At 49.5% G+C, this 70,675-nt stretch overlaps 1 protein-coding gene across 1 annotated transcript; it reads left to right on the top strand.

The window, feature by feature from the left end:
• The first annotated feature begins 10,341 nt into the window (after window positions 1-10,341).
• On the top strand, window positions 10,342-56,242 carry TSPAN15 (tetraspanin 15). The gene is made up of 8 exons (XM_031956847.1): window positions 10,342-10,505; window positions 40,832-41,017; window positions 41,406-41,480; window positions 50,834-50,929; window positions 51,648-51,764; window positions 53,770-53,817; window positions 54,641-54,757; window positions 55,436-56,242. Exons 1-8 carry the CDS (start codon window positions 10,410-10,412, stop codon window positions 55,601-55,603), a joined length of 903 nt encoding a protein of 300 aa, XP_031812707.1. The 5' UTR covers window positions 10,342-10,409; the 3' UTR covers window positions 55,604-56,242.
• Window positions 56,243-70,675: the final 14,433 nt, after the last annotated feature.

Genomic DNA, 70,675 nt, shown 5'->3' with positions numbered 1-70,675 from the left:
GTGGCTGGAGGAGGCTAATCATGTCTGGGAAATTTTTCTTTCTGGGAGATTTGATAAAGGTTAGTGCTTGCATTCCTTTACCCTTCCTTATCCCTCTCCAGACTAATAGAGATTTACTCTAGTTTTCATGTCTTTAAAATTTGTTGCTACATTATATTTTAAAATGACTGAGATAAAGATTTGAACAATCCTAACCACTCTAGCTTGAGTGCTTCATTATTATAAAAAAAAAAAAGGGGGGAGCAAAAAGACTGGCAAAAGTTTTGGAGATTGAGGAAAAGAAGCTTGAACTTTCAATACAATTTGCCAATATTCTATCCTGGCCAGGGAGCTCCTGAACTAAATGAGAGAGACTCTTGTTGGTAACAATTTTTGAAATTTGTGGGTAAATGTCCTAAATTAGGGCAAAACCTGCACCCAGATTTTCCCTCCTTAAGTTAAAAGCAAGCCAGTTGCCATTTTGATTTCTTGTGAGGAGTTGGACAATGTCATTATTTCTTCATCCCATGGACATGCAGAGAAAGAAATCTTTCTGTACCAGGGTACTAAGGGAAATGACTAGAAAGTAAGTCATACCCAGTGGCAGAAGAAGAGGAGGTGCTGAACCACTGGTAATACTCACATTCCAAGAGTGGAGGCCAGAGGATGTAGTGAACTACAGAGCTCAACTGGATATTTTTGTTTCACCTTCAATAAAAAAAAAAAAGCTTCCAACTTCCATAAATATCTGGCTATGGAGACAAGAGATGATGAAAGGCAGAGAGATGGATTTTACAGACAGAAGACTTTGGTTTAAATCCTGGTTCCACCAATGATTCCCTGCAAGACCTTCACAAGTATGGGCCTCAGTTTCCTTATCTGTAAAATGAGGGATTTGGATCAGACACTCTGGATAGATACTTTTCTGCTCAAAATCTGTACTCATATTATCATCCCTATGTTATACAAGAGGGAATTGAGTCAGCAAAGTAGAATGACTTGACTATAGTCATATAGCTAATAAGGTAAGAGTCACAACTGGAGCCAGGTCTTCAGATGCTAGGTCTAGTGCTTTCTTTCCTCCACAACAGCAGCAGTGGGAGAAGTGGTCGTCCACATGAGATAGCCTGAGAGTCCAAGAAGATCCCATCCATCTCCCCCATGGTCTGCCACTGTTGCTTTTATTGTCAGTCACATCAGTCATGTCTGACTCTTTGTGACACTATTTGGGGTTTTCTTGGCAGAGATACTGCCATGGTTTGCCACCTTCCATCTGCAGCTTATTTTACTAAGAAAGAAACTGAGGCAAACAGGGTGAAGTGATGTGGCCAAGTCACACAGATTTCCAGTATACATGAGATTGGATCTGAACTGTGGTTTTCTTGACTTTGGGCCCGGTGCTCCATTCATTATACCACCTAGTGGCCTCATAAGAGAAGTATTCCTATGAGTTGAATCTTCATCATCATCATCATCATCTTCTTCTTCTTCTCCTTCTCCCTCTTCCTTCCTTCTTCCTCCTTTTCTTCTCCTCCTCCTCTTTTTCCTCCTCCTCCTCTTCTTCCTGTTCCTCTTCCTCCTCGTTCTTCTTTCTTGACTTTTTGTTCCTCTTCTCTTGAAGGAGAGGGGAATATTGAGAGGAATACGTAAGGAATCAGACATGCTAGGATAAAATGAAATTACATTTCCATTACGTAAAAACATAATTTATGAAGCTATTCCTCATTGGGCAAGAAATATTCTTCCTGGGCCTCATTTCCTCATCTGTAAATGAAGAGGTTTGACTAGATGGCTGTAGGTCAGAAACCATTGACTTAGATGGGAAAAGTCCATAATGACTATTTCATTATAAGGAGGAACAGGAACTCTTGAGGCTAGTGAAGGGGAAAGTGAGACAGTATGTGGGGCCATCTTGAATCAGTCTAAGCGAACTGATTGTTTCATTTTTAGTGTGAAGATTTACAACTCAGGAATCAACCAACTGGCGCTTGGACTGATTGGTTGATTGTCCAGACTTGAAAACGTGATATAGAAAATATTAATAATATATGTTAACCTTAAACAGATGGCATCATACACATATTTATTTATTTTTTTGAGGGGCATCTAGTTATATGGCACATAGTAGGTACTATATAAATGCTAGCTATTATTATAAAATAATAAATATAAGATACTAAAATAATATTATATAATAATAGCTACTTGGTGCTACATAAATGCTAGCTCTTATAATTATCATCACCATTACATTCTCTAGACTAAGCCTCCTCATTTCCTTTAACTAATCCTCAGAGGCAAGAACTCAAAACTCCTCTGGACTCTCTCCAACTCATCAATGTCTTTCCTTTCTTTTGGATCCTGGAACAGAACTGACGAGGTCTGACCAGGGCAGAGGACAGAGATACTATCATTTCCTTATTCCTACTCTCTTAATGCAGTCCAAGATCATATTAGCTTGTGGGCTGCCATGTCATACTCGGTATTGACACTGAACTTGTGGTCCAGTAAAACCCTCAGATATTTTTTCAGAAATGCTAATCTTAACTTCCCAATCTTGCACTCATGAAATTGGGGCTTTTGTGGTTAAATAGAAGCCTACATTTATGGACAGGAATAGGGCTGAAGCTGTGATTTCATTGAATATGCTCATCCCATATGAATTCCCAGATATTTCCTCAACTAATGCAAGTCAGCATCTTTTCAATCTACAATCCTAAGGAACTGGGGAGAGCATCGAGGGGCTAAAGTCAGTAAATACAAAAGTTGGATTTGGAGCTGTATAACTAATAATATATTATAGCTATATATATCACTTTATATAATAGCTAATAATATGAGTCATGTACACTTCTTTGTGTAATGCCTATATAATAGCTAATAACATTACATATTGCATACCACTTTGTATAATAGCTATATATTACTTAATAATATATAATAGCTATATATAAAGTACCACTTTATGGAAATATAAGTTACATATATGATTATACCACTTTAATTTTTCTAAATGCACTTTAAAAATATTACTTCATTTCATTAAAAGTACCATTAGCTTTATTATAAATTATAATACTTATTTATTAGAATAAAACTTCATTGGGCAGCTAGATGGCATCAGTGCCCAGAGGGCAGGTTTGGAGTCAGGAACAGTTGAGTCCAAATCCGGTCTAACATTTAAACTAGCACTAGTAGTAGCTAGTACTATTTACATAGCTAGTAAGCTATGTACCTTAGTTTCCTGATCTGGAGAAGGAAATGGCAATTAATCCAATGTTTCTGCCGAGAAAACCCCAAATGGGATCATGAAAACTAGCCTATAAGTGAACAAAACCCACAAAATCTCATTGAGACAAATTGTCATCATCCAGATTTTGTTCTAGCTGGATCTGAACTCTTGGGGTCCGTTGCAGTTGATCCTTTGTGATAATATTTTGTTTCAGGTCTATGAAGAAAAGGTTTATATGTCTATGGTAGAATGTAAACTCCTTGAAAGCAGCCATAGTCCAGTTGTTTGTCTTTCCCATGGCACAGGGCTTAGCAGAGATCATGCCTTTGATAAATGCTTATTGATTGGTTGTCAAGCAAATTAATATAATAAGACTACAGCAATAGGTGAAAGTGCACATATATGTGTGTGTAGGTGAGGGAGAGAGACAGACAGAAGCAGAGAGAGCCTGTGAAAAAAAACTAATTGCTTAGAAGAACTAGACCCTGGAATAAGTATTTCTTTCCTTTTTTTATTAAATTTTTTAATTTTCAAAACCTATACATGGATAATTTTTCAACATTAACCCTCGCAAAACTTTGTGTTCCAATTCCTCTCCTTCCCCCATCTCTTCCCTAGAAGGCAAGTAATTCAATATATGTTAAACACAGTAAAAATATATGGGTAACTATTTCTTTGCAAATGAATGCTGCTAATTACAGATGTGCCTCCTCTGGAAACATCTGTGAATGATTAGGCTGGGTTAGAGGGCATTCTTTGAAGTAATAAAACTGGTTTTCTTTGAAAGTTCTTCCCTAATTCCCAAGAAACAGGATTAAGAAGGGGTTAAACACAGGGCTCTCATTATTCCCAAAACAAAAGACTCACTTGAAAGATTTACTGTAAATAGTGAGAAAAATCCTTGAGTGCCTTCTAAGTGAATGGTATTGAAAATCCAAAATCCTATCTCCGGGAGACTTTTCCAGCAACAGAAAATGAAGTGACACTTTGAGTAAAGAGAATCCTCTCCCCTCTTCCCTTTGTAATGGATAAATTTGTTTTTGATTCAGCAGAAACTCCTAATCACACAAACTCACCACTTGTGAAGGATATATTTCTTCCAAAGCTAAAAAATATATGAGACATTTTAATGTCCGAGTCACCTTACATTTTGATGATTATTTATTCTTTAAGCAGAAAATCTAGCACCAATAATAGGCTCTGATTTTTACTTGAGTTTTGTTATTGCTTGAGGTTTCCAGTTCAAAATTGATATTAGTGAGTAAATTGTTCTCCTGGTGCTCTTTTCTTCCTTCTGCCCACTAGGCCAAATTCGCACAGCTAGCTTCCTGGACACTTTTTTCCATTATAATAAATTAATCCAATTTACCAATCATTTATTGATCAGTCAGCCAAAAAGCATTCATTAAGTGTTTCACTTACTCTATGCCAGACATGGGGTTAGTCACTGAGGACACCAGTACAAAATGGAAATAATCCTTACCCTCAAGAAGCTTATATTCTACAAAGACACATCTATAGATGGTTTTTAGCCCTCCCCAGCCACCCTTCCCCCGCTTTTCCTTTCTGATTCATTCTTGCTCTTCCTATAGAATAAAATCAAAATTCCCTGTGCCTTCCTTTTCCTCAGTGACTTCTTTCCTTGGATTGGTCTATCCTTTGGGTAGTAACCCTTTCTGAATCCTGGGATGACCTTGGCTCAGCCCCAGGCCTTGAGAAAGGCCTCAGGTGAAGCTTGGGATACAGTCCAGGGCTGACAAAGTCTCAGATTAATTCAGTGTGAGTCATCAAAAACCCAGAGAGCAACGCCCAAGTCAGGGTTCCCTCCCACCCAATACGAGGGTTCCTGGTATGCCAGGCTGGACTTTCCTGAAAGAGCACAGAAATGACTTTCAATTCGATTGAATAAAATGTTTTGAGTTTCTATTATGTTCAAGGCCCTCCATTGGCTCCTAGGAAAATAAAGATGAAAAAAAAAGTTTCTACCCTCACAGAGCTTGTAATCCAATAAGGAAGATATGACAGCATGTTATTTATGACAAATAAATGATTCCTGATTGACTGGAATAGGAACAGCAGGGAAAACCAGGCAAAAGTCCAAGAGGAAAGAGAGAACAGTTTTGGCTTTTGTTGGGGGGGGGGATTCAATGGAATATTGCAGCTAGAAAGGACATTAGAATGTAGAATATTAATACAGGAAAGGTCTTTAGGACATAGAATTTTAGAACAAAGACTTGGAATTGGAAGAAATTTTAGAACATAGAATGTCAGAGCTGGAAGAGATATTAAAACAGAATAATAGTAAAGAAAGAGACAAGATAGAATGCTAAAGCTCTAGAAGAGATTATAGAACATAGAATGCTAGACCACAGAACAGAGAGGTTCTGAGCTGGAGAACAATATATATACAGAGAAAATTTGCTGTAAATTTCTATTTAAAACAACTTAAATGGAAAGCACACCCCCCCAGCAATGACTTGATGAAAACAGAATGTTGTGTAATTAAAATAATCAGGCTTGCCCTCCACGTGCATAAAAATGCACCTCCCTCCCTTCTCTGTAGAAGGGGAGGGAGGGAATATGGTTGCAGAATACGGCAAGTGACTTTGGACTCCCTTAATGTGGTGTTTAGATTTGTTGAGTTGCTTTTTCTTTCTTTTTTTTTTTTCTCCTTCTTTATTATACAGAATAGTTCTATGACTTAGAAAAAAAAAAGAAGGGACATTTTGGAAAATAAAAGTGATGTAAAAACAAAATATATCAAAATTAGAAAAAAAATTTTAAAAGGAGAAAACTACAAAGAATTTCAGCATTACAAAAGACCTTAGGAATTACCTATCTAACTACCAGATGTGGATTCCCAATCACTAGGAAGATGTGGGTTTTCTTTTTTCTTTCTTTTTTTTTTTAATAATAACTTTTTATTTACAAGTTATATGCAATTTTTCAGCATTGACAATTGCCAAACCTTTTGTTCCAGTTTTTCCCCTCCTTCCCCCCCACCCCTTCCCCAGATGGCAGGTTGACCAATACATGTTAAATAAAGTATAAGTTAAATACAATATATGTATACATGCCCATATAGTTATTTCGCTGTACAAAAAGAGTCGGACTTTGAAATAGTGTACAATTAGCCTGTGAAGGAAACAAAAGTGCAGGCGGACAAAAATAGAGGGATTCAATGTAGTGGTTCTTAGTCATCTCCCCGAGTTCTTTCCCTGGGTGCAGCTGATTCAGTTTATTACTGCTCTATTGGAACTGATTTGGTTCATCTCATTGTTGGAGAGGGCCGATGTGGGTTTTCTTGTGCAGGAGAAATGGGTTTGTCCTGGCTCTACATTTGATTCAATATGTGATGCTGGGCAAATTCTTTCCCTTTTTGAGGCTCACTTTCCCCATCTGTAAAATGAGTGAATTGCTGAACTAAGATGATCTTGAAAGCTCCTTCTGTCTTTCAAGAACTAATGAAAGCAGAACCTAAGGTGGATGAATAAACTGGATTTCACAGGCAGCTATTAGAAAAGGCATCATGAAAAGGCGAGGATAACAACATGGAATTCTAACAGCACTAAAGCCCTAGAAAAAACAAGAGATTCTTATGAGCTATGGGACCCAAAGCAATTAATTTCACCCTGTTTATCTCAGTTTCCTCATCTACATAATAAACTGAAGAACGAAATGGAGAAGGAAAAGGAGAGAGGAATGAGACCCTAGTATGGAGATGGAACTAGGAGTTGATTTGGTACCCACAATGTTTGGAAGGAAGGGTTGTGGCTTTTTTGGGGAAATAATTGTTTATTTCTTTTGGCATGGCCCTATGATTTTATTGGTCCCTGGAACTCTCTCTCCCCATGCAGATCAGTGCCTAGAGAAGAATTATAACTATTTTTATTATTCTATTTTATCATAGATTTAAAATTGCAAGGGTTTTCAGAGATTATTTAGCCTCTTGCTTTCATACTGCAGATGAGGAAATTGAGTCCTAGAGGAAGAAAGGCAGAGCTAAGATTTGGACTGAGGTTTTTTAGCTTCACATCAGGTGGTCTTTGTGCTAAACAAAAATTAGCTGTGTATGTATGTTAGACCCTGTGGAAGCAAAGATTTTCTGTCTTCTAGGAATTTATAATCTTACAAAAGGGTAAGAGACAGACATGCAACTTGGATCTGAATAAACATTTCTATAATCTTTTCATGTCTATAAAGCATTTTCCTATAAAGTACTTTCCTCTGAGGGAAATGGAACAAGGCTCATCTTCATTTCTCAGGTGGGGAAACTGAGGCACACAGCAATTAAGGGACTTACCCCATGGCAGAGCTAGGACTGCATCCAGCTCTAGGCTTGGAACTTTTTGCTTGGCATCTGGATTGAAACACCTGCCAAGACACTGTATCGTTCTATTAGACTATGCCCTTAATCTCTGGAGACTAAGTTAGGAGCTGGTGGGGGCTAAGGTCCTCAGAAGCAGTCCACCATAAGCTCATCCTTGCAATAGTGCTCTGGGATGGACTCTAGAAATCCCAGCAAGATACTGAGACAGCAAATATAGTAGAAAGAACCATCACCTGGATTTAGGAGAATTGAGCTCAAAACTGTCAGAATATTTTAGAGACGTCCCCCCCTCGGCCCCCCCCCTCAGATCTAAAGCCCAAAAGCAGGCTTTATGCCTGAGTATGGCATAACAACAATCCTTTGTACTCTGAAAGATCTCACTTTCTGACACAGTGAGTTGCTCTGACCAGTATTAGTGCTCACTGAGAATTGTTGGAACTTCTTCTATTTCCTAGAGACCCAAGACTCATTCATCACACCTCTTGACATGCTCACAATCTCTGTTTCTTGTAACTGCCAATTAAACCAAACCAGGTACTGCACTCCTGTTCCAGCCGAGCTAACTCTGGTTCTGTGCCTGCTGTGAGACGATCAGTATGTTCCCACAGGCCCCAGGAGCGGCTGCATTGTCCACATATGAGCCTGCCATGGGAACCGCTACCCAAGAACTGTCATAGTCTAGCCCACTTATAAAGCACTGCCTTTGCCCCACAGGTGAAGCCCTCCTCCTCAGGAGAACTTCCCCTTCGAATGTTTTCCTCACTTTGAAACTAATTAAGCTCCTGTTTGATCCCTGACTCTCTTGTATCCTTAGTCTGCTCTGTTCTACTCTGGCCACCCACAGGTTAGGGCCCATTCCAGTCTGCCTGACAAAACCCACTTCAGATACCTACCAGCTATAATATAGTGTATCTCTCTAGGTCTCCATCCCCCCAAACGGGGATAATATTTATAAGAACTACTTAATAGGGATGGTAAAAAGAAAATGATTTTGGCAAGCCCCAAAGTGACAGAAAAATGGTACTACCTATATCTATCTCCATCTTTTTAATAGCAATTATTTCATGATGATGTGCGATGGCTTGAAGTCATGAAACACCTCAGATTGCAGGTTCCCCAAGAGCCCTGCTGGGCTGGGGGAGGAGGTTTGGTCAAGTTCCTCTTGAATACAAGAAGTGGACTTTGGAAGAGGAAAATGGGCATAATCAGCCAGAGATTGCTATAATTAGCTATATTGCTATATATTGCTATATATGTTGCTATAATTAGCATTTATGTAGTGCTTTAAGGTTTACAAAGTACTTTATAGCTTTATTATTTATATATAATATATCATTAATAATAATGTAATGATATTACTATTATTTATTAACTCATTTTACCTTCACAAAACTCCCGGCTAGTAGATGCTATTATTATTATTATTCACATTTTACAGATGAAGAAACTGAGGCAGACAGTGGTTAAATGGCTAGTCCAGGAACATATAGCTATTAAGTGTCTGAGAAAGAATTTAAACCCAGGTCTTTCTGACTCCAGGTTGTACCATCGACCACCTTGGTTCCTGAACTATTTTCTCCTCCAGAGAAGGAACTCATCAGGTCTGAATGTATATTGAAGCACGTTTTTTAAACTTTATTATTCTCCATTTTTTTGACCTGCATTTTCTTTTGTTAATTATTTTGTTAATTTATTAAAAAACAATTATTTATTTATTTGTTTTGGGCTGCATTTTCTTTTGTTAACTACTTTGTTAATTTCTCGAAAAACGATTACTTATGTGTTTGTTTTGGGCTGCGTTTTCTTTTGTTAACTACTTTGTTAATTTCTCGAAAAACGATTACTTATGTGTTTGTTTTGGGCTGCGTTTTCTTTTGTTAACTACTTTGTTAATTTCTCGAAAAACGATTACTTATGTGTTTGTTTTGGGCTGCGTTTTCTTTTGTTAACTACTTTGTTAATTTCTCGAAAAACAATTATTTATTTATTTGTTTTGGGCTGCATTTTCTTTTGTTAACTACTTTGTTAATTTCTCGAAAAGCGATTACTTATGTGTTTGTTTTGGGCTGCGTTTTCTTTTGTTAACTACTTTGTTAATTTCTCGAAAAACGATTACTTATGTGTTTGTTTTGGGCTGCATTTTCTTTTGCAACGTGGCTAATGCAGGAGTTCTTCGCATGACTCTACACGCACTATCCCCATCAAACTGCTCGCCTCTCGCTGAAGGGGGAGGGGAAAGAATGAGGGAGAGGACGCACCGCACACGGAGGAGGGAAACAGTGAGACGGAGAGGCGCGAGCTGAAGCTGAGCCAACGCGTCCGAGCTGTCAAAGGCAGCACGCGCCCGCTGAGCGCCCCCCATAACCCCGCGGCCCCACAGCCCGCCAGGACGGGCGGCGGCGGCGGGCCTGGCGGAAGGGATTCCCGTCGCTCTGGGCCCGGAGTCTGGGAGAGCAGTTGGGCTGGGGAGGCCAGGGCGGCCCCGGCCTCCGGGAGCGAAGTCTCCGCGGGGAGGGGCTCGGAGCGCGCGCGGGAGCAGGGAGGTCACCCCGGGTGCCCCGGGGCCGAGGGGCGGGGTCCCTGAGCAGGCGCCCTCCCGGGGGTTGGCGCCTTCCAGAGGCGGCACCCGGAGCCACGCCGGAGGGGACGCACGCATGAGGCGCCTGCTGTGTGCAGGCGGAGCTCTCGGGCCGGCCTCCGCGGCGGCCGCCCCGCCCACGCCCTCCACGAGCCCCGCCCCCCAGCTCCCATTGGCGGCCGCGCGGAGGGGGCGGGACGCCGGCCGGGCCGGGCGGCAGCTGCAGCCGCAGGTGGGGCCGGGCCGGGCCGGCGGCGGCGGAGTCTGGCTCCGGCGGCGGCGGCAGGACGATGGCCCGCGGGGACTCGGAGCAGGTGCGCTACTGCGCGCGCTGCTCCTACCTGTACCTCAAGTTCTCGCTCGTCATCTACGCCTCCTTCTTCTGGGTGAGTGTGGGCCGTGCGGGCCGGGGTCCCTTCCCAAGCCGGCCTGGGGCGTAGCTGGGGGAGGGGGAGGAAGAGGGCGCGCGTGGCAGAGCGGCCGGGGGAGGGGGGACCCCGACCCCGAGGGGCCGGCACGGGCGGAGGGGACGGGGCGGGGGGGGTCCGCAGCGGGCGGCTGGTGCGCTTCTGACCGAGATGCTCCGGGACGGCCGCGGCCCCGCGGGCGTCCGGCGCTGAAGAGAACCGCAGCCCTCCCGCCTCGTGCCGGTCAGGGCCAGACACACTTTTGGGGCCCCGTGCCTGGGGCCACTGTGAGCTTGTAGACCGAGGACGGTGCCGGTCTGCACAAGTGGCCGTTCTTAGCCGGGCTTCCCTGCACCAGCGAGCCAAGAAGTGCCCCGAGTGTCCCGGTGTCGGAGAGGAGGAACGGAACGAGGCTGGGCTTACTTAGCCAGAGCCGCTGACCATTTGTTAAGGGCCGGCTGTGGCGCTGGGCCCTGGGGAGGGGGAGGGGGGGCCCTTCCTTCCTTCCTTCCTTCCTTCCTTCCTTCCTTCCTTCCTCCCCCTCCTTCCTTCCTTCCCCTCCCTCCCTCTCCCTTCCTCTTCCTTCCCTCCCTCCTCCCTCCTTCCTTCCTTCCTTCCTTCCTTCCTTCCCTTCCTTCCCTCCCTCCTTCCCTTCCTTCCTTTCCTTCCTTCCCTTCCCCTTCCTCCTTCTCCTCCCTCCTTCCTCCTCCTTCCTTCCTTTCCTTCCCTCCTCTCCCTCCCTTTCCCTTCCTTTCCCTTCCTCCCTCCTTCCTCCTCCCTCCTTCCTTCCTTCCTTCCTTCCTTCCCTTCCTTCCCTTCCTTCCTTCCTTCCTTCCTTCCCTCCTTCCTTCTCTCCTTCCTTCCTTCCTCTTCCTTCCTCTTCCCTCCCTCCCTCCTTCCCTTCCTTCCTTTCCCTCCTTCCCTTCCTTCCTTCCTTCCCTCCTTCCTTCCCTTCCCTCCCTCCCTCCTTCCTTCCTTCCTTCCTTCCTTCCTTCCTTCCTTCCTTCCCTCCCCTCCTTCCCTCCCCTCCCCTCCTTCCTTCCTTCCTCCTTCCTTCCCTCCCTCCCTCCTTCCTTCCTTCCTTTTCCTTCCTTCCTTCCTTCCTTCCTTCCCTCCCTCCTTCCTTCCCTTCCTTCCTTCCTTCCTTCCTTCCTTCCTTCCTTCCTTCCTTCCCTCCTCCTTCTCCTTCCTTCCTCCTTCCTTCCTTCCTTCCTTCCTTCTTCCTTCCTTCCCTCCCTCCTTCCTCCTTCCTTCCTTCCTTCCTTCCTTCCATCCTAACAAGTTCAATATATGCAGATCTGCCTTTTGTCCTTCCTCGGAAAAGCGCTCTAAGGTTAGGCTTCCTTCCAGGAAACGTGGACTTCTTCCTGTCCTTCCATCCAGCACAAGAGCGAACGCAGAAGGGCTTAGCGATGATGCATAGGAGAATGAGAGCGCAAATTAGGTTAGGGGATTAGGGAAAGGTTCTCAGATAAGGAGTGAGTTGCCAGTTGTGTTCATGAGAACGGCAGGAACGAAGACCATTCATGCTAACTAGGAGAATAGTTGTAAGAGGAGAATTACCAGAGTGCTAGGTGGACAGTAGGAGAAGATGATACTCTTTGATGTAAGGGAGTAGTCAGATAGGCCAGATTTTATTCATGAACTGCCAGAGCCTATTCATATTCTAGCAGGAGACCCTATATAGATACGCAAGCCTCAAGGGCTTTTACCTTCAGATGCAAGGCACATGCCGTAGACATAAAGAAGCTAGTCATCATAAGAGCTTTATAAGATTTGCAAGCATAACGGTGTAATCATGATCCTCTAGGTAGATGCTGTTACTATCTCTGATGTATTGACAAGAACCTGTATTATATCCACTGAGTGTCATGATAGGATAGAATACAGGTCTTCCTGCCTTCAAATTTAACATTCTAGTGCATAGGTGACTCCGTAGATAATAATGTGATCATTTACTAGAGCTTTATAGATTTGCAAAGCATTAACAGTCATAGATTCATTTGATTCTCTCTCTAGTAGATGTGACTATCTTGATGTAGTGATAGGAAAGCTGAGACGGTACTTAAGTCCCACCTTAGTAGCTGTGACCAGGGACCCCTAGTGATCCAAGTTCAGGTCTTTCTCACTTCAAATTTAAGTCATCAGGGAGGGAGCTCACTCGCTGCTATAGGTGTCCTTTAAATTGTAGTACCATTCCAATAAAATGACATTTATAGGCAAGACTACAGTCCAAGAGAGGATTTTATAGAAGTTCTACTCTCTTAGAGCAGTAGTTTGGACCATCATTTGGATGACAGCTGAGCGGGACTTAAGTCCTGCTCTTAGAAGACTTGACCCTGACCCTAGTGCTTTCCAGCTGGACTCTCTACAAATGGCCAGCTCTTCTAGAGTGAGTGAGCCACCTAGTCTGGATAGATGCGTTTCATTATCTAGAAGTACCCTATTCCAATAAAATGACATTTTAGAGGCACAGAAGTGTGACTCATCGACCAGTTTTGATGTGGAGTTACTTAGGTTCAGGCTGTGTTGTGTGTGACATTATATACATTATATAGACAGCTACAAAATGCACTACCTGTGGGTATGTTAGACTCAGAAACTTAGGCTAGAAAGGTTCACTGGACAGTCTCTTAATCCACTCTTTTCCTACCTGGTACCATTTTGTCAGATGAGAGTTTATGCAGAGACTTGGTAGAAATGACATTCCTCTGGTGCATGACTTAGCTTCCACATTGCTCATTGGGCAACAAAGCCTGTGCTTGTACTATCCAGAACCACTCTTTGTCCCTGTGGCGTTTTAAAGTTTGCAAGTCCTTGTTTGTGTGTGTGCACATTATATACATATAATATAGACACACAAAATACACACTACACCTTGTGTGTATGTTAGAGGCTCACTTAGTTAGGGCTAGAAGGGGTCAGAGGTCTTTTAATCCACCTTCCCCCTTCCATTTTGCAGATGAGGAAACCCAGAGACTTGGTAGAGAAATGACCATTCCTCTGGTGCATGACTTAGCTTCCCTCTGCCTGGGGCTGTGTGATCTCAATTTTAAACTTACAACAACCAACCCCCTGGGTACTTCAGACATTACAGTGCCCATTTTACAGAAAAGGACACAGGGATAAGGAGAGGTTGATTATAAGGAGAGGTTGATTACCTTGCTGAGGATCGTGTAGCTAGTCTTAGGGGATTGGATTCGAACTAGGGTCTTTTTCTAAACCCTAAGTTTAACTTTCTGTCCACTACATCACACTCTCATAAATAAATTAATCTTTTATATTCTGACTCTGGTTGTGAACTGGTGTGATCCAAGGGGGACTAGATTAGGAGTCGAGAACCTGGGTTTTAGTCCCAGCTATACCAGTAATAATAACTAGCTGTGTGCTATTGTTATTGTTTAATAGTTTCAATTACGTCCAACTCTGTTGACCCCATTTGAGGTTTTCTTGGCAAAGTAGCTGGAGTGGTTGGTCATTCCTTCTCCAGCACATTTTACAGATGAGAAAACTGAGGCTAACCTTCTCTCTAATCCGATCCTAAATGCCCACAAATGAAGCTGTATTTGAACTCAGATCTTCAGTACTCTTCTTTCCCCCGCAGAGCTGCCTGTAACTAACTGTGTACTCTTACCCAAATTACATCAGCCTTTGGGCCCCAGCTTACAATGAGGCCAGCCGGTCTCCCAGGGATACTTCCAAAGCTAATAACTAAAGATCTGAGTTCTGCTGGCTTGGGTTTAGTGTGATGGCATAGTTACAGTCCAACCATGGCCTCCTGCTGTGCCTTTTCCCCGTCGGGGCCTGGACATCCCCTTCCATGAGGTCTGTGATTCCTCCTCAGCCGATCTCAGATTTCTTCCTCTTGAGACTTACTTCCTGATTTTCTGTTTGCATCCCTCAGCTGCCTCGGATCAGGGCTCTGATTATCACTGTTCTGCTCACTGAGTTTCAGGGGCTCCCACGTCTCTGCTAGATTTTGGGTTGTGGCCACCTTAGGTGGTAGTCTACTGAAACCCCTGGAGACCCAGTGGATTGAAAGGGACTTATCTACATCTAGCCAAAAATAATTCACAACCTTTGGTTCACATCCTCCATGCTTCAATAGAATATAAAACTTTGGCATTGAATGCTCTTCATAGTATGTCTCCCCCGGGCCCCATTTCACATTATTCTCCATCTCGCACTCCCTATTCCAACAAGCCGGCTAACCTGCTGTCCCCATTCCCCCCCAAACTGCAGTGTTCCCTGCTCTTGGCAACCTCTTAAAATCCTTGTCTTTTTTCTACATTCAGCTCAAGTGAGTTTCCCCTCTTCCCCCTTCCTGGAGCATTTCCTGATTCCCCCGAGTGATCAGTGCCTTCCCCTCCCGGACTACTTTGTTATATTTTGAGGCCTCTTTCCAAACCCTAGTTAGCTGTGTGACTTGGGTAGTGAACATATGGTGTCATTTTTTTTCTCCAAGTGCATGGACCCCTGAAAGCCATCCCTGGACTGGATTCCTGGTTCTCAGGTAAAGAACACTTCTAATGAGCAGCAGGACTGGTTGCAGGCTAGTTCCTCAAAAGTTGAGCCTTCTGCCCCTCCCAGTTCTTCTAATGAGCCAGGTTCAAGTTCATTCTGGTCCTTTTATTGAGCAGGAAACCAGGTTCCTTCCCCTTTCTTGTCAGGCTCTGGGCTGGAGACTTTCTGTCTCCTCCCTCCCTTCCTTCCTAATTATTCCTTGGTTTCAAGCCTAGTTCTGAAGCTGCTAGGCATGGTGGATTTTTTCTCAGGTGGCCGGAACCTCCCTGACCTTCAGCCCTAGGTGAGAACTATGAGGCCTTTTGAGTCCATTCCTCAATGCCCTCTGCCCCTCCCAGGCTTCTGTGGCTATGATGCCAGTCAAGTTCTTCTGTCCTTATTTAGGAGAAAGCAAAGCCAAGCAGTTAGCCTTCCCATCCTGTCAGCTTGCAAAGCAGACATTCTGCTCTCCTGCTCCTCCTAATCATTGCCTTTTTCTGGCTGGTTTCTGAGTTTCATGCCCTATGAGGCTATGTCAGGGTGACCGCTCCTAGGGAGATGAAGCTTAATGATCAGCTCTCCAGCTCTCAATGATTTGAAGTGAAGATTCCTGGCATTTACAGGAACTAAGCAAATGAAGGCTTTCACTATCCATTAGCATTCTAAGGGATTCTATTCTGGCCTGAAGGCTCCTTTTGGGTTGGTTGTCAACCAGAGCTAGGGAGCTCTTCGAGATGAATATTTCTAATTAAATGTTTTAAGATCTGTTTAAATAAATTAAATGTATCACAAGATTCATTCAAGAAATCCTATTATCCGAAAATATAGTTATCAAACCCAGGATAAGAACTCTCCTAAATATTTTAAACTTAAAGGCCCATTTTACAGGATCTAAATAACTTATTCCAAAGATTACACAGACCTTACGAAATTAGTGGCAGAACGGATGACTTCCAGATCAGCTGACATCTCTCTTCAGGACCATAGACTTTCCAAGTATTTAGGCCAGAAGCGCTCGATCCTACTCCTCCAGGATGCTGACTTGAATAGTAGGCAGAAGCGCTCCTAGGAGGAGGAGGCGAAAGATTTCTCAGGAACTGGGTTCCCAGTTGGCCCTGCCTGGGAAAAAGAAAGGCAGGCTGGGAAAAAAAAAAAAGCAATCTGGGACCTAAACATTGAAAACCACTCACAGCGAAACCGAGCAGTCATTGTTTGTGAGCAGGGGCAAAGGGCTGTTTACTGTGGCGACAGACACCCCCGCTCTGCTGGTGGCTTCTTTCTGAGGGTGTTGATCCATTTTTAAATGGGAAGAAGCTCTCCACAGCAGTTTTGAGGGAGCTCAGGGTTTCAGGGATATTTGGTGCCAGAGAGAATGAGTGACCGCCGGGAAGGCAGTTTTACAGCCGCAGGTGGGGGAGTTTCAGGCTATGGTTCAGTGCTGAGGCAGAAGCTGATATTAAATGATCATGTTTTGAGTTAGAAGGAAACTTACAGGCCATCCAATCTAATCCCTCGTGTTACAAATGGTGGTGATGGTAGTGACTTTCCCAGGAAATGTCAGGGGTGGGATTCAAAACTGTGCTCTCTGCTTTTTCTACTGGGCCCTCTGAGGGTCTTGGTGGTCAGAGGGACCCCCACATCCTCCTTTTGTTCCTCTGGTAAATCACTTACCCTCTCAGACTATGAATTATCTGAGGATATTATCAATGAAATGTAAGCTAGTATTTATCCTGGGAGATGTGTGACTGATAAATCACTAGCCTTTTTCTTCCTTGCCCCCCAATAACCAGGCTTTTAATCATAAAGCCCCCCAATAATTACATGGCATTTGCAGGTAAAAAAAAGAATTTTTTCTTGAGAGAGAGAGAGGTAGGACTATCACAAATGGCAGCTGACAGGAAGAGTGAGTGCTGATCTGCACCCGTAAAAGGAACTTTCTCACCTGAGCACCCTACACCAGTGAAATCAGGAACCTGCTTAAACAAATTGGAGGTGAAATAATGACAGCTCTCACTTCAGTAGCATGAAGGTTTATACAAAGCCCTCTCTCTCTCTCTCTCAAGCACCGTGAGGTATGGACAATAAGCATATCATTGTCCCCATTTTGCAGAAGGAAAGACTGAGGTGCCCAGTGGCGCATCCTCTTTAGTGCTGCTAGACTTGTCGAGCAGAGACTGGAATTGTTTAGTCCTGGCCCGGGTTCCTTCTGCTGTGGGGGAGGAAGTATCATACTGTGTCATCAGAAACCACAGGACCGGAGTTAAATCCCAGCTCTGCCATATCCTGCCTTGGGCAGTCCCTTTATGTCTCCCAGTCTCAGCTTCCTCATCTGTAAAATGAGGGAGTTGGGCCAGATTGATGGATCACAAGAGACCGAGTTTGAATCCTGCCTCCGACACTAGCCTTGTGATCCCAGGTAGATAGATGGCTACCCCGGAAGCCTCAGTTTTTGTTATTTGTATTAGTGCCGGTAGCACCGGTCTCAGGAGGTACGGTCTGGTGGGTATGGAGCTGAGAATGAGGAAGGTCTGGGTTCCGGAGCCACCTCCACATGCCCGGCCGTGTGGCCTTGAACTCCCTCTTACGCCGTAAAACTGTTAGGTTCAGAACAGAGCCTGGAAGCTGCTCCTCCAGGTGGCCTTCTGGTCAACTGAAAATAAAAGTTTCTCCCTCCTTGTCATTTGTGGCTCAAATGAGTTGATGCTTGTACAGGGATTGTTGCCATTTTATGGGCGGTTGCTCTTCCTGCAGAGTGGTGGGGGAGTGCCGGGGGGGGGGGGGGGGGGGGGGGGGGGGGCTCAGAGAAAACCACCTGGATCTGAACTGGCATTTGGGCTTGGCCCTGGCCCTTAATGAGCTGGGAGGACTCAGATGGGCAGAGCTGTGGAGGGCTTAGAGTAGGGCCCAAATCTTAGCTCCTGGGATTCTCTGTAAGTCACTTAATTTCTCAATCTGTTTGCTCACCTGATTGGCCTGCTAGTTCCTAAACTGCCCTAAATAGCCTGTGTTTGGGTAACTCAACAGTTCCACCATCTTGGTGCTGAGCCCTGAGGAGCCAGAGATAGGAAGGACCTTCTCATAGTGGGGAAAAATGTGTAAAAAAAAAAAAATAACCGATTTAAGGGGGAATGGAGCTGAGTGTGTAATGCCGAAGAAACTGAGCAAGACAGAGATTAGAGACCAATTCAATAATTTATTAAATGGAGAGAAATACTGGGACCAATGCATCCATGTTGATCCCAGCGCTAGACGAGACTATCATCTCAAAGAGTCTAGCCCCGAATATGGGGGGGCGGGGGGGAGCCTTTTATGGAATAACAAGAACAATGACAGAATGGAGGGACCTAGGTGGGGATAACCTAATAGAGAAAGGTTACTGATATTCTAATGACATTAAGGAATGTCTATAAAACCTTTATCTCAACCATTAAGAGGGGACTGTTATAGCCTATGGCAGAATTACGAAATAGGACAATTAGAGGAACTGTTCACCCCATTAAAAGGGAACTTTGGCATAACAAGCGGAGCAGAGACTTAGGAAGATCTTTCTTGTTAGGGCTCCTGGGTGTCTGACCTGGCGTCACTGTTGGGATTGGAAACCAGCTTCCTCAGGAAAAGGACTTGGACCTCATAGTTATTATGAGCCAGCAGCATCAAGAAAGTCAACTCCGGTTCTTCAGAAATGATTTTCTTAATTAAATCTAGTTTTTTTATTATCTAATATTTTGGATTTGGATTTGGATTTGGAAAGGAGTATCCCTTTTATCCCTTTCAATAGACTTGGGATGGATGTTAAAGAGAATGTGAAATGCCAGGTGAGAAGAGAGCAAGGGATAGAACGTCAGAGCTGGAGAAACCTTAGAATATAGAACCAAAATGGCAGAACTGGAAAGGCCCTTAGGGCATAGAACATAGAACATCAGAACTGCGAAGAACCATAGAACATTGTAGAAAGTCAGAGCTGTGAAGAACCTTAGAACAAAGTATATCAAAGCTGGAAGGGCTCTTAGGACAGAATATAGAATATCAGAGCTATGAAGAATCTTAGAACATTGTAGAATGTCAAAGCTGAAAGGGGTCTTGGACATAGAACATAGAATATCAGAGCTGTGAAAGACATTAGAGCATAGAACACAGAATGTCTGAGTTGGAAAGAACTTAGAATATAGAATATCCCATGGTAGACTTTGAGGTAAGGTCTTGTCTCAAGAAATGGAAGGAGGAAGAGGAAGGCTCTGTAGGAAGGCCTCCTGAAGGAGGTGTTTACTGAGTTGGGCCTTAAAAGGAGGGCCTTTATCAATTCGAGGTGGGTTTATTGGGATGGATGTGTAATCCAATGAGCAGTCTGGTGGTTTTTGGAGACCTTGGCTCAGGCTGAGTCCAGAGCATGATAGGGAATGAGGAAACTCATGTGGTCTCAGTGGAGGGTCCTTCCAACAGTCCTGTTGGACTTTTGGGGAGCTGGCAGGGACCTTATGGTGGTCTAGCCCAGTACCCTCACTTTATAGAGAAGGAGGTTGAGAGGGCTCAAGGACTCATGACACACAGTAGGTCAGTTGGTCACTATGACACCTGGAACTAAAACCCAGTCTCCTGCTGCATCCTCCATCCTGCACCGGCAGAGCTGTTAGAGATGCCCAGGGAAGGAGTATCAGTGGGTCTGGAGCTGGAAGGTCCTTGGAAATCCTCTGGTCTTCATTTCACCCATTTGGAAGCTGGCCCCGGGACCGGTTGAGCCTTGACCACCATCATCCCCAAGTTAGAAAGAATAGAACTAGCCGGCCACGCAAGGGCCTTCCAGGGAGTGAGGAAGAGCTATGCGGTGGTCCCCAATCCTTCCTCTCCCCAATGGATAGATGCCTTGTTTTGTTCTTGGGGCCAAACTCATTTAAAGCCTTGCTCTTTTGTGGGCCTGTGGACTGGAAACAAATGCCCATCAATTGGGAAATGGCTAAACATAATGAGAAATGCTGACTATAAGGAATTAAAGAAGCATGGGAAATCTTTTATGAACTGATGGGAAAGAAATAAGCAAAACCAGGGAAATACCCCTTCATCCAGAGTAAACAGAAAGAACATAAAAAGGGGAAGCTGAATGTTCAGGGATTATAATGGACATTTTTGTCCCTGAGGAGCGTTAGGAACACACCCTTAATCCACCAGCATTTATTAAGTACCTTTTATGTGCCAGGCCCTGTAGTAACCTCTAGGATACCAGGAAAGATGAAAAAGTCCTGCTGCCCTCAAGGAGTTTATGTGTCTTATATGGAAGATAAAGAAGTGGAAGGGGAGCCTTAGTGGGGAAAGCTGTAGGAGGGAGTGGGAAATGGAGGATTAGAATTAAGAATCCCAGTTTGCCTTCTCAGGGGACAGACAGTGGCCGGATTTGCTGCAAAGACTCGATTCCCTCGGAATGAGGGATCTTTGTAGAAGGACAAATGAGTTTTTATCTTATTTAGTTTAGGATATTGGGAGTTTAGAGACAAATACCTTCTTGCCTTTTTTGTAGAAGTGAGCATCCACAGATGGAACACTTTTTTTTTTCACCTTTTATTTTAATAGTCTATTATTTTCCCATTACATGTAGAAGTGGGTTTTCAACATTCATTTTTGTAAGATTTTGGGGTTCCAAAATGTTTTCTCTTTCTCCCCATTCTCACAAGCAGTCGGATATAGATTATATATGTCTAGATGTAACAGATTTTGCATGTGAGTGTGGTGTGTATGAATGAATGAATATATATACATATATATGTATAATATTGTTGTAGCATACAATGTCCTATATTGGCAGACCCCAAACCAGAGAAACCTGAAGAACTTGAAAGGGCTCTTAGTGTCTTCTGCTGCTTTGAGATTCTGTGACCTGATCTTTCCCCCTCTTATCTCTCTGCGTGGCTTCCTTCTGGTGACTTTGCTGAAGGCTTGGGTGGAGCTCCTAAGTAAACCAGATAAGCCTTGGTTCCCCAGGTTTTGTACCAACCTGTTCCAAACCAGGTGAAAAGTCCTCCGGCTTAGTAGGAAGCCCAGTCCCTTTGAACTCTTGAGTCTTTGAGACTCTTCCAGTGTCCCTAACAATCTTCTGGATATTTCTGCCATTTCTTAATGTCATCAAATTAATTAGAAACAATTTAATATGATGTTTATTAAATTTAATATAAAGCATTTGTCAAAAGTAAGTTTAAAAAGTCAAGAAGGTGTCCCAATGAGAAAATAGAACCGACACCTCCATCCGGAGGCCGTGCTTTCTAGTTTTCTTGTCCGAAATGGGGATAATTATAAACTGCCCACTTCCCACGGTGCTTGGAGATGGGGAACGATGGAGATTTGGAGCAAGGACCCCTGACACCGTGAGCTGTGACAGGCCTTGGGGGCATTAACCTGTCAGCCCCCCAGGAGTCCCCCAGACTTGCCGGGGACTTTGCACACCTGGAGTTCCTGCTACTGAGGAGATCCCCTCTCCTTGCCATCACTCAGTTCTCCAGGAATTGCAGTGTCTCTCACCTTCACTGTGAGGTAGGCACCGTACATAATGATTATTATTATTATTGCCCTCACTTACAGAGGAGGAGATGGGTCCAGAAGGGCTCAGTGGTTTATCTGAGGTCACACAGCTAGTCCGAAGCAGGAAGTGAACCTGGTCCTCTGTGACCCCCCAGCCTTCTGTCCCCTGGGCCATGCCACAGGGGGAACCCCGACTCTGGGCTGGGCTGAGGGAGGGCCCCGGCTCTGACTGGGCCGGGGGAGCCCCCACCACTCCGGGCTGGCTCCGAGATCCCTTGTGGGGGACCTGAGGTTGTGCGTGGGGAGTTTGGGCACAGGTGCCCTTCCCCACCCCCAGCCCCGGCACTGGGAGAGAGCCAGGTTTGTTGTGTGGGTGTGGGGGGTGGGTGGTCTGAGATAAGGGGCTCAGCCTGGGGCAGAGTGAGCTCATGGTGGAGGCAGGCTGGCTCTGATGGGGGCGGACAGTGGTCGGAGACTCACCCTCCTGCCAGTGGCGGGGAGCAAGTGGGAGAACCAGCCCGGCCCTCGAGCAGCCTGATGCCCCTTGCCCGGCACCTGCTCCCTCTGGCTCTGGCTTTGAGTTCCAAGCCAGAGCTCCCTCCCGGCCCAGGCTGGCCCTGGGGCTGGTGACCCCTGGGGACGTGTGGGGGTGGGCTGGCCCTCCCTGAGCGAGTGGCACCCTGTGGGGGCTCAGAGAGAGATGATCCCCAGATTAATGAGGGCTCCCCGCCCTGAGAGAGCCTGTTTACCGAGCTGGGGAGGAGGGCTGAATCACGCGGTGACTCACTCCTGCAGGGAGCCGGGAGCCCAGGAGCCAGTTATTCCAAGCGATTCAGACTTGGTGCCTTCCCTGACAACGGCTGGTGGATCTGCCTCCGGGAACATGCAGTGAGGGGGCATGCGGCCTTGGCGCCTGGGTCAGCCTGGACCCCAGCCATGGGACCCTGGGCAGGCCCCCTCACTGCTGCCCCCCTGGCTCCCTCTGCCAAGCAGAGCCGATCGTGCCGACGGCCGTGGGCCTGGTGATGGGCTTGGCGATTACCCCCCCCCCATGTGTCACTGACAACAGCCCCCCTCCCGAGGGTCCGGGCCCGGCCAGGGTTTCAGGAGGGCCCCAGCCTTGCCCCCTCAGAACATAAGCTCCGGGGCAGGCGCTGACTTTCTAGCCTTGTGCCCAATTCCTGCCGTGGGGCAGGCCCCTCGAAGGTTTTCTCACCGTTCTTCCCGCTCTCTTTGTCTGGCCCAAGTAAATCATCTGGCTTTTAGGCCACCCTCTAAGACAGGCTCCCAGCGGGGGTCTCCTGGTCTGAGAGCTGCCCCTCCCCGGCCCTCCCTCTCCCAGCAGGCCATAGAACCTGGGAAGCTTCCGGGCTGTTTGGGCCTGGACTAAATACTAGGTCCCTCTCCTGGGTCCTGGGGCTGCAGCAGCGACAAGGGGGGAGGGGGTCCAAGCGGTGGCTCCGAGGTCTTGCGTCACTGAGTCACCGTAGGCGCGCACTCCAGGCCCCCCACTCATTTACAGGAGAGGAGGCTGAGGCTCAAGGCAGGGGCTTGGAAGCCAGATTCTCCCAGGCCAAAGTCAGGGCCTCTTTCCCTTTCCCTCAGCCTTGTTCTGCGCTCCCTCCCCTCCCTCCTGTGCCCTCTGATGCTCCTTGTGACCCTAAAGCCTAGTTGGTGACTGTGACCCCTGGAAGGCGGGTGCCATGGTGCTGGCGGCGGTGATGGGGGCCGGCACGCTACGCCTCCTCTCGTTTCCTTTGCCCAAGTCAGGGCAGAAAAGTACAAAGAATACGTGGGCAAATGGACTGCCCCCTCCTGCCCCCTGCTCCTTGGGCATGAGGAGATGTCTCTGAGGTCAGAGGAGACCCCCCTCCTCCCACTGCTTCCCTCCAGGCCTTCCTCACCCCTCTCACTTTAGCTGGGCGCTCATGCTCTCTCTGTCTCTTCCTCCTCTTCCCTCTCCCCCTCCTCTCCCTCCCCTCCCCCGCCCCTGCCTCTGTCTGTCTGTCTCTCTGCCTTTCTGGGTCTGTCTCTGTCTCTCTATCTCTGTTTATCTCTTTCTGTGTCTCTCTCTCTGTCTTTCTCCATGTCTATCTCTCTCTGTCTCTCTCTTTCCTTTGCCCTGAAGCACATTCTGGACTGTCAGACAGCCAGGTTTGGATAGCAAGGTCAGGCCTTCGGCTCCAGGCTCCCCTAGGTCAAGTGCCTCATGTTATAGCCCTGACCTTTGTAGGTTTTTTATTGACCTTTTGGGGGAAGAGTGCTGTGGGAATGACCAGGGAAGAGATGGGGGAGGGGGCTCTCTCCTTTTTCCTCCTCCCCATCTCGCCCATTTCCAGCCTCATCTGAAGGGACCAAGCCAGGGAGGGGGGGATTCCCCCAGAGTTCATTGGGGCCAAGCTTGTGCCCTCAGGACTATGGGCCACAAGGTGCCCGGGAAGGTTCCCCATCCCCACAGGCCTCCTTCTCCCCTCTTCATGTACTTCCGGTCCTCGGCAGCAGAACGGTTTCCTGAGCTCTGCTCTGGCTCTGGTCTGGTCCAAGTTCCGTGGATTTCAGCTTTGGGAACCACCAGGGATTGTGGCACCTCTGCCAGCTTACTGTGTGACTGTGGGCAAGCCCCCTGCCCTGGGCCTCGGTTTCCATTTCTGTGAGAGGAAAAAGTCTGGACCAGATGGTTATGAGCATGTAGGTTTTAGAGCTGGGTGAGAGGGAAGCTTCGAGATCGTTTAGTCCAGTCCTTAATTTAACGAGGAGAAAACTGAGGGCCAGAGATAGGAAGTACCTTGCCCAGGGTCCCACAGGCAAGTGTCGGAAGTGAGACTCGAGCCTGGACCCACTGACTCTAAGCCCAGTTGTGTTCCAAGCTCCAAGGACCCACTTGGGTTCAAGGACCCGGCACTATAGGCCCTGATCCAAACTACTCTTCGGCCTTCAGGCACTGGGACATTGTTCCTCCCATCAGTGGTTATTTTGGGCCTCCTTTTGTCACAAAACAGGTGGGGAGGGGGGTGGGGGCCAGAACTCGGCTTTCTTGTCCCTCAGACCAGCCAAGTGACCTTGGACACTTCTGATGATGGGACAGGGCCGGGTCCATCCCACCCGCCAAGCCCTTCTTCTAAGGGGTTACTAAGTGTGCCCAAGGAGGAGAACGCAAAACTCTCTTCTGGCCATTCCAGGACTTTGGGGGAAGGAGGAGCCTCTCTGGGGACTCAGAGGATCCTTGAAAAGAGCCGGGATTCCAAGAGGAGGAGCCAAGGAGTGGGGGAGATGGAATGTCGTGTATGAGAAGTATCGTGCTGGGCAGTGTCGCCGGAATGCTGAGAGGGGGGTCCTAGAGGGGCAGCGGAGCCAGCTGGGGGAGGGAGGGGTCTCCACGCCCAACACTTGTGCTCCTGAGCAGAGGTGGCCATGAGCCGCTGAAGCTTCTGTGTTAGGGGAGGGTCCCGACCTGAGACCCCCTGGGACACCAGCTGGGGGGGGGAGGGGAGCTGTCCACACCCAGCACTTGTGCTTCTGAGCAGAGGCGGCCCTGAGCTGCCAAAGCTTCTGCGTAGGGGAGGGCCCTGACCTGAGACCCCCTGGGGCGGGCCCAAACAAGGTGGCCCAAGGATAGGGTCCCTGTGGGAGGGGGAAAGACTTGGCAGCTGATTGGAGACATGGGATGAAAGAGCAGGAGCCACCGAGAATGGCTCTGAGGTTGCAAATGTGGATCCCTGGAAAGATGGAGGTCTTCCCCCAGAGAAATGGGAAAGGTTTTTCAGGCATGGTGAGGAGTGGGACAGATTGAAGGACAGAAAATGGGTTTGGGCTTGAGATGCTTAGGGAAGAGCAGGTAGAGATTTCTAACCGGCAGCCGCAGCCAAGAGGCCAGAACTAGACAAGTGTAGGGGCTGGGCCTGTGGGTTTGGATCTGCTACATGGAGCCAATAATTGAACACATGTTTGGTGATAACATCACCAAGAAAGGGTGTGGAGGACAGTGTCCAGGGCAGGAGTGGGCCCATTGGGTATAATGTACATGATGAGCTAGACAGGTTGGTGGGAGGCAGGAGAGAGCAGGTCAGAAAAACCCGCATGAGTCCGGTGGTGTAGTGGGCAGACCCCCTGCTCGGACCCCCTACCCAGGTCAGCTCCTAGGGCCCTGAAGTCAGAAGGACCCTAGTTCAAATGTGACCTCAGACACTTAACACCTCCTGGCTGTGTGACCCTGGGCAAGTCACTTAACCCCAACTGCCTCAGCAAAAAAAAAAAAAGAAAAAAAGAGAGAACTAAGACCTAAGAACCCACCAGTTCTCTAATTGGAAGTGAGATCAAAGAAAGAGGGAGAAGATCCATATGGACTAAAATATCTGTAGTAGTCTTTTCATGATGGCAAAAAATGAGGGGATGGATGACAGGTAACTGAGGAATGGCTGAATGAGTTCTGGTACATGAATGTGACAGAATGCTACTGTGCTGTAAGAAATGCTGGAGGGTGGGCTTTCCGAAAAACTTGGGAAGATTTGTATAAACTAATGCAAAGTGAAGAAGAACCAGGAAAGCAGTTTACATGGTAATAGCAATACTGTAAAGACAACCAATTTTGAAAGATATAGGAACTCTGATTAACTAATAACCAACCACGATTGCAGAGGATTCACAACGAAACATATAGACCTATTGTTGTATCAGAGGGCATGGACAGTTTAATAAATTTTGGGGCCCAGTTCCAAATGACTTGCCAAAAACTGTCTATAAATATCCTTTGACCATTTACCAATTTAGGGAATAGATCTTATTCTTGTAAATTTGACTCAGTTTCCTATATAACTTAGAAGTAAGACCTTTATCAGAGAAACTTGCTGTAAGATTTCCCCCATAGTTTCCTGAGTTTTTTTTCTAATTTTAACTGCATTGGTTTTGTTTATGCAAAAACTTTAAAAATTCTATGTAAATCACTAACTTTGGCTTCATGTAACACTCTTAACCCCATAGACCACTGTATTTCATTCCTAGTTTCTGGACACTATTTAGTGTCCCCTAAAATTTCAGCGTTGGTGTGATAGACCCCCCTTTTTAGGGACCCCCAACCCACTTTTCAAAAGATTTCTTTAATAAATTTAAAAAATAGGAAAATGATGAGGTCTTCAATGTAAGAGGAATTGACAGAAATTAACCCCTTAGGCAAGCAGGAAGAAGGCTCTGATGATGGAGATCAATTTAGTTCCCAAGTAAAATACTATACTAGAAATAGCTTCAACCCTCTAAAATTGGTCCCACCCTCTAAAATTAATCTATTCAGAAATCCAAGTTATATCAAGACCCTGAGGCTAAATTTTCCCTATAAAATGTACTTGTGGGTCATGGCTGCTACCTTCCTTTGGGTCAGTCTTTCCCTTTCCTGTTCTCCCATGCCACATGGTATTCTCCCCTGACTCCATCATGCTTCCCAACCCCACTTCTCTTCCTTACAACTAACTAACTCTTTTATGGTGCTAAGTCTCTTTCAGAATTTAGCCTGTCAGCTAATGGCGTGCCCCAACCTCTTGGGGTGCTCCCTTTCTACTGGGTAATTGCGAGTTGCACTGAGGAATTTGTCTTTCATATTCTCTTCCAACTCTATTTCACATTTACCGTTATTGGTGTCTATTGTATCCCTTCATTTTGTCTGTAACCTATTCCCCTAAAAGTCTACCTTTTAACAAAAAAAACCAAACAAACGAAATTTATGTAATCAAAACTGTCCGTTTTATCTCCTGTGAACCTCTTTGATCATAAATTTCTTCCCCTATTCATAGATCTACAGGTAATTTTTCCCATGTCCATCCTTTATGATGTCATCCTTTATGTCTAAATTACATATCTATTTTGAGCCTATCTTGATATATGGTATGAGGTATTGGTCTATGCCTGATTTCTGCCAGACCGCTTTCTGGTTTTCTCAATAGTTTTTGTCAAATAGTGAGTTCTAGTATCTGGAATCTTTGGGTTTATGAAACACTAGGCCATTGTACTCATTTGCTCCTTCGATACCAAAGCTGTTCCACTGATCAACCACTCCATTTCTTACTCATTAAATTGAACGATTACAGTTTTGTAATTTGGTTTGAGATGTGTACTTCTAGGGCCCTTTTCTTTTTCTTTTTTTTTCCCACTGGTTCTTTTGATATTAACTGGTATCTTTGCTCAAGTTTTTAATTCTTTTGCCTACAGATTTTCCCAGGATGCTCTGATTTCGCTGGGAGATTCAGTTTGGGAAGGGGGACGGACGTACTATTATAAACAGTCACTGAGTTGGCAAGCTGGTTTTTGCCCCAGTATGAGGTATACTCTGACTTTGAGTGGGAACAGGGGAAACCAGAGATTCATTCCTTGCTTTCTCCTTGCTTACAGTTTTACAAATGAGACTGGGACCATGGACCACCTTCCTTTCCACCTCTCCATTTGGAGTTCTTTGATGGGCTCCTAGATGTTGAAGCTATTTCTAGTATAGTATTTTACTTGAGGTGTTTAGCTGGCCTGGAGAAGCGGAGACTCAGGAGAAACAGTATCATTTTGTTCAAGTTTTTGAGAAGCTGTACCTGAAGGGATCAGACATAGTTTGTTTGACTCAGGATGTAAGGCCTGAAGCCTCGGAAGTTGGGTGGGAGGTATAAAAGGAGACTAATGGAGGATTACGGGTCTGAGCTAGGAGCCATCTAAGCCAGCCTCCTTCTCTGACAGATGAGAAAACTGATGCATCCAGAAGAGGGAAGTGATTTGCTGCCTGAAATCTCTTGTTGGTTCAGTGATTATTCAGTCGTGTCCAGATCTTCGTGGCCCCATTTGAGGTTTTCTTGGCAGAGACATTATAGTTGTCACCATATCCTTCTCCAGTTCGTTGTACAGATGAGAAAACTGAGATAAGGAGAATTAAGTGACTTGCCGGGGTCACATAGCTGATAAATGTGACTGGATTTGAACTCTGGTCCTCCTGACTCCAGGGCCAGCATTGTCCCACCTAACTGTCCCTGAAGTCCCATCCATGGCCAGTCTTTGAATCCAAGTTTTCTGTCTCAGATCTAGTGTGGCTTAATTGTCCCTGAATAGAAAGGAACTGCTTCTGGAGGTGGGGGTTTCCTTGTCACTGGAAGTCTTCAAATGAAGGCTGGAACATAATAGACGTCTAATAAATGTTTGTGGCGCTGAATTTAGGCTGAGCTTACACCTTAAAAGTCCTAGGATCACTGAGCTGAAAAGGGCCTTGTAGCCTTCCTCCACGCTGGCACACTCCACTGAGAAGGCCACGGACCCTTGACCCACTCCTCTGCTTCTAAATGTCATGTCTCGGATTGGAAGGAAGCTCCTTGAGGGCAGGAACTGCCCGACACTTTGTCTCTTCCACACTTTGTCTCTTCGTCTCTTCATTTTGTTTACAGCAATATTTCTGGGAACTTCCTCTGGTCATGGGCTTTGCATAGTTCCTGTTGACTGGGAGTGGGGAGACAGTTTGTTTCCCGGCCCACCCCTCCCCTGGGAAGCAGCCATCATCTCCGGCCACTTTCCCAGTGACTCATTTTTGCTTGGACTTCCTTGTTTGCTTTTAGTTTTTTTGCATCCCCTAAGAGGAGGAAAAAGGAAGAACCAGTGAATAGTAATGGGGAAAAACACAGTAAAAAGAAAAAAATGGAGGTAGATGGCAGAAGGCCTAGGTTCAAGGCTCTTCCCTGTCCCTGTGACTTGGGCAAAATCCTTAATCTCTGCACTTCATAAAGTAGGGGGATGGGCTGTTAGCTGGGGCCTGTTTTAAGAAAGTTTGATAACTGTGTTTCAGTGTAATTGGCTTCCTTTGTAATCCTGTGGATTTTACTCTATGGATTTAAAAACCTTATTCCCAGAAGAGTCCGCAGGTTTCCCCAGACTCCTGCCCAAGAGCTCCATGACCGCCTGGGTCTAGATTGGTCCCTAAGGACTCCCCCTCTTTCCCACATTCTCATGTATTCCCCCATTCAGTATTAGGGAGTCCCAGAATTGAGAGGCAGCCCTTCAATCCAGTGGCAGAATTGTTGCCAAAGCTAAAGGAGGAAACGTCCTCCAAGAGCTTATATTCTGCAGGGGAAATGTGTGCCCAGGCAGATAGATTCAGAAGAATGCCCAGGTAGTTTTGGGGTAAGCTGGCTTGGGACAAGCCTTGAGGGGCAGGAGGTCCTTGGGCCGAACTTTGAAGGGAGCCTGGGATTCTGGGAAGCTGAGGCTGAGCTTGGAGGGAATTCCAGCCCGGGGCCACAGCCCACCTGGCCAGAAGGGGAGGAGGGTGCGATGGCAGGTCACAGCTCACAGAAAGGGAGGTGCTGCTCCATCAGCTGTGGGTCTGAGCCAGGCTGCATGGGCCGCAAACGGAGTAGGAGACAGCGCTGGGGAAGGTGGGGGGGTCTGGCCTTTGGGGCTGTCATTTGGACGGCCTGGTACCTGGGGCTGGATTGGCCTGGGAAGGTGCCCAAGACGGGGAGACTGGGTAGAGGGTGTGACTGAGGTCCAGGTGAGCTGAGGGTCTCAGCAAAGAGAAGGGGCTGGCGAGAGATGGCAGCTGATGGGTATGGGGGTCAAGGGAGCGGGGCCTGGGGGATTGTCAGGCTGGGGGCGGGGGGAGCAGCCTTGTGGAACTTGAGAAGCTTTAGAAGCAAAAGTCCTTACCCTTCCTCCATGTCCTGACACCCCTCCTGGCAACCCATCTGCTGTAACTGTGGGCCCCTCTCTCCAGGATCACCAAGAAAATCAATTAAATGAGATACGGTTCTTAGAAGGCATTTAAAGGTTAAGGGATCTCCCTCAGGCTGACCATCCTCTGCCTTTGGGACCTCAGGACATTTAATAATGAAACAGCTGCCGTCAGGGCCCAACTGGCCCAGGGGTCGGGCAGAATCCTTGTCCTCAAGGAGTTTACAGTCATGGAAGCAAGGGTCTGGTAACTGACTCCGAGAGGATGGCGAGTGACCCCGGGGCAGTTCAGTCCATTTTTTGAGGTGTCTGCCAGGGGCGAGGGCCAGCGCTGCAGAGATCTGATGGAGGCCAACCCGAGGCCAGAACGGGCTGAAGCTAGCAGGGTGAGTGAGGGAGAGCACTCGGGTGGACTAATCCGCCCCAGGCAGCTGGAAAATGGAGAGCAGAGAGATTAACCCCTGCCTGTAAAAATGACAATTAACAATAATTGGGCAGGTTAAATAACAAAAATAACAGCACACGTCAGGCTTTAAGGTTGCAGAGGGCTTCCCAGAAGTTCTCTCAGTTATAAGGTTCAGAAGGAGACCCCTAGAGGGGTCGCAGACGGTGTCACAGGCGTGAACCCATCCCCAAGTCAGGGCAAAATTTGTTGTAATTGTAACTGCGGCTGAAGCAGGTGAAGTTCCCAAAGGATTTAGCAAAGGACTCAGAGCCAGAAGACAAGTTTATAGGAAAAGTTAGAGGCCGGAGCTTCTTGTTACTTATTTGCTAATTTTATGGCTTATGGGCAGGTTTGAGGGGTGCTCTATTTACTATCGACTCAGGAACTTGGTTATCTCTGACCAGCAGATTATCTGACAGTCCAGTGTTTGCAGGGCTCTCCTGAGGCCAGAAGATTGAAATCACTGACAGACCAATTGTAATTGCAACAGCACGCTGGAGACTTTAGGGTTACTGCTCTCTTTCCCTTAGAAGCTGAATCCCCTCCAATAACGAACATCGTTTGATTTGTTCATATAGACACACTCGCATTCACACAAGGGCACTCTGCGAATGTCAGATATTGTTATCCTCATCTCACCCTCCTTGTTTCCCACTTGGGATCCCGGAGCTGGAGGAGACTCCCGGGGCAGCTGATCCGCCTTCCTCATTTTAAAGGAGAGGAAGTGAGAGGTCGCTTAATTGGTCTGCCTGAGGTCACTTAGGAGCACTGACTGAGACCCAGGAAGGACCTTCCAGGCCTCTTGGCTCAGGGTGTCAAACTCAGAAATGAACTCCTAAGGGCAACCTGTCCACTTAGAAAAACACAAATTAGCATTATCTGTTGTTAAATGTCTGACAGTTATAATTATATTTTACTTATTTTAGCATTTATTTAAAATTTTTTATTTTTTTAAATTTTGAGTACAGAATTTCCCCTCCCTGCAGCCCCTCCACCATCCTTTCTACAGGTGAAGTCCTGCAAAACCCATTCCCATGTTATCTGCATTGCCAAAAATTAGTGACTTTCCGTGGCTGTTTGCTTGCCTTTTGTTTTCTTTCCCAGTTTTTTCCTTCTTGATCTGATTTTTCTTGTGCAGCGAGATAACTATAACTATATTTCAACATATTTAACATGTATGGGACTAGCTGCCAGCTAGGGGAGGGGCTGGGGGAAGGAGGGGAAAAGTTGGAACAAAAGGGTTTGCAAAGGTCACTGTGGAAAAATTACCCATGCGTATGTTTTATAAATAAGAAGCTTTAATACTACTACTAAGAAGAAGAATTAAAAAGCATGGAGTGAGTGAAAAAGCCTGCTTTGTCAGGACTCATAGTTGATCAGCTCTCTCTCCAAAGGGGGTGACCACTTGGATCCTGGGCCTTTGGGATTCTCTTCCCAGTTCTGTAGAGTGTCTTACATGGTTCTAGATAGATGGTAGCTATCAGCTATCATCATCATCATCATCATCATCATTATTATTTCACAGGCAAAGTCCCCTTATAAGTGATTGTTGAAATGAATTGAGTTCCAGGGGCTGATTCTGAGAAAATCAATCCCTGTGTGAAAGCCAGAGAAAGTGCTTTGAAGCCGCCCCAAATAAGGGTATTCTGATGGCAGGGGCCGGGCTGGCTCTTCAGAAAGGGCTGGGCCTGCCCTGGGGAAGGGAGCTGGGATTTCAGGCCGGACGGGGCGTTTGCCAGTGAAGTATCATGTCCCGGAACGCGGGGCTGGGTAATGGAAACCCCGAGCCAGGCCTCTCGGAGCAGCTGTGCTGTGGGGCCAGCCTTTGGCACAGGCCTTGGCTGAGCTCATCCGAGGGCTGAGCGGGAGGGGGGGGGGTATCCAAGGGGGCCCACCGGGAGCCACTTTCCTTGTGATAACAAGAATATTAATTCAAATAATGATGATGATTAACAACAAATGACAGTTTTTGTAATCATGATTAATGACAATAATTGACAGGCTGCTTCAATAGCAAAGCAAGATCATGAATAATAATGACTGACTTTTATGGCCCGAGGCTCACAAAACAATTTATAACTAATAATTAAACGTGATTAGGAACAAAGTGGACTCTACAAAACAGCTTCAGGATACAGCAGTTGCAACAATACACTTCAAAATAGACATTTAATGAAACAAAACTTGTTTTTTCTTAGGATAGTTCAGTGCTTTAGTGGTGGTGAAGCATTTGTATAGTCCCTAAGGTTCGAAAAGCACTTTTCAAATGTTATCAAATTCATTTGCTCCTCACAGCAACCGGTAGGAGGGAGTTCTATGATCATCCCTCTCTTACAGATAGATAAGCCTGTGGGTGTCTAACTCCGGTCTTCCTGAAGCTTGATCCAACATCCTGTGGCCCCCAGCTCTTTTAATATGTATTTTTAATCTTAATTTAATATTTTTATTTCAATTAATTTTTAATTTAAATTTATTTTATTCATTCCTTTATTTGTTTTATATATATTTAATAATACACATAATATATAATATAAATACAAATTTATTTTAATTTAATATTTTTATATGGGACAACTGAAAAAACCATCTTTGAGAGTCAAAAACAAGACGGTGCACACTGAAGTGGCTTACCAGTGTGTCCACAGACCTCTATTGAACACCTGTTCTGTTCTGCCAGAACGAAACAGTCCCTGTCTTCTGGGAGATTACATTCTGGGGGGGGGGGGCATAAGAAGCTAGGTTAATACATAAAGAATAAGCATGGGGTCAGGTTTGACAATGGGTCTCAGCCAACTCCCTCCCCTAGCCTGCCTGCCCTTCCCATTCTCCAATTTGAAAACTTTTCTAATGGGGGAAACTGAGGCCAGGCCTTTTCTCCAAAGCAATTTGTCCTCAAGTTTGAGGCTTTTAGCCAGGGGTCCATGAACTTAAAATACGTTGCAGTCACTGTTTCACTGTTTCCTTTGTAATCCTCTGTATTTTATTAGGTGCTTTAAAAGGTGGCTCTGAGGAGGGCCCGGGGCCCCTGGCAGTGAGTGCCCCAGAGCACCGAAGGAGAAGGGAGATTGTGTTCTTCACCACAGCCCACGGGCTGCGAGGCTGCCCCATTTTCTGCCCAGCAGGCTGCCTGCTTTGGCCCCAGGGGGTGGCTCTCCCTACCCTTCCTCCCCGCCCCCAAGCCTCGCTCACCATTATCCTGGGTGCCATCAGCCCTGAAAAATGAGTTGTTTGTTTCCTGCTCCGGGTGGCTGAGCCCTATAATTAGCTAAGAGGGCACGGGAAGGGATCCTGCACTCAGCCCTGGCAGGAAGCCCTGGGTCCAGAAAGAAGCCGAAACAAAAGGGGATAAACGAATAGATTGTTGTATTTTTCATCCCAGAAGTTGCTTGGAAGTGGCAGTTTATGGGGGTGCAGGCCCCAGCCTTGCCCACACTTGCCACCCCGGCCCCCAGGCTAGGTATGATAAACTGCAAAAATGCCATGTGCCCTTTCCCCACCCCATCCCTGCTCCCTGAGGGCCACAATGTGGGGATCCAGGAGAGCTGCCATTTGAGCTGAAACACTCTTGTTTTTTGTTTGTTTGGGTCAAGTGGAAAGCACACTCTGTCCCTGTGCCTTCCGCACCTGCTCTGGCCCAGGGGGCCTGAGAATGTTGGTGCTGGGAGACCCGGCTCTGGGTCCCGGCTCTCCTCTTAGCCCAGCTGTGGGCCCCAAGGCCAGGCAGGGCCCTATTCGATCCCCCACCATCCAGAAGGTCAGACCAAGCGAGCAGGAAGGCTTTTTCCAGCTTCACTGGAGTTCTGTGGTCGGTTCTGGTTAGATTTCCCTTAACTTCCCCAAGAAGTCTTGCATAGATTCCATATCTAGGTCTGTTTGTTTTTAGTCCTGCCTGACTCTTTGTGAGCCCACTTGGGGTTTTCACACACATATGCATGTATATTTGTGGATATTCAACTATGTCCTGCTCTGTTCTCTCCAAGAACAAACCATTTCTGAACTTTCTGCGTTTCTGGATTTCTACATCTTGAAACAAAGCCCAGGGGAGTGTGGGGGTATTTCATGGTCTACTTTTCAGAGTAACCCAGGTGAGGAGGTGAGACTCACCCTCCCGATGTGGGGATAGTATTGATCTTCTATCGGGCAGGAAGTTATAAGGAGGGGGCGCTCCTCATGTTCTAACAGACCTGCATTCAAGCTGAGCCTCAAATACTAGTAATGTGACCTCAGTTTCCTCATCTTGCAAAAAAGCTCCAAAAATGGTGATAACCGTTTGTCTCACAGGATAGTTGCAGAAATCCTTTAGGCTCCATACAATTGTGAGAAGGGGATGGTGGAGGGGCTAAGAGGATCCTGGGATTCTGAGCCCATTACTGGCCGTTGACCCCAGCTGAGCTGCCCAGCTCCCTTTGGTTGATGTTCTGCTTGTCGAGTGGGCCCTTCCAGAGATGGGAATTCCAGAATGCTAGACTGGAAGGGCCTTTCCTTAGAGCTCATGTCCAGCCCCTTCATTTACAGATGGAAAAGCTGATCTTAGAAAGGTCTAGGTCACACATGGAGGAAGTGGTGGGCCAGAGCTAGGACCCAGGTTACCTTACCTGTGTGTGATCTTCCATTACCAAATTAAAGGCTGGGGTGGGGGAAGGAGGGATTCAGAATTGGGTTTTTTTTAGGACTTTTTGGGTACCTCCCAACACCCCCCAAAAACCCAAGCAAGCCCCAACAAAACTGTTTCTGAAGTTTTTCACATTAAAAAAAAAAGCTGAGCATTTTCTAAGTAAATCACATTATTCTTCTTCTAAACTAGAAAACGGGCTGCAATGGAGTGGGCTGGCCTTTGAGTCAGGAAGCCAGTTCCTTCTCCCAGTCACTTAACCCTTAGTACCTCCACCAACTCCAAGGCCATCCGTTCTCTATAGAGTTTCGGTGGGCGGAGTTTCTTGGGCTCAGGGGTTTCCCCAGCAATGAATCTAGGGGCCAGAGCAATCCCTGCCCTCCCCCCAACCTCCAGATCAAAATGACTGCATTGGTAATTACGCTTAGAAAGTAGGAATTTCCTGGGTTTTATTTCTCCCAGAACAGAAACCTGGAAGCCCTCCAATGGGTGCCTTCCCACCAATACTCTGCTGTTCACAGTTTTCCTGAATATTTTTGCATCCTCCGTTGAGGAAGAGAAAAGGGTTACATTCCAACAAAAGACCCCCGAAGGGACCAAAGGAAGTAGCAGACTTCCTGAGCACAAGGCTGCTGGGCCGAGTGACCAGTTCCTGCAGAGCCTGGGCTGCGGGGTGGCCGGGACTGGCCCCTTCTGCTGGGGGAGAGGGACTCTGGGCCTTCCCAGGGAGGGAGCTTGTTCTTGGGCTGTTTGGGGTGACCAAGGCAGGTTGGCTTTTTTGGTTATTTGGGGTTTTTTTGAGAGGCAGTTGGGGTTAAGTTGACTTGTCCAGGGTCACATACACAGTGTCCAAGGCTGCATTTGAACTCAGGATCTCCTGACTGAAGGGCCAGTGCTCTATCCACTGCACCTTCTAGATGCTCCAACCAGAGCAGAGTTTTTTTTTTTTTTTTAATTTATTTTTTAAAATAATAGTTTTTTATTTTCAAAATACATGCAAAGATAATTTTTAACATTCATCCTTGCAAAACCTTATGTTGCAAATTTTTCTCCCTCCCTCCCCACAGAGCAGGTTTCAAAGGCCTTTGGTCCTCATGATGGGTCCACATATACTCCCGCCTTGCCTTAGAATCAGATCTGCCTCCCAAATCCAGCTCATGTACTTCTCCATCCTCCCCTTCCTCCCCCAAACTCCTGTGTTTTCTGTTTATATTTCCTTACATGTCTTCAGGTTACTTTCTCAGACAATAGGGAAGCTACACGAGGCAGAGGCTATTTTGGAACCCCAGCACTGGATCTGGCACCTTCAGAAGGACTTATTTATGTCCTCACTGACTTTTTCATTTTGGCTGGCTCAAGGAGGCTTCTGGGTTGGTTCTTATCAGCACCCATGGTGGCTTTCAATCAGGGCTTTTGGTCTGTTGGTAGGTGACATGTGGACAGTATCCTTGGCTGTGACAGACCAGAACTGGATGCTGGAAGCCACCCCATGATCTTTTCCGTTTGTGGTCCCCACACCTTTAGCCTCATCCCCGGCCCCTGGAGGAGGAGAGAGAAGAAGGGAAGGTGCTCAGCCTGAGGAAGGGCCAGCCTGCCAGCAGAGCAGTGCCCAGGAACTCTTGCTGGCGGTCAGTTTCCTGGAGGTGGTCAGGCTGGGCGAGGATACCCAGTGATAGGCTGAGATGGAGACCGGCCGTCTTAGACAGTTAGCCACCTGATCAGAAGTTCTGATTGCCCTGCAAGGTTGTGATTTGGGGCGGGGGCTATGGGAGAGGATGGCAGGAAAACAAGCACCCAGAGGGCTCTGCTGGAAGTTCAGATCTCCTTGAGGATATAAGTCACTAAGCTTCTGAGTCTTGGTTTCCTCCCCATTGTTCAATGACTTGAGAAGCTTCTACTTGTTGAACTTTATAGATTTTGATTTCATGCTCAGCACCGAATCATGGGGCCATCGAGTTCAAATTCACTTTCAGACCTTTCCTAGCTGGGTGATCCTGTTTGTCCAAGTTTCCTCATCTGTAAAACAAGCTGGAGAAGGAAATGGCAAAGCATTCTGTAAGTTTACCAAGAGAACCACACACGGAGTCACAGAAAGTCATAGGACTTTGTTAGTCATTTTGAAAAGACTGAACAACAGGTAGGGTGGGTCTCAGGGCATTGAATTCAGTGCTTCAGCTCCTCCCAGCTGTGTACCCTTGGGCAACTCTCTAAGACTGAGTTACAGAGGAGTTTTTGGTTTATTTTGGGAGAGAGCTAAGTGCTCTTTTCCCCAAGCCAGGTGGAATCTCATGTCTGAATCCTTGAGAAATGTAGTGCTCAGTAATCGCACAGCCCGCTTACAAACTTTTCTTTCTTTTGTCCCTTCAATCTAGGGAAGGGTCCTTAGATTCAAAGTGCCCTGGGCGCTCTAGAGCTGGTTTCCCTGGAGCTTCCTGGTCCCTGAGTGTTGCTAGGTGGTGCGGTGGATGGAGTAAAGGAGTTCCAATTCAGCCTCTGATGCTTACGAGCTGCATGGTCCTGGCAAGTCACTTCATCTCTGGAAAAAAGGGGATAATGAGAGCACTTACCCCCCAGGATTGTTGTGAGGGCCAAAGGAGATAATAATTGTAAGTTAGGTGCTACACAAAGGTTGGTTATCATTGTTTTCTAACCTGAGGACTTTTAGCCCAAAGTTCTCCTTGTTTTATGGAAATCTGTATCTAGCTGTGGAGCAGCCATCTGCGGCCCCCAGGGCAGGGGGAAAGCAGTAAAAAGAAATCTCCGGGGCTGCTGGGCTATTTTTGAGGCTGCTCATTTTATGGTCTATCTTTGGAAAATTGTGTATTTCTCCTGTCAAAATGTTTACCTCAGTCTTTGGTTGGCATGACAACCACTTCTGTCCGACTCCTCATCTCGGACAGCTTCTGGCTCCGTGGGGCTAAGGGGCCGGCCTGCTTAGGTAGCCAGCTGCGGCCCCTGCCCCGGACAAGGATCACCTGTAAAGCTCAGAGGGCAGGGCCTCCCCCCTTATGGAAAACTGAGCAGAAAGTTCCTGTCACAGAGTAGCTGGGGGATGGAAGGAAAACTAGCAAACCTGCTGCTGAGTCACCAAAGCCATCTCCAGGGTTCCAGATGTCTTTGTTCCCAGTGTAGTCGGATCAAAAGGAGTTTCTGAGATACCAGGTGCATCTGGGAATGTTCCTGTGGGTGAGTGCAGGTCTATAACGGGAGCCTTTCTAGGTATATCCAGATGGCCAGTCTAGAACTCCTGGAGGTTCTGCACTGTCTCCAGGGAAGGGATGGAAGATCTGGGAACACATATTCAGAACTGGAAGGGACTTCGGAGACCATGGAGCCCACCCCCCTCATTTTTTAAAATAGCTTTTTATTTACAAGTTATATGCATGGGTATTTTTCAGCATTGACTATTGCAAAACCTTTTGTTGCAACTTTTCCCCTCCTTCCCCCTACCTCCTCTCCCTGGTGGCAGGTTGACTAATACATGTTAAATATGTTAAAGTATATGTTAAATACAATATATGTATACATGTCCTAACAGTTATTTTGCTGCACAGAAAGAATTGGACTCTGAGATATTGTACAATTAGCCTGTGAAGGAAATCACAAATACAGGCGCACAAAAATAGAGGGATTGGGAATTCTATGTAGTGGTTCTTAGTCATTTCCCAGAGTTCTTTTCCTGGCTGTAGCTGGTTCAGTTCACTACTGCTCTGTTGGAACTGATTTGGTTCATCTCATTGCCAATTCCATCATTGTACAGAGAAGGAAACAGATTAGCCAGCATTCCCATGACCATCGAGTATCCCAGGGGGGCTTTATCTTGTGTCTTCCTGACCCAAGCCTCGAGCTCATTTTGCCCACTGCATTCCCCAGCTGCCTCCATCTGTGTGGCTGGTTCTGGGGCATTCCAGGAAGCCTCCGGAGTTCTAGGTGTATCTTAGTGTCTCCTGGTATCGGGTTCTAATCCTGTCAGGGGAGCCTTGGCTCAAACATGCCCTCCTGCAACAGGCCCCTCCCTTCCTCAGCTGCTCGTACCTTCTCCTCTTGCACTCTGTACGCACTGCTTAGATGGATGGCGTCTCCTACGGGGGAGTGTAGGTTTCTTGAGAACCATTTTTATTTTATTCTTTTTATTCCCTGCTCTTGAATATAGCAGGTGCTTCACTTACTCATACAAAATACTCGTCCAGTTAAAGAGGGGAAGCGTGGCCTGGTAGAGCCTCAAAACCAGGGAGCCCCGGGTCCAGTGTCTCCTCTGTTTGTGCTCTGGAGAGCTCTACCCCCAAGTCCCAGAGAGGGCCGTCCTGCTGGGGAGCTTTCTGTCCTTGGGGGTTCCTGTGGCACTGAGCTCTCAGGTGCTGTTCTTGTCCGTCCAGTAGAGCTTATGCTCCCGGCCTCCCTCGTCCTTCCCCTCGGCCATAGCAGAGTCAGATTGATCATTCTGTGTTTTCTCCACCGTGTTTATGATGGAGGGAGGGGAAGAAAGTCCCGTTTGCTTTCTCTCTGGGTGGGTTTGGTTGAATGCTTAATTAGTCATTCAAGGTTCAATTATCACTCAGTCTCCGATCCTTGGAGATTCTAGAGAAACCCTGGGACTCTTGGAAATTCCAGGTGCATCAAGTCATGATTGGGTCTAGATGCGTCAACAGAAGTTCTCGGGTTCTAAAGATTTCCATAACTTGTAGTTGTATCCCAAGTGTGGGGAGCCTAGTCATTCTCTGCAAAGCCTCCTGTTTGAGCAGAGCCCTGGGCTGGGCGCCTCCGACTGTCAGCCCCTTTCAGCCTCGGGACCCTAAGGCTACAGGTCTCTGAGGGCTCAGTGTGAAGTCCCCCTGAGAGGGGCAGCTGGTACCACATGTGAGAGTCGGGCTTCGGGATACAAGGCTGATTTCCGAGTCCTTGGCCCAGTTGCCCATCAGAAGAGTGCCAACAAAGTCTTTTAATGAAGAAATTCCCCTCCAAATGCCAGCTAGCTGCTCTCCCCACGTTCTCACCGCCCCCGGGCTCATGGTGAAAGGAAACTCCTAGTTGGTATCTCTTGTGGAGAGATCTTTTTAGAAGCCCCCCTACCCCCAAAGGCTTGAAATCCCCTTCAGCTGAGGAGCAGAATTAGCCCCGGGTCTTTCCCAGGAGACACTGGAGTGAAGCCAGTCCCTGTAAACCCCCTGGGTGATGCCCTCTGCCCCTGCTCCCAAGTAAGCTCATCCCCCTCATTCCCATCATTGAGGGGAGCTCATCCCCCTCATCCCCATCATTGAGGGGAGCTCATCCCCCTCATCCCCATCATTGAGGGGAGCTCATCCCCCTCATCATCACTTGGCCCCAATAACGCATTCTTTTTAGCCAATTGGCAAGAGGCAGCTGGCCCAGCCAGTAGAGAGCCGCCCTCCAGGAAGCTGGCATGTGGATCTGCAGATTCCCCGACATGTCCCAGAGAGGGCACTGCCTGCCCTGGTGGAGGGCGTTTCCTCTCTGGGAGTTCTCATAGCTGTAACTTTGTGTTTTCTTCCCCTTTTTTATGAGGGAGGAGAAGAAAGTCACCTTTGCCCTCTCTGCTTGCAGTTTGTAGGTGCCTTAATTCTCTCCGTGGGGATCTACGCGGAAGTCGAGCGCCAGAAATACAAGACCCTCGAAAGTGCCTTCCTTGCGCCCGCCATCATCCTCATCCTCCTTGGGGTCATCATGTTCATCGTCTCCTTCGTGGGGGTCTTGGCTTCCCTCCGGGACAATTTCTGTCTCCTCCAGGCGGTAAGCCGGCCCCACCCCCGCTCCTGCCCAGTTGGGGGGCTCCCTTGGCCTGCTGCCCGCCGGCTCTGGGGGTGCGGGAGGGCCCCTCACGGGCCGTGGTCAGTCACTCAGTCAAGTAACTGGGCAGAGAGAAGCCCACAAAGTAGATGGAAGGTGGTCTCCTAAGGGGAGGCCCCCTTTTATAGATGGGGAAACTGAGGCAGATCCTGGAGCCCTGGCTCTGTGCATGTGGTGCCCCTAGTGGCAGTGGGTACCAGGGTGAGCACTGACAGGTTCCGAAGCCCAGGCAGCAGCTTCCCTGCTGTGGAGCCTCAGTCACCTCATCTGTGAAGTGGGCGTGGGAAGGGCAGTGCTGGGCTCCCCCCAAGTGACCCCCTTCCTCCCACAGTTCATGTACATCTTGGGGATCTGCCTCATCATTGAGCTCATCGGGGGCGTGGTGGCCCTGACCTTCAGGAACCAGGTGAGCAGGGAGGGCGGGGGCGGCGGTAGTGCCAGGGAGGGGGGAAATTGGGGCTCAGTGCGGGCCCGGGGTCCTTCCTCCCCCCGAAGTTGTGTGTGATCGCTTATTGTGTAACTCACTGATACAGCCGCAGGCCACGGGAGTGTCCAGTGAGACCGGAGGGGGCTCAGGGAGAGCCCGAGGCCCCCGGCTTCTCGGGGTCAGTGCTGCGTCCTCACCCCTGCACCGACAGTGGGTATCAATGACCCGGCTGTCAGTGACGGGGGTCACGGCCAAATGCTCCGAAACTGGGGACGTTCTCGGGGACGCTTATGGGGGATACTCATGGGGACACTCTTGGGGACGCTCACAGGGACTTTCAGGCTGCCCCCGCAATAACCGCAGGTTCCCTGGGGGCGTTTTTGCTAGAGTCCCCGGCCTTGCCCATGGACCCAGCCCGGCCTTTCCCATTATCTGATTCTGGGTCCACAGTCACTTTTACTGATAACAGCGTTTGTAGTTTAAGATCCATCAGTCTTTTGGTTAAGCATTTCCTGCTATGGGATGGGGGTGTGCAGAGGGGCTTGTGTTGGGTCCTTGGCCCCATCTCACAGATGGAGAAACTGAGGCTTTAAACATCCCTCGGGGTGGAGAGGGGGGGACAGAGGCCTCGGGCCGGTTGGCCCTGTCCGGGGGTCAGGGTCAGGGCTGGCAGGCCCGGGGGTGTCCTCGGGCACCCGGGGAGCTCTATGAGGCCCAGTGGTGTCTGTTCTGTGTGCGCTCTGCGGGATCGAGTGTAGCAGACACTGGGGGGTCCGGGGGGCACCGGGGGTGTTCCCTGGTCAGTTAGGCAGCCGGCCACTCCTTGTGGCAGCGGAGCCCAGCCAGGCTGCAGGGAGTGCTCTGCCCCTACTCCCCGGGGCGCCCTCAGGTCCCTGTAAAGGGTCCCTCCCAGCCCTGCCTGTCTGACCTCAGTCACCCCGATGGCAAAGCTCTGCCCGGAACTGGCCCCTCACGGTCATGGGATTCGGGGGGCCCAGAGTGACCTGTCGCCCCCCCCCCCGAGGTCCGGTTAGAAGGAGAGGCCGGTCTTCCCCTCCCCCTCCCCCAACATGGGTCTCAGTGGCTCCCCACGAGCCGCTTGGGCTGTTGGGCCCCTTGTCACAGGGGAGACAAAGGTGATGAGAGAGGGAGGAAGGAGGAAACATGGAGAACCCAAGTGTTCCTCTAGGGGGCTTCCTCCTCCCTCCTCCCCCACTCCCCTCCTCCTGTTCTTCCTCCTCTTCCCTCTTTTTCTCCCTCCCTTCCCCTCTGCCCCTCGCCCTTTCTCTTCCCTCCCCCCTCCTCATTCTCCCCCCCCGCTCCCCTCCCCCCCAGTTTTGACCCATTCACCATCCATTTGTCTCCCAAATCAGAACCTGGCCTGAATCTCTCCCAAGGACAGACTCAGAGGCTTCTTGATAAAATCAGCTTTTTAATCAAATTAGGTCATTGAAACCAGGGGAGGGAGGAGGGACAGGTATTGGCAGGAAGCTCAGCCCTGCCCCTTGGGATGGAAGAGGAGGAGGGTACAGGAACCCCCGCAGGAGGAGTCCTGGCTGACCCGCCAGTGGGGGGCACTCTTTGGGCCTCTCTGGGCTGGCCTGCTGCATCGCTCCTGTGGCTGGGGGGGAGGGGGCTGAACGTGGCTGGGCACTGCTATGGGGGGGGGGCACTCCTGGGGCAGGGAATGAAGCCTGTTCCCCCTGGGCTGCATGGGCGGAGAAATCCCTCTGGGGCCCATGGGGTTCCTGGCACCTGGGGGGCGGCTCCTGGGGCCCTGGGGGGGGCGGCTCCCTCACAGGCCCTTGTGTCCGGCCCTGGGACGCAGTGACCCCCTGGGCGAGGTCAGGCAGGAAGAGGCGCTTCCCCCCCCCCACCTCAGCCAGTGTCCCCTGGGGGATGGCCCCCAGAGCAGCAGGTTCCCAGCATCCCCCTCAGGGACTACCTGGGAGCGGCTTCTGGATACTTGCTGGAGTAAATTGAGGCTCCAGCCTTGCTGCGAGGCTGCCTCGGATTCCCCCATCCCGGCCCTCTGAGCCCTGCAGATAAATGGGGGGAACCATTTTGTAGATGAAGAAGCTGAGGCTCAGAGGGGACCCCTGGTGTGGCACAGTCTGGCATAAATGACCAAGCCAGGCCCTGTGGGCATCCTTCGGGGCACTGCTTCCTGGGAGAAATGAGAGGGAGAAGCCTCATTGAGGTCGGAGGGGGAGGGACTGGCCCCTGTGAGGACTTTGCTCCCCGGCCTGGGGGAGCTGGCCAAAGGGACCTTGCGCGGGGGCCAGATGTGGGGGTCTCCCACAGCCCCCTGGGCTTCACCCACTCCTCTGAGCAGTGAGTGACCCTCCCTCCCTCCCTCCCTTCCTTCCTTTCCTGCCTTCTTCTCTTCCTGTAAATCAGGTCCCGAGGGGGTTTGGGGGGGGCGGTGGCTGAGAGCTCCCCCAGCACCAGCCATGACCAGCCCAGTGGTGCCCTGGAGTCACAGGCTTTAGAGCTCAGGGACCCAGGAGACACCAATTTGCCTCATTTTACATACAGGGAAACTGAATGGGGGGGGTGGAGCCTTCATCCCCCCCCTCCCCCCCCCCCCCCTGTGCTGGGGGGTGCTGGGACTTGAATCTTGCTCTGCCGGCTCGTTGCATCCCACAGGGTTCCTGCTCATCCCTTTGTTCCAGACGCCGGCACAGCTGTGGCCCGAGGGGCCCCGCCTCTGCTCTGATCGGTTCCTTCCTGCCTTTGTGTTCCCAAGTGTCCTGACTCTCAAGGAGCCCTTGGGCTTCTGGCTCCAGGATTCCCAGCCGCCCCTCGGGCTCCCATCCTCCTTTCAGTCTTGGATCAGGGGAGGGAACACTTAACTGCTGGTAATGAGTCTGGATTTTGAGACCTGCTAAATTTATTCTTAAGAGACTGAGTGACACATTGAAGATTGCCTTCACTCTGGGTTCAGAGGCCTTGGATTCAGATCCTCCCGCTGACACTTTCTGCCTAAGTGATCCCGGCTGGGTTACGGTCACCTTTTGCCTCAGTTTCTCTATCCGTAAAATGAGTGCATGGGAATAACAGGTCCCCTCTTGCTCTGGTTCTGTGATCCTCCGAATTGGCCGATGTGAGCTAGACATTGCTGAGTCAGTAGTGATGTCTGAAAGATTGTGAACAGTGAGAGGGATGCTGTGGGACTAGAAAAAAGGAAATTCTTCTTCAGTCACTTTTCTGTTGTGAATGACTCTTTGTGACCCCAGTTGGGGTTTTCTTGGCAGAGATACGGGACTGGTGTGCCATTTTCTTCTTCATCCCACTTTACAGATGAGGAAACTGAGACAAACGGGGTGAAGTGACTTGTCCAGGGTTACACGGCTAGGTCTAGATATGAGCTCGATGCGGTTTGAGTGCTCTCAATTCCTGGTGGTGATGTTAGTGACAATAAGAGAGTTGTTCAGAATCCCCTTTTAATCAGCTGCAAGTTTAGAATGAAAGAATTCACTCATTCCCGAATTATTAGTGGCAAAATGAAAGTTTATTGTTGGATAGAAACCAGTTTGCCAAGAGACTGACTTCTAGAGAGGCAGGTCTATGGAAAATGGAGTTTTGGGCTGAGAGTGCTTTCTCCGGGGTCAGGAGGGGCCTGGCAAATGGCTGAGGCCGTCTGCAGACCTCGGCTGAGGGAGGCTGTTCTATGGGGTGTGTTGGGGAGGGCTGGGGCGGCCGAGCAGATCAGACCAGGATTCCTCGATTGAACGAGAATTTAGAATTTCTCTGGGAGTTGCTCTCTCCTCCTGGAAGCTTTGGACTCTGTCTCAACCCCTGGGAACCCGGGAGATCCTGATCAAAGGGGACTCTGAGAGTGAGACTCCTAAAGGGAGCAGTTCCCCTCCCCTTTGAAGCCCAGTGCTCCGTTCACTTTGTGCCTGGTTCCCCTGAAAGGCAACATCCCCGTTTCAAAGAAAAGAGAACGAGACGGCAGGCTCACCTTCGCTTCCCAATAAGATTCTAGAGCCCCTTTCAGAGGATGGTCAGCGTACAAGCAGAAAGGGAAGCAGCGATCCCCAGGGCACGAACCTTATTTCCTCCTCAGTGAGGGGCATTCCATGGGGAGCACAGGGAAGTGCAGCCAGCACGGCCTCCCTACGTTGTAGCAGATTGGTTTTTATTTTTGTTTGCTCCTCTTGTGGATAAGGCGGCCGCTCTGGGCTGGATGCTGGGAACGGGAACAGCCGACATCTGTATCCTCGTAGCAGCCATGTAGCCTCCTTGCTCTGAAGAGTTTGCTTTGTTCCATCATCTCAACTTGAGTGGCAGCTCCCCCAGGGAGGGTGTTTTGCCTTTCTTTGTCTTCCTGGCACTTAGCACAGTGCCTGGTACACAGTAGGTGCTTAGTAAGTGCTTGTTTTCTGATTGTTGATGTTCCCAGCTACTAATCACCTAGGGTTTATTTTGTATATGCCTGCCGTGTACGTGCTGTTTTTTCCTAGCTCTACTTACAAGCCTTGGTGGCAACTGTTTTTAGTTCTGTGTTTGTATCCCTGTCACCAAGCACAGTGCTGGGCACTCGGTAGGCACTTAATGAATGCTTGTTGATAATTACCTCAGCAAAAAAAAAAAGAGAGAGAGATCAAGCAAATGCTCAGAATTTAGAGAAAATCAAGAAGACTTGAACTGATGTAGAGCATGGTTTGTGGGAATGATGCAAAATCAAGAAGACCTGAGTTCAAATTTGACCTCAGACACTGAACACTTCCTGCCTATGTGACCCTGGGCAGTCACTGAACCCCAATGCCTCAGCCAAAAAAAAAGAAAAAGAGAAAAAGAAACAACAGCAACAACAAACTATTGCCTCCACAAGCTGAAGCTGGAGGACCGGTAGTTCTTATGAAAAAGACCTCGGGGCATTAGTGGGCCACAAGGTGAACACATATCCTCCGTGTAACCCTGGCTGCTGTAGAAGCCGATGTGATGGCACAGCCCCCGCCCCCCTCACCGGGCCCAGCATGTTGGGATTGTCTTCTTCAGGCCCGAGCGCCTATTTTAGGAAAGACTCGGAGAATCCGGAGCTTTGTCTGGTAGGAGACCGCCATGTTCTGTGGGATCGGCGGAAGGAATTGGGGCTGCCTGGGCTAGGGAAGAGAAGATTCATGGGCTCTCACCAGGCCGGGCATCCCCTGGAAGCCAGGCCCCTTGTGCTCGGGGGCCTCTCTGAGGGCAGAACGAAGAACGGAGGGGAATTCTCGCGGAGGCAGATTTAGGGCATGTTAGGAAAAGCTTTTTAACTGCAAGACAGATGCTTCAGGGGTGGTCGCCGCCTCCACAAAGCTCGCAGGACGGCCGTTGGCCAGGGAGATTGCTCGACAAAAGGTTGGGTGCAGGTGGTCTCAGAGGCTCTGCCATTTTGTGGCTCCCTTTCTCTGAACCTCAGAGCTTCCATTCTATGCATCTGGGAGGGGAGCAGACTGAAGTTAAGTGACTTGACCAGGGTCACACAGCTGGTAAGTGTCTGGGACCCCCTTTGGACTCAGGACTTCCTGGCTGTAGGCCCAGGGCTCTGGACAGCCTGCATGAAGCGACACTTTATAGCTCAGGGCAGTGTTGACTGACCTGACTAGGGTCGCACAGCTGGGATGTCTCCTGCCCTCCACTGCCCTTCCTGGGCTCCACCGCCCTTCTCTCTTCTCTGAAGGGCAGCGGCTCCGTTTGCTTTTGAGTCCTTCCCCCGGGTCTCCTCTGCCCGTGGTCATCGCGGGGGGAGCTTCTCTTCCTTGGCAGCAAGGCCTGGGAGCTGCTGCCTCTGTCCCGGCCCCTCCCAAAGGGAGCCCTTGCTCAGTAATTCGTCTCCTCCAGATGCTGCCGTGGGGGTGGGTGCTGAGGTCACCGAGCTTCCCAGGCCCCCTCTGCCCCCATGTCCCCGCTCTCCTTTCCTGCTCCCTCAGCTCTCCTCCCCTCCCACCGATAGCAGGACTTCACGTTTCTTTGCGGTGAGGGAGCGCTGGGCCTGGCTCACAGCCGGGCGGCCCCTGACTTCTGGTCCTCGGCTGTGTTACGAGGCCCCGGAATGCCCACTTCTGACATTGCTGGTCCAGACTTGGACGCCCTTTCTGGTTCTGACCTTCTATGTTCCACCTTCCGACTGTCCCACGTTCTATGTGCTCTGAGGGCCTTCCCAGCTGCTGTGTTTCTGCCCTGAGATTTAAGCGCCCTTTGGTTTTGTCCCATGAGCCAGTTCTCTGCCCCCATGTGCCAGAGCGGTGATTTCTAAGCCCGCCCCCAACCAGCTCATCCCAGAACAGGGGTCATACCTCTGAATCACTAACCAATCCCCATAGACCGGGTGCGTTGGACACATCCATCGATGTGACGGGTCATGTGGGATCCCCCTTGTGTGAAAGCAGCTGACACTGTGTGGGAGCGATCTCGGGGCTGTCTGGGCCTGTGTGTGATGCGAGAGGGACACTCCCTCCCACAGCCAGCCCAGCCGGGGGGAAAGGACTCCCACGGGGGAACTGCCTTTGTGGGGAGGGAAGGGGAGAGGGAAGAGTTTCCTCTTCTCCCTCTCGGCTCTTCCATGTTAACAAAGGGACGCCCTTTCCGACTCCCAAAGTCAGAAGGTCTCGCTCCCGTTGGCGACGGCCACAGCGTCCATTGGAGCCGGTACAGAGTGCCTCGGGCAGCCGGGGCGGCATCTTCTTTGGGAGCCAAGGGACGGATCTGGGACAGATAAAGCAGAGCAAGGAGGCGGAACTTCGGGGCCCCCAAGGACACCCCCTCCCAGGGAGGGGCAGAGAGCTAAGCCCGAGGAGAAGGTGACGGGGGCTCCCTGGAGGGAGGGTTCCAGGAAGCAGTGACTGGGCTCCATGTGTTCTCTGATGTGCGCCTTCTCCCTCCGGGGACCCAGGGTGTGCAATCAGGGTTTGGGCCGGATGTTTGTCTGGGCCGTTTATCTGAAGTAATTAGCTTTTCGGAAGGCTAATTCAAGCCTGGCTGATAACCACTGGGGAGCGTGCCGGTGGGGGCTCATAATATTAATAAACTGCAGATTTTTAGGGTTAACTTAATTCATGTCAATAAATAAACGTTTTTTAATTTACTTAATTTATTACCATGTTATGGCTTTTCTCCTTTTGATGTACTTTTTTAGGTACAGGTTGTTACTTTGTTGAGCACCTACTATGTGCCAGGCACTAAATATATAAGAAGAGGCAAAAGATAGTCTGTACCCTGCCCCAGGAACTTACAATTTAATGGGGTGACCCTGGGAACTTGAGGGGAACAGTAGTCAGCTGTGTCAACCTGCAAGTCTGAGGGAAACTGGGTGAGACCTTAGGCCCCCGTCTCCCCTCCCCGGGCCACGTGGCCCGGGCCATCATCATCCTGGTGCTGAGTTGGATTTCAGGCTGCTCATGCTGCCCTTGGAGATACTTGGCTGCCCTGGCACCCCTGGGGACTGATGGGGGAAGGGGAGGGGCCCGGGGCGCTTAGCTCAGTGGCTCCCAGTGACCCCCAGTCAGACGTGCAGGGGTTTGGGGCATCGGAGGAACAGGCAGGAGAAGGTGGGCTGCGGTCGGAGCTGGAAGCTTATCCTTGGGCAGCTGGGGGGCGCGGTGGGTAAAGCACCAGCCCTGAAGTCGGGAGGACCCGAGCTCAAATCCAGCCTCAGAGACTCAACACTTCCTGGCTGTGTGACCCTGGGCAGGTCACTTATCCCCAGCCGCCTCAGGGGAGATCTGCGAATTCCCCCTTGTCCTGCGTGTCCTGCCTCAGAGGGGGCCGGGTCAGGCGGGGCCCGGGCTCTGGGGAAGCGAGGTTTCCGTCTCTGTAAAGGCCCAGGCACAGTCCTGGGCATGGCCTATAACAGGGTGGAGCCCGTGAGTAACTTGGGGAAGCAAAGGCTCCAGGACAGTTGCGGTTCCCTTCTCGTGTCTCTGGGGCACGGTCAGGCAGCGGGCGAGGGAAGCGTCTATACCCCTGAGGACACCCCACATGTCCGATGGGAGAGCCCAAGGCTTGCAGCCCCGAGCAGCTGGGCCGGGAGCCTCTTTCCTGGCCTCCGTGGCCCGGACGACGTGTCCCTCAGGGCCGCCGGAGCTCTGAGGGCGCTGACTTGGGGCCGCCCCGTGCCGGGAGTGCCGGCTTCCGGTCACACAGCAGAGACGGGACTGCCCGGAACCTCCCAATGGAGAACCCCCCTGCCAGTGTCGGCGGCACCTTCTGCATGATCTGTAAGCTTATGGCGGGGCTCTCGGCCTGTGGGGTCCTGGCTCCCTTGGGGCATCTGGGAGCTGGGGGGCCCTTCTCAGGGCGCTGAAGTTACAGCTCCCAGAATTACACAGAAAACCAGTCACACTGAAACGAGGTTCTCCGAACAAAAAGAAAGTCGAGCTCTGACCCCCGGGTTAAGAACCTCTGTCTAAAAGACAAAACAATACCACCTGATAAACTTTGCTGAGCGCTCACTCTGTGATCTGGCCCTGAGAGGTTATGGGGCTCCCTAGAGCCCCGCCCCCACTGTGTGTGAGAAGGATTTGGATCCAGGTCTTTCTTGAATGACCCCCCCGCCCCCCCTGCCTCGGCCCTGACCCAAGGTTCCATTCCCAGGGGAGGCAGTGGCCCCAGAGTGGGCCCGAGAGAAGGCCCGGCCCGCAGGGCTCCGCTGGGTATTTGGGGACCCGGCCCAAGCCTGGTGTTACTTGGGGGAGGGGACCCCCACCTCCACCCCCATCCCCACCCCTGGCTTTGCTGTCTGGCTCTCCCTCAGATGTGAGAAGGCCCCTTGTTGCGGGGCTTTAGCGTCCCTGTGGCCTGAAGGCCCCCATTGTTCTGGGGCGGGCAGTGTCGCCTGCCCATCGCTGGGGCCTCGCCCGCCCACAGCTGCTGTGAGGCCCTTTGTTTGCCCAGAGAGCTCGTGCCCGGCAGGACTGTGAGGGAGGGCGGCGGTGGGACTTGGGGTGGGACGCGGCCAGGCGGCATTCTTCCCGGGGAGAGGCGCCCACCCCTGACAGGAGAGCTGGGCGGGGGGCGCCCTGAGAAGGGGGGGGGGGGGGAGAGGGCCGGCTCTTCCAGCCATCAGAACTCCTGGAGCCTGGGGTGACCTTGGCCAAGCCACTTTCCCGGGCGAGGTCCCAGGCTCCTCAGCTAAGAAGCGAGAGCTAGTTGAGCGTGCAGGGGCCTTCCAGCATCCTGTGATCCCCTCCCTGAGCCCCTCCTTCCTCATCTGTGAGGAGCCATCATCCAAAGGGCCGTGACCTGTAACGTGTGCCCTGCTGAGCAGAGTCACAAGGAGTCGGGGAGAAGGGAGAGACCCCAGAACCAGACCGACCTTTTCCGAATTTCTCTTTTCTGAACAGACGATCAAGTTTCTGAATGACAACATCCGAAGGGGAATTAAGAATTACTACGATGACCTGGACTTTAAGAACATCATGGACTTTGTTCAGGAGCGGGTGAGCGGGGGCTTGCCTGGGGCTTGTATCCCCTGGGAGTGGTCCCGGCTTCCGGCCCTTCTTGACATGATGCTGAGGGGGAGGGGGGGCGCTCTCGTCCTCCCTCTCTCCTCCTTCCTGCCTCTGACCCCCCTCATGGGACGGTGACTTAGGGGAGGGAGCAGGGGCATCGTGGTGACTGTGACCCAGGCGCACGCAGGGGGTCTGAGGCACGGGTTCTAATTCTGCTCAGATGCACCCTCTGTTCTCATGGTTATTTGTAAAAATGAGTCAATCTGAGTGGTCCCCAAAATCCCTCCCGACCCCAAATTGTGACTGGGCACAGCACAGAGGTGTGGGCGCCCACCATTGTGGCACTGATCATGAGATGTTTGTGTAGTGCTTGAGGGGTCCCTGTGTCTGGAGCAAGTTTAAGGGTTTCCTCACAAAGGCCCCTCAGAGGCTCGGTGGGGAAACTGAGGCTCGGGAGCATGGTCCCCTCTGAGAATCCTGGAGCCTGGGGGCAGATGGGGGCTCCTGGCTGTTCTGGGGCCTTAGTGCCCACAGGGACCTGTCCTCCTGGGCTCCCCCCTTCCCCAGCTCAGAGACTCATGGCCCCCCGGGTCTTGAGCAGGAGCGGGGAGAAGGGAAGGCCAGGAGGGGGTGGGGCAACTGTCTCTCTCTCTCTCTCTCTCTCTCTCTCTCTCTCTCTCTCACTGACTTTTTCCTTCCCTCCCAGTTTAAGTGCTGCGGGGGAGAAGACTACAAAGACTGGGCCATGAACCAGTACCACGACTGCGAGGCTCCCGGGCCCCTGGCTTGTGGGGTGCCGTACACCTGCTGCTTCAGAAACACGGTGAGTCCCGGAGCCGCCTTCAGCAGGGGCCGCCAGGCCAACGTTCGCAGAGAGGGGCCGAGGACGTTCTCAGGCTGCTTGTCCGTGGGGGCCCCTCAGCGGAGTCTGGGCACTTGGGTCACAACAAAATACCTTGTTCCTCTGCCTGAATGTGATGGTAAATATTAGCGGCAAACGTGGCCTCGAGCTTCCCCAGGGGGCGGGGACGGACCCAGCCGAGCCCCATAAACACCCTTCAGGGCAGCTACTGGCCGGGTGGGAGAAACTGAGGTCGTGGGCAGCTTTTTTTTTTGCCTGTTCCAATCGAATTACTCCCTTCCCCCACCCAAGTCACAGCCGTGGCAGAGCTGCCTCCGAGGACCCCCCTTCCCTTTGTAAAAACCAGGGGCCCGGCTGAGCCCTCCTGGCTCCCTCAGGACAGTGTCCGGGGAAGCCGAGGCCCCTCCTTCCCCAGTCACGTTCCCAAATGCCGAGAATAAAATCCCTCGGGCTACAGAGGAAGCCAGTTCTGGTGAAATCCGGTCACCAAAGTACTGAGCGGGAGAGTTCTCGGGCCCAGGTGGGACGACCTTGCAGCCCGCTCTGGTTCCGCAGCCACGTGGGGCTGTTACAGACTCAGTGCGTCGCGCAGTTCAGGCCCCGGCCCTCGGGCTCGCCGCGTCTTACTGCCGGCCCCCGGGCTTCTGTCCGGGCTGTCCCCGGGCCCAGGGTCCCAGAGGTCTCTCTTCCTGTCAGGCTCCCTTCAGGCAGCTTTGGGCAAAGCCTTTCCTGGTCCCTGTGTCTGTCCCGAATGAGCTCGCGGTTAGGCGGTGACTCCCAGCTGTGTCTCTCCGGTAGAGCAGCAGCTTCTCGTGGACAGAGGCCGTCTTCTTTGCATGTTTGGCACACAGTAGGTGCTTAATCACTGCAGCATGGATGAGGAAGGAGAGAAGGGAGGAGGGTTTGTTAAGTGCCTGCTGTGTACAGGCTGTGCTAAGCGTGTTACAGATTCCCTGTTTGAGCTTATGCCATTACCCCCATTGCACAAATGGGAAAAGTGAGGGGGGGGGGGTGGGGAGGCTCTGTTAAATAGCTAGTAAATGTCAGACAGGATTCTAACCCAGGGCTTCCTCGTTCCTGATGCGGTTCTTGAGCTTGGGCACTAAGCGCCCCCTCCCCTTGGGTTCTGGGTTCAAGCCTGGGACTCGACCAAGCAGACATTCAGCCCTGAAAGCCTCGGCTGGAAGCCCCCCTGGTCAGGAGGGACCCCAGAGGGCAGATTCCTCCTCTGTCAGAGGAGGAGCCTGGGGTCAGAGGGGCAGCGACCTTGCCCAGAGCGCCAGCTCTTGAGGGCTGCTTCCAGACCTGCCGCAGAGGGAGGCTGACATTGTCCCAGCAGACGCCCCCCAGATGGCGGGTCTGACGGAGGCGTCCATGCCCCTCGAGCCTTGCTCCCTTCATCGTCGTGGAAAGTTTCTGATCCAGGCCTAAAGAGCTTTGGAATGGACCCTGTTCTGGCCCATTTGCCACCAGGTTCTGCAAACCACCAGCCGCTGTCTGGCACATTGGGGGTGGGGATGTTCTATGGCCATGGTCGGACCCTCTCGTTTGGCAGAAGAGGAAGCTGAGACCAGGGAGGGGGGAGCGTTTCTCTGCGGGGGCCGTGGGGGCCTGGTGCGGTGCCCCCCTCGCTATGAGGATGCAGGGCTGGGGCCATGGAAAAGGCTCTAAGTCACCAGGACCAAAGAAATGCAAATGAAAGTAACTGAGGCGCCCCCACCCTGGTCCGATATGGCAGAAAGGGACGGGAAAACGGATACGGAGGCAGCGCCGGAGGAGCTGGGAACCAGGGGTTCTGAGCATAAAATTAAAAACAGGGTTTCAGCGGGAGAACAATCCTATCAGATGCAGTCACCAAAACATGTTTTAAAAAGCCGTGGGCCTCAGTTAGGGCCCTGCACGGGGGCTGCTTGGGCGAGCGGCCCCAGACCTTCCCCACCGCTCTGACCTTTCCTCTCTGTTTCAGTCTGACGTCATCAACACCATGTGCGGCTACAAAACCATCAACCAGGAGGTGAGAGCTTCGAGTGTCAGAACCCAGTGCTCCCTGCCCTCCTCCCCCCGTCCCGGTGCCGAGGGAGCTTCCCCAGCCGGGCCGGCCGCCTCAGGGGCTTCAGGGGCGCCCCTGGTCCCAGAGAGCTCCAGAACTGGGTCAGCGCGGCCACAGCGGCAAGAACAGGGTCCGGGGGGGGGCGCCGGGGCTCTGGGCCCAGATGGTTCCTCATGGTGGCTCTGGGGGTTCCCCCGCATCCTTACAGACAGAAATGGGCTCAGGGGGGCCGGCCCACACACCCAGTGAGGAGTCTGTGTGAGGGACAGAGAGAGAGACAGAGAGACAGAGAGAGAGAAACAGAGACAGAAAGAGGAAGAGACAGAGGGGGGGGAGAGGGAAAAGGAAGGAAAGAAGGGAAGGAGGGAGGAGCAGGTGCTTGAAACTCTCCCCCCCACCCCCGTGCCCTGCCCCACTGGGTGCCCAGAGACCCGGAGGCTCTGCCCGGACTGGGGCCTCTGGACGTGGTGGACGATGCCTCGCTGGCCATTCTCTTGAGCCGTTCACAAAGCTCTTCACAAGATGTAATCATACCTGATCCTGCCAGCGACGCTGTCGGTCCCCATGTCCTGAATCCAAGAGAGGTTAAAGTCCCTCCTTCCCAAGTGTGTGGAGTCTTCCTGGCTCCTGGTTCTCTCTGTCACTTGGAATGTTAGCCCAGAGCAGCCCTTAGAACCCGGGACCTAGAATGTCAGCGCTGGGGGGTCTGAGGGTGGGGGCGTCGGGCCGGGAGGGCAGAGGCCGGTCAGGGTCCGAGCCCCCCTATCCCCTTTGTACCCCCGGGCAGCGCCTGAGCGTCCTGGACGTGATCTACATCCGCGGCTGCACCAATGCTGTGATCATCTGGTTCATGGACAACTACACCATCATGGCTGCCGTCCTGCTGGGCATCCTGCTGCCCCAGGTGAGGTGGCCCCGGGCGGGAGGCGGGGGGGGGGGAGCCCCCGGGGCAGCAGGAGGGCTCTGGGAGGGGGAGGCGGTAAGCAGAACGACAGCCGGAGGGGGGCAGATGCTGGCGCTCTCTGAGCCCAAGCCCTCGGCCTCCTCCTCTGCAAAATGGGTACGGTGACCCCCACCCACTGAGGCTGGGCGCTTCCTGTTGCCCACACTACCTACAGTGCCCAGGATGGAGCTGTGATCTCAGGGGCTCTAGGGCAGGAGGCTCCTCTGCCTGGCACCTTCCCAAGTGCCCAGCTCCTGCAGCCAGTGTGCCAGAGCAGCATTCGAACCCGGATCCCCCCAGCTTCACCCCCCTCCCCCCATACTGATGAAGGCCGGCCTCCCTATACAGCCCCAAGGTCTGCAGAGCTGTTGACACAGGTTGTCCCTGGGCCTTGCTCCGGGGACTGATGATGTCAGTGGTGGTCTCATTATCCCATCCCACAGATGAGCAAACTGAGACCCCAATAGGCGGAGGTCAGTGAGCAGCCTGTCAGTCTTAGCAACAGTAAATGGTGCTGTGAGTCCTGGCAGAGCAGGACTTGAACCCAGAATCAGGCGCTCTTTTCCCCGGGAGGGACGGCGGGCTCAGGGCACTGCAGGTGGGAGGGCGGCCCCCGACTGTGCTCCCTCTCCTGCGCAGTTCCTGGGCGTGCTGCTCACCCTTCTCTACATCACGAGGGTGGAGGACATCATCTCGGAGCACTCGGTCACCGACGGCCTCCTCGGCAGCGAGAGGAAGGCGGACATGGAGTTTTCGGGGGCCGGCTGCTGCATGTGCTACCCTGGGGAGCACCCGCCGGGCCTGTGACGGCCTGCACCGGACTGAGGGGCGGTGGGGAGACCCCCGGAGCCCCAGGCCCCATCCGCTGAGAGCCCGTTTTCCTGTCCTGACATTCTCTGGGACTCACAGGGGTCCTGACTCAGCCATCCTCCTCCTCGGGACAGAGCCGGGGCCAACTGGCTGGAGACCCCGTTCCCGTGCCTTCTGTGGTGGTGACTGAGGGGCCGACTTGGGGTCCGGAGCCCTGGGGCCTCCCACCCCCTGTCTTGGTCTCCATAGGCGGCTGTCCCGGCCCACTTATGTCCTGGCTGGGAAGCTTGGGGCCAAGAAGAAGGAAGGTTTCTGGGTTAAGCCCAAGAGGCCAAGTGTGGGAAGGGGCGGTTTGCCCCGAGCTGGCGACCAAGGGCTGCTCCTGGGCACGGAAGTCAGTGTGGCTGGCTCTGTGCGAGCTATGGGGAGGGTGGGGGGTGAGCAGCCGGGGCCCCCGGCAGCGTCCGGAGCCGCCGCGAGTGTCCCCAGCCAGCCGCAGTGCCTTAGCGCGGCCATTCTTTCTGTGCTCTGTGCCTTGAGCCCCCACGGGGGCGGCTGCTTCGGAGACCCCTTTTTATGTGACTTTTGTAATTGTAGAGTTTTGTACACAAATAACAGGCCTGTTTGACTAATGAACTGTGTGTCTGGCGTCTTGTTTGGCTTTTCTCCCCCGGCCCCCTCGGCCGGCCCAGCTCTGCTGCTCAGACCGACGGCATCCTGCGCCCGTGAGCCAGGACTGCCTCAGACTGCCCGCGGTCTCCGGTGCCAGCCCCTCTGCCAGGGCCCAGGATGCCCACAGACCGGGTGCCCTCTGGGTGTTCCTTTTGCCGGTGAGATAAGAGGTCCGGCCCCTGTTGGATCTCTGTGCGGGGTGCTGGGCTAAGGACTAAGATCCTGAGTCTCTGCCCTCAAGCCGTTTCCATTCTACCAAAGCAAGCAGAAGGACGCCCTGCTCTCCTCCTGCCGCTCCCAGTCTCGCCCCCTGTGCTCTCGCACTGAAGACAATTATCAGAATCTCTCACTCCTCTGCCTTTCGATCTTGTCTCTTTGAGAGGCAAGGAGGCCCGGGGGAGGCTGTCACGAGGGGAGCCCACAGAGTATCCTTGAGGATGAGGATTGGCTGGGGGGGAGGGGAGTGGGAGAGTTTGGTGCCATCCATTTATGGAAATCTCTTCCCCAAGTAGTTAAACCCCAGCCAGGGAGAGCCCAGAACACCTCAAAAAGCCGGGGCTTCAGACCTTGTTCCAGGCCTCGAGTTTCCCTCAGCCGGGAAAGAGCCCACATTCCTGACAGAAGGGGACGGGGTGGGCTGGGAGCTCCTAGTTTTGACAGCGGCCTTTACGCATTTAATACCGTCCCAGTAGATAGCTCAGGCTAAGTGCAGGAGCAACTGGTGGTGCAGGAGAGAGAGCTCTAGCCTGGGAAGCCGAGGATATTAAATATTGGTCTTTTTAATAGTAATAGTTGTGAGTCACTAATACAAGTCACTTAACTGCCTCAGTTACAAGATGAACTGAAGAGAAAAATGGTGAACCACTCTACCTTTGCCAAGAAAAGCCCCCGTGGGGCTATGGAGAGCCGCACGAGCCCGAAACTACTGAACAAAAACAAGATCTAAGCGCCGTAGTCCCCCCATGGCCTCTTAAGCTCTGATAGCATTGAGATGGCACTAAGACTTTTGGGACACCCTGTATGATCACCGCTCGGGTCTATGGGATTCTGCCTTTTCAGCTTTAGGGACTTTACTTTAAGTAGAAACCCCCCAGAACTCCGAGTTCCACACCCGTCATTCCGAGTCCTGAGCGAGGGAAATTCCCAGCACTTGGTTCTGAGCGCCTCGCAGTTACATTTCTCGGTAGTCGGCCCCGGCCTCTGTGGTTGAGACAAAAATTGAGGTTTCTGGAAACATTTGGGCTTTTTCTCAGAACTTCCCTCTGTCCTCGGGGAGCCTCGGGCTGAGCGGCCTGTTGAGTCACTGGCCGCGGTTCCCCTGCCTCGGTTGGCATTCTCTCCCGGACTTGCTGCTCTCTGCAATTCCCGATTCCAGCTAACTCGGAACCCAAGGGACCAGCAGACTCCTCACCCGATTGCGCCAGATTTTCCGCTTCATCCAGTGACTCTGAAAGACTTTTCACCCTTGGTCTAGAAAAGCTTCCGAGTGAAGTGATCAAGATCGCGTTTTACCTAGTTAGGGTTACAGGCCAGAATGGGGCGGACGGTTTGGGCCCGTTCCTTACCCCAGCACCATGTGCCTTGCAGGAGATGGTCTCATTTGGCAGGCGAGGACGCCGAGACTTGGAAAAGCTAAGGAGCCCCTCAGGGCAATAGGAAAATCGTTCCGAGGTTAAGTCAGGGCTCTGAAACCAAAAACAGACTTGGTTCTGTCTCCAAATTACCGTTTGTGTGTGAGATGGGGTACTGAGAGGGGAGTGAAACAGCATGTAAGCGCTGCTCACTCCGTGAGCACAGATGCACAGACATCCCGCTCTGTATTAAAGGAGAATCACTAGGGGCAGCTGGGTGGCTCAGTGGGTAGAGCCCCAGCCCTGACCTCAGGACCACCTGAGTTCAAATCCAGCCTCAGACACTTAACACTTCTGTCTGTGTGACCCTGGGTAGGTCACTTACCCCCAACTGCCTCAGAAAATAATAATAATAACTCTAAGTCAATTGAAAAAGGGTTGGGGGTAAGGAAAGGCCTTCCATTTCTAGAGTTTTCCTAGAGGCGGCATGACGGCGCATTGTGCCCTGAAATCACTAGGTAAGTAGCTGTTAGGATTGTGGCTGATTTAATTCTAGGGACCTAGTCCAAGAACAGATAAGAGGAGATAACGTGTGCTGTTCTGCCCTCTGGCGAGGAATACTGGAATCGCAGGCTGCCCGCGCCCGGCTCCCCTCTCCTGTTGCTCAGAAGGTGAGGAAGCCCGTGGCCAGGGCCAGGGCCCGGGGAGCTGATCCTCTCTGTCCACCCACAGGCTCACGTCTGAAGACAATCATCAAAATCCTCCTCCTCTGCCCTTAGATCGTGTCTCTTTCGGGCTGTTTTGTTTTGCTCTGTTTTCCCATAAACGGGATGCAACGCCGCTGGGCTGTAAAAGTAATAATGAAGGGGAGCAGAAACTCTGCTTTGGATCTGAACTCCCGCCACTCACCGAGCCGCGTGACCCCGCTGAGTCCCCAACCTCTCACCTGTAAAATGGGCATAATAATGGGCTTGTATTATTTGCTCCACGGGGCCAGGGTGAAGTTAAGTATTCTGGAAACTTAAGAAATAAGGACCTTCCCCCTAAAAATAATGAAAAAGGAATAAGGATCTTCAGGGAAAAAAATAATAAAGAAAGAATTAAGGAGCTTCAAAAATAAATAATAAAAAACAAGAAATAAGGTCCTTCATCATTGGAATCATTAATATTTTACTCCGGAGCGGCTGCGATGACGTGTTAGAACTGGAAGGAACCCTTAGCGGTCAGCTCATTTTACAAAGGGGATGATGGACCCAGAGAGAGGAATGGACTCGAATATATACAATTTAAATATATTAAATGCCTTTAATACGGAGACAAGCCCAGGCTTTCGAGACTGCCTAATAATATGTAATAATAAAGGATTTTTTACCTTCTCAATGGCTGAGGAAGGGTGGAGGGAGAGAAATTGAGACCAAAAAAAGCCGCTTAACTCAATCCTCTCATTCTATGGGAAGGTAAGTGGGAGGGATGGGGGCAGGAAACATGGATACTTCGGGGCCACCCAGTTCTAAAGAAATCTGAGTCCTGATCTTTTGAGTACAAATACATCTCTGCCTTCCAGGGCAGAATCCAGCTTTCTCATCTCCTCGCACAGTCTCATCCGGGGTCATCATTGTCACAGTTTGCATCATCTGGGATCCTGCAGCCACCGAGTCTGCTCTCTCCTCCCTTCCGTTTTTCCCTCCTCTCTCTTACAGGTGAGAAAGAAACTGAGAAGTTAAGAAATCTGCTCCAACTCTCCAGGCTGCTCTGTGCTGGGGCAAGGCTCGAACCCGGGACGTCCTGGCCCAGAGTCCAGCACGCAGGAGGCAGGATCGCGGGGGAAGCGGGAGGGTGACAGATTTAAATCCAAGGGACCTCGGAGGTGATTCACATGAACTCTCATTGTACATGTGAGGAACTGAGGCCTGGAGAGACGGAGTTATGCCCAATGTCACCAAACTAGTTAGAAAGGCAGAATTTGAACCCAGATCCCCTGACTCCCAGTCCCTTTCCTTTGGACTACTGGCTGCTTCTTATAATGAATTGTTCTTCGTTTCTTATATGTTTGGTCCGGTCACTGTCCCCAGTGACATCGCCAGCATCCTAAAGGCAGCACTGGGTGCTCTGTCCTGGCAGCAGGATTGTGGCCCTGCCTTTTTTCTGAGAACTCTCCATGCGGACGCCAGGGGGCACTGCCCACTTGTAATTCAAAACCCAGAGGGAAGGCGTCCCCTCGGGAGGGCTGGTATTTGGGAGACACGCTCAGACCCACGGGGAGCAGGAGACGGGTTGTCCCCCGTGGCGGGGATTCTGGGAGCTGGCGACGGAAAGGAGGCTGCCCGGTGGGTCTTGGGACCCGGACATCTACTCCTGCCATTTCCAAACCGGAGCATCTTGGACGAGCCACGTTTCTGGTCCTGGAGCATAAGTTGTTGATTTTTCCCTCCCTCGGTCCGGACCCTCTTTGGCAGTCCGGGGAGGAGAGTCTGTGATCCCTTCTCAAAATAACATTCTAAATGCATAAAATAAATACCCAAAGGAAACCAATTGTACTGAAATACAGTTATATAGAACTATAAATAAATGGAATGGATTTAAAATAAAGAAATAAGTAATAAAATATTTTCAAAAATAAGTCAATGAACCACAGGTTAGGGATTGTTATTAGATAATCTCAAAAGAAAAATCTCTTTTTTCCAACTGTAACATCCTAGGACCTGAGACTGTTGGGAGAAATAAGATCCTGGTCTCCAGGTGCTGAATCTCCAAGAGAGAAATGGGAATCCTAGGAGCAGAGCTTAGAAATGGAGTCCAGTTCTCTCATTTTACAGAGTAGGAAACTGAGTGTCAAAGAAATGAAATGATTTGCCTAACATATATTAAGGTTGTTGAATAAAATATAAGTCTTTTAGGGCAGGCACTCTCTCACTTTTGTTTATATATATCCAGTGCCCAGCACATAGTAAGTGCCTTATACCCAGTGTCTAGCACATAGTGGGTCCCTACCACTCAGTCCCTAGCACATAGGTGCCAAACCTCCAGTGCCTAGTGCATAGTAGGTGTTAGACTAACCAGAATAGTGGCAGAGTGGGGATTAGAATCCAGTTCTTCTGTCTCGGGTCTCTAGGGCCCCTCTCATTGGATCCCAGCAGCAACTCTGGCTCTTGCACCAACGTCCAGGTCTCCTTGTTGGGGGGCTTCCTAATTTCTCCCTGACACGTTGAGTCCCTCAGGCATTGGGGCACTGAGTTAAATTCTGTATTTTTTGTGACAAGCCTCCTCCCCACCCCCGATTATATTGGAAAAGTCAACACTGATTTAGATCCATTATCCCCCTGGAGTCTCACAAGAATTCTATGAGGTAATCCTAATAATTGTCGCCTCCGTTTTACATGTGAAGAAATTGGGACCCAAAGGGACAAGCGATTTGCCCAGGAACAGACGGATGAAGGGCTCAGGCTAAAACTGGAATGGAGGCCATCTCTGTGCATTGCCCGGCTGCCTTCTCCGAGAAAGAACAGAGCAGCCCGTCTCCAGCCAGGTGGAGACTCGGGAACCACGGCCCCCAAATGGTGACCGTGCTGCTCCATAATCTGTGCCTCTTGCCTCTGAGGATGCTGGGCGGCTGCCGCGGGGCCGGCCCTGGCCGGGACCAAGCCCACACGATGTGGGGAGCCCCAGGAGCGGGCCAGCGGGCTGCCCAAGGTGGGAGAACCCGCCCTTGGGCTCAGAAAGGGACGGCTCAATGCTTCCAGGCCAATCAGGGCGGGCTCGGGCTCAGGAGCAGCTGCTCTAATGCCAGCCGGGGCCAGAGAGGAAGCCCCGGCCTCTAACATTCAAATAGATTAAAACCTAGGAAGACGATTTTTTCCATTAGGAAAGAGCGCTGCATCTGAACTAGGATCAGAGATTCAGACCTAAAGGAGACACTCGAGGCTGGCGGGTGCAAATCCTTCGCTTTATGGCTGAGGGACCTAATTCACAGGGAAGCTCGGACTTGTCCAGGCCCACACAAGTCTTAGCTGGCCAAGAATCTGGACCCAAGGCCTTTGACTTCCAATCTGGCACCATCCCCCCCACGGAAATCTGCTTCTCTCTCAGCCACAATGTCTGAGGGTGGGCTTTTGTTTCAGACACAATCACGCTGGTGGCGAGGTGGCAAAATGACCTGAGTGTTGGCTGGAGTCCAGACTCCTCAGTCTGAGTTCAAATCAGAACCAGCTGCGTGGCCCTGGGCAAGTCACTTTACCTTATTTGCCTCAGTTTCCTCACCCGTAAAATAATCTGAAGACAGAAATGACAGCCACTCTAATATCTTTGTGAAGAAAATCCCAAATGACGACATGAATAAGATTCAACTACAAAATGAAAAGCATTACACAGCAGCCACTTTCACAGTATTCTGATTCTGTTTGTCCGGTTCATTTCACACCTGCAATATCTGTCCGAATATTTCTCCTACTCATCGGTCATGTTATGGTCTAGACAACAGCCTTTCTTCGGCACTTTGATCTTTTCTTCCTAGAGAGCTGGATCCCTTTTGAATGCTTTTAGGGGCCTTCTAGGGTGCTGGAGCCTGATGGGAACAGAACAAGAGCTTTAGAAAACCTACTGGAAGGTTCTTAATTTGGGACAAAACTAGAATCTCTGACCAGGATCCCCGTAAGAGCCTAATCCTGAAGTAACCGTCTCACAAAGGCTAATTTCTTGACTGCTGAGAGAGAGTGTCCAGCATTCTGGAGGAGGGTCAGTAGCAGTCATCCTTACCCAATGAGCCCTTGGGGTATCCAGTGCCTTTGTTTTAAAATGTAATATTATTATTATTATTATTTAAGGCTCTTGTGGTTAAGTGACTTGCCCAGGGTCCCACAGCTAGAATGTGTTCCGTGTCTGAGGTTGAATTTGAATTCAGGTCCTCCTGACTGGTGCTCTATGTACTGGGCCATCTAGCTGCCCCCGAAATGTAATATTATCTATTTCTAATTATTTTTATTTTGTTAAATATTTCCCAATTATCTTAAGGCCCTCGGAAGGATTGTGGGTCTTGTGTTGTTCAGAGAATCCATAACGGGAGCTCATTCCACCAAAGCAGCAACTGTTGCTTTGCACATTTTAAAGGACTTTATAAATATACAAAATACAGTTAGCTTACAGTGGACAGAGCACTGGACCTGGAATCAGGAGGACTCCCCTTCCTGAGCCCCAATCCAGCCTCAGCCACTTTCTGGTCCAAGTAACTTTATTTGCTTGAGTTTTTCCCTCTGTAAAATAGGGCTCAGAGCATGACCTACCCCCCAGAATTGTTGTGGGGGTCAAATGAGATTGTCATGGTAAGGCCCTTAGCACGATGCTGGGCTGGGAAAGGAACTCTGTAAATATTAGCTATCATTATTAGGAAGGCCTGAGTTCCAACTTAGCCTTAGTTACTTTCTAGCTACATGACCCTGGACCAGTCACTTAAACTTTGCCTCGGTTTTTTCCACTTAAAATGGGAATAATAATAGCATCTAACTTCCAGGATTGCTGGGAAGATGGAATGAATCAATGTCTGTAAAGCTCTTAGCACAGCACAGAGTAGGTAATATATAAATGCAATCGTTTTTGCAAAGTGCTTACCACAGCACATAGTAGATAATATATAAATGCAGGAGAGAAGGGTGGAAATACTTGATTTTATTGAGATACAAAGTTTATATAGAGCCTTGTTCCTCTCCCCAAGACACAGAGAGGGCAGTAATGTCTCCTTATGAAGAACCCAACAGTTTTAGCATCTAATTTAAGCATTTCTTTAGCCCCCAGGCCGTCAGGAACCAAAGTGTCAGAGTTCAAAGGTAACTCAGAGGGTCATAGCATGGGCTGGAAGGGACCACAGATGCCATTGAGTTCAATTTCATTTTATAGATGAAGAAACTGAGACCCAGGGATGTAAAAGATCTTGCTCAAAGTCACACTGGGAGGTTGTTAGCCTTCCAGGAGGGATTTGAACCCAGGGCTTCTGCCTCCAGACCTGGCGCTGTATTTCTGCTCTGCTTCACTTTAGACACAAGTCAGAGGAATAGTTAGCATCCTGTGGGAAGAATTTTCATAATGGCGATAACTTCCATTCCTGCGAACTTTCAGGTGGAGAGGTCCTGGCCACCCCCATAGATGGTTCAAAGGTTATTCTCCATGGAGACAGGAAGGCTTAGGGGTAAAAAGGGGAAGAGCCTGACAAGCCCCAAGGCCAGCTCTCCCCACTGCCCCTGGCCCCATTCTGATGAGGCAGTCATAGTCCTTTGTTATTTGGACACATCTTGTCAATGTAATAATAATTATAATTACATAATATTAATCATTAATTATAATAATAAAATAATAATTATTATAACGGCAGGTTCTGTGCTCTCTCCTCCCCTGCCTCCTTTCTCCTAGGACTGGGCTCTGACTCCGCAATCTCATCCCCACCAACTAGAATCCTTTGAGCCCCGGAACTCGGTCAGTGGCCAGAGGGCAGACTCTGGGGTCCCTGGATCCTAATCCTGGGGCAAACAAAGAGATTTGTGGGCCAGCAGCCCTCGGGGAATGTTTGTCTAATTCATTCTGAGAGACAAGCCAGCCCCTCGCTGGACAAATCCAGCCGGTAAATGGTGAATCTTGTTACTTTCGGGATGAAAGAAATGGAAACTCCATCGGGGATTTCTGCCCTTCCCGGTCTTTCTCCAGTTGTCCTTCCCATCCGAATGACACGACCCCCCCCCCCCCCCCCCCCCCCCCCCCCCCCATACCCCCAGCACTTTCGGCCCAGCTGCTCTTGTGCTGATCCACTTGATCCAGCTCCGGCCCAAGCTGTTTGCTGCCTCCTCCCCAAAGTCCCCTCGCTGCCTTGGAGGCCTTGGAGGCTCAGCTCAAAGGCCATTTTCTATGAGCCCTTTTTCCAACTGCTTTGACACCTTCCGCATTGCCCTGTGTTGATCTTGGGGATATTTCTTGTCTCTGTGTCCCACAATCCCCCATTGGGCCAACGTCGATGGTAAAGATAGTTTCTGCTTCTATTTCCCCTCTCCTTCCTGCCCCCGTGCCGGGAGAGTAATAAACTCGGACCCAGTAAGTACTCATTGGTCTGTCACCCATCAGCATGGCCCACATGTGTTCGTATGAATATAAGTGTATTTTAGCATGCGTTATCTGAATGTGCACTTAGTGCCATTGAGGACTTTACTCATAGTCCCAAGCTTTACAATCTGGAGGCAATAAAGTGTAAAGTGACACAACATAAGTCAGTAAGAGGACCTCGGTTTGAATCCTAGTTTTCCTACTTACTACTGCTACTATTACTGCTACTACTACTACTATTGCTGCTGCTGCTGCTACTACTACTACTACTACTACAACTTCTGCAAATAGCACTACTTTTGCCACTACAGTAGTACTACTGCTACTATTTCTACTATAGTACTACTACTACTACTACTATTACTATTACTACTTCTATTAGTACTATTATTACTATTACTTCCACTAGTATTACGTCTATTACTACCACTTCTACTACCATTACTCCTACTCCTATTACAACTACTCCAATTGCTACTTCTATTAGTACCTCTACTAGTACTTTTACTGGTAGCAGTACTACTACTTCTCTTACTATTATGATGACTTCTACTATTACTATTACTACTACTTCTAATACTGCTACTACTACCACTTCTACTACTTCTATTAATACTTCAACTACTTGCTCCTATTACAATTATACCAATTGCTACCTCTATTAGTATTTGTCCTAGTATTTTTACTACTAGCAGTATTACTACTTCTACTACTATTATCAGGACTTCTACTGTTACTATTACTACACTTCTACTATTATTACTTCTACTACTACTATTACTACCACCTTGACTACTATTACTCCTGCTCCTATCACAATTGCTCCAATTGTTCCTTCTATTAGTATCTCTACTAGTACTTTTGCTACTGGCAGTACTACAATTCTTCTACTTCTATTACTAGCCTATCTTAGATGAGTTACCCCATCTCCCTGAGCCTCAGTTTTCTCTAAATCTAGAAGGCTGCTCTGGATTATCTATTTCCAAGGACCCTTCTAATTTTAAATGCTTGGTTCTCAAATAAACAAAATCAGTTCTCTCCTTTTCCCTGGGTGTAGAGGAAAGCTTAGAGAAAGGGTCCTGCCTAGAATCCCACAGCTATTAAAAATCCTACTGACTCCAGGACCGTGAGCCTTTGCTTCCACGAGGCTAGCTGACCTCTCTCAATTTCCCTTTCTTCTCCCATTTCCCATCCCCACCAGTGGAGACCCAGCCCAGACTAACTTCCCTCACTTATATTGGTGAGGGCAGAATTCTGGCAAAGCCCCCCGGGGCAGTCCAAGCCACTGCCCACAGACGCAAGTCCCCAGCAGCCCTCGCCCACTTTTCCTGGTCCAGGGAAGAGGCTGGGGGAGGGGACAGGGTGGGCTAGGACATTGTCAGGGAAGCAGGAGGTTGCAGCTGCCAGCTACCGCCTGAATAGCTTCACAGCTCAGCGGAGAGAATTTAATTCAGGATGAATGGGGTGCCCAACCTCCTCCCCCGCTTCCCCAGCTCTCCTCCCTCATCCCGGGTCTAGAAGACATTTTCATTGCAGACTAACAAGGGGAGAAATCTGATTACATCACAATGGGCCTCACTAATGGGTCATTCAGTTGGGGGGGGGGGGAATGAGCCCAGCCTTAAGTCTGGGAGGTGTGTGTGGGGGGGAGCTGGGAAACCTTCTGGGCAGGGAGGGAAGCTGTCGGCCCAGTCCAAGCCCTGGAGCCCAGCCCAACCCGGTCCCTAGAAGGTAACCTGGGGAGGGGGCAGCTGAGGAGGCCAGCCTGGACAGAACTACTGGTCGGTGTGCGCGGGTAGAGTAGGCCAGGGTGGGGGAGGGAAGGGTCCTGGCCACTGACACTGTCCTCAGTTTTGTCCCTCAAGGAGAATTTCAGAACTGCCCAGACTGGGCCGGGGAGGAGGGAGGGCCTGCAGGTGATTAATAAATGCTCTCCTTCCCTTCCTAACCTGGAGAAAGAAGATCGGGACCAAGGTTTTTCTCTCTTAAGTGGACACAGTAGTACTGCTTATGATAATAATAACAGCAATAATCACAATATCAGTGATCCAGGGGGAGATAACAGGTTGACTTGGCAGTCAAGAAAAGAACTCAATTTTAAATTATTGACAAACATTGAGAGTGAGCCTATGTGGGGAAACCTACTCTTTTTCTCTGTGTTTGGGGTAACTTGGTAAGACCCAAGTGTAGTTCCAGATAAACACTGGGTGGTGATGGACAGAAAGGATTTTCTCATTTTGCTTTGCTTTACTCAGGACAGGGTTTCTGGGCAGTCCAGGCCCAGCAATGCATTGACAGGAGGATTTATTTGACAAGAATTGGATCTATAATTTCAGCAAGACAAGTGTGTGCTCAGTTGAGATGATATTCCATCCTCTCGTTGTCATTGGTCTATATGTGTATTTCAGATCAGCCAGCCAATAAGCATTTATTAATCACCTACTATGTACAAGGCACAGTGCTGGAAACTGAGGCTAAATACACACAAATAGTTGTTTATTGTTTTCATTTGTCCTACTCTTCATGAAGTCATTTCCTTCTCCAGCTCTTTTACAGAGGAAGCAACTGAGGCAAACAGGATTAAGTGACTTGCCTAGGGTCATACAGCTAGTCCTTTCTGGGGCCAGATTTCCAGGCTTTGAGCTTATCTACTCTGCCACCTCTCAGTTCCTTCCCTCAAGAGTCTTCAAAATATATACTGAATAATTTGAGGGGAAGGAGAGCCCTGATAACTGGAGATGGGGGCAGGGATTAGGAAAGATCTCCTATGCGAGGGGGTATTAAAGGAAATAGAAATAGGCCATGGAATTTATAGTCAGATCTGGGTTTGAATCTCGACTCTGAACCGTTAATTCCCAATGGGAAAGTTACCTTTCTGAGCTTTAGTGTCCCCTGGTATAAAATAGAGGGCTGTCACTTCAGCAGTTCAGGGATCTCCCAGGGGGGTAAGTTCCCTCACCTAATGCAATTTAGCACCTGTTCTATATCTCTCAGAGAGTTTCCAGGGGAGCAGAGGTCAAACGACCTGCTCAGAACCATGCAGCCACTCAATCTGAGGGAGATCTTGCCCTTAAACAAGGTCGAAAGCACTTGGTGAAGGTGAAGAAAGCACTTGGCAAACTATAAAACAGAGTTCCACAGGAATACAAGTGATCACGGTGGGATTTATTTCAAGGGCCTGAAATCTCACCAAAATTTCTTCAGCCCTTCACTTTAAGACTTCGGTGAGAGAGTTTGAGGGTCCACCGACTTCAGGCCCCAGCCCTGATACTTGCTGAAAGATCTGGAGCAAGGGGCTTAACCTCTCACCTCTGAGAACAATCCTGATTCTGTGTCTCCTCAACCTTTGGGATGCTGGGTGAGATGCAAAGCTTCCTCACCTCCGAGGTCCCTTTTGGCTACCAGGATTTATAATCTTATGAAATTATTTGTGCTGCCAGCATTGTGGGTGATGCTCAGTGCACTACAGAAATGGTAATAATTAGTAGTAGTAGTGATAACAATAGAGACTTTTATTTTAACAAGTATTCTTGAACCTTGGATAGACAGGTGCTATCGCCACAAGGAGACCCTATGACACAGTGGAGGCGTTTAGGACCAGTGCAGTGGTGGTATAGCCCCTCATGGACCTTGGGGAGATCTGGAGAGTGGGAGGGAGCAGATTAGCTGCTTTCACACCTGGTGGTGGTCTACAGGACACAGATGCCTGAGAGAACCTGGCAGAAGCTTCTTGTGGTCCAGGAGAGCTAAAAAAGGGAAAGGCAGAAACCTGGGACTCAGGGAGATAGCAAAGGGCAGTCTTCATGTGGAGAGATGCACTGAGCATCACTCTAGCTAGGACTGCTCCTTGGAAGGAACAGGACAATGAGCATAGATAACAGCACATAATAGGTATTTAATAAATGCATATTGACTGGCTGACTGACAACAATTTTTATTTTGCTTCTGTTAAGGAAAATGGCCTTTGCTCTGGATTTGACAAAGCAGAAATGACTGATGGGGAGTTGATACCTAAAGTGAAGTTTGATGACCATTTATTGAGTATAATATAATGGAGATGATGATTGAACTTCCTTCCTATTCTCAGAATCTGTGATGATAAATAAGAAGAAAGCATTAGTTGCCCTTGATGAATTTGAGTCCCTTAGGCTGTGTGGATTACATCTTTGCCTCATGAGAAAACTGGAAAATGTAATTGGCGAGTCAATGCCAATAATATTTGGAAGATCATGGGAAATGAGAGAGTTGCCACAAAAAAAGCTTGTGTGGTCCTGATTTTCAAAAAAGGGAAGAGAATAGAGTCTACAAACTACAGGTCAGTAAAAGTGACCTTGTTTCCTGGAAAATATTTTGAAAAGATCATTCAAGTAAACAATTTAGAAAAGGGAGCAATAATTACAAAAGACCAACTTGGTTTCATCAAGAATGGAGCATGCCAGACTAACCCTATTAATTTTTTTGCCAGGACTACTAAACCTGTTAAATAAGGAAAATGCTATGGATATTGTTTACTTAGATTTTAGCAAAATTTTGAATAAAGTATCACATGCTATTCTTGTGGAAAAGAGAGATGTGGATTAGCTAATATCAGATAGGTTCAGAACTGGTTAGATGGCTATACTTAAAGAGTAGTTGTTAATTCAATGTCAACATGGGAGAAACCTCCAGTGAAGTATCTTCCTAGTTAACATTTTTTATCACTGATTTAGATAAGGGCATGCTTATCAAATTTATAGATGACTTGAAGCTAGGAGGAATAGCTAGGACCCAAAAGAATTTTGGCATAGGCTAAAGCATTAGAATGAATGAAATCAGATAAAATTCAATAGAGATAAATGTAAAGTTTTACATATGGGCCCAAAAAATCAATTTTATAAATATAAGATATGGGGAAAGGGATGGTTAGTGTACTTGATCTGAAAACCTTCCAGGGGTTTTGGTGACTTCAAACTCAGTATGAATCAGCAGGGTGATCATGAACTGAGTTATGAGAGAAATAGGTTTCAGGAATAGGAAAGTGATGATCCTTCTGCATTTTGCTCTGAAGAATTTGACTTTATCTAGAATACCATTTTCAATTCTGGAAGACACAGTTTAAAAAGAACATTGATAAGCATCAGACATGGCCAGGGTGGAAATTTGTTTTGTTTGATTATGCATGTTTGTTCTAAAGAGTTTTGTTTTTCTCCTCTCCCTCCTCTTTTTTTGTAGGGTAGAAAGACAGCATTAAAAAGGGGGATTATGGTTATGGTTTTTCTTCCAAATCAGGCCAAAAGCAATCAGAAACTAGCAGAACAGTTTTGAAAGTTTTTGCTGTTCAGCTGTTGTGTCCAACTCTTTGTGACCCCAGTTTGGGTTTTCTTGGCAAAGATACTGGAGTGCTTTTCCATTTCCTTCCCCGTCATTTTATATATGAGGAAATTGAGGCAAATAGGTCGAAATGACAGCTATTAAGTGTCTGAAGCCAAATTTGAACTCATGAGGATGAAGCATTCCTGATTTTAAGCTCAGTACTTTATCCATGTGGAATTTGTTATATACTAAAAAGAAAAGTAAATTGTACATATTAGCCACTTCCAGTTCCATGGACAATCCTCTCCTTCAGTTCTACACTGTTTATGAAAATGCTTATTATATTTCATGTTTAAGGTCAGGACAAAAATAATAAATGTTAGTAATACAAGTTAGTTAAATTTTATTTTAATAAATTTTTTTTGAAGGAGGGCAACTAAGATGATAAAATTCCTGG

Source organism: Sarcophilus harrisii, chromosome 2 (genome assembly GCF_902635505.1).
Source record: "Sarcophilus harrisii chromosome 2, mSarHar1.11, whole genome shotgun sequence".
In the NCBI taxonomy this organism is placed as follows: Eukaryota; Metazoa; Chordata; class Mammalia; order Dasyuromorphia; family Dasyuridae; genus Sarcophilus; species Sarcophilus harrisii.
The sequence above is the reverse complement of the archived record's forward strand: the minus strand, read 5'-3'. Positions and strand labels throughout refer to the sequence as shown.

Bases quoted from the DNA above. Each gene is read 5' to 3' on its own strand.
- TSPAN15 (XM_031956847.1), top strand. From the start codon at position 10,410: ATGGCCCGCGGGGACTCGGAGCAGGTGCGCTACTGCGCGCGCTGCTCC. The intron at 10,506-40,831 runs GTGAGTGTGGGC...CTCTGCTTGCAG, and splicing joins TCTACGCCTCCTTCTTCTGG to TTTGTAGGTGCCTTAATTCT. The intron at 54,758-55,435 runs GTGAGGTGGCCC...TCTCCTGCGCAG, and splicing joins TGGGCATCCTGCTGCCCCAG to TTCCTGGGCGTGCTGCTCAC.